Genomic DNA, 71,274 nt, shown 5'->3' on the forward strand with positions numbered 1-71,274 from the left:
GAGAGGGAGCCTGTTTCTGGTCCATCCCATGGATGAGTGTTTAGAGTCAGATTCTAATTGCCTTTCAAATGGGTGTTCCTACCATCTGAGTGTGAGCAAGGACATTCCTGCCTGCTATCTTTAGAGTAAAACACATAAAGCTGCCCATGTTCCATCTCTTCCCTCCCTGCTGCCCCCTCCCGGAGGGGACGAGGATGCTCCAGTGAGTAGAGAGGTATCTTCTTGTCTAGAAACCAAATAACTGGTGTTAGAGAGTCACACATAACAACATCCTGTGAGTGTAACCAGCAATAAAAAAGAACACAAATCTTTGTCCCTGTGGACTACCCACAGAGATGTAGGCCCCTCAAATGGACTCAAGACAGGGAGGGAATATAGACAATGTGGACGATATTGACACTCTCAGTTACAGTTGAACTGATATGATAGAGCCTGTTTTGTGTCCGTTGTACAACCATAGTGTCCGGCACTTAGTAGGTGTTCCATCAGCGTTGGTGTTGATGGATGAAAACCAATGCACTTTTCAGCCCTACTAAAGACAGGATCCCTGAGCACATGGGGGACACTGGGCTGCATGTGAGGGGTTGAGCTGGCCCTGCCCAGGTGAGAGATGGGGCCCAGCGATGTGGACTTGCCCAGTACAGCACAGGCCTGGTCCCTCTGATCCCTCTCTGCCAAGGCATGAGCTGGGCTGGCACGTCAGTGGTGAGGCCCTGCTGGAACCCCATGGGACTCGGGTATGCAGGGTGGGAGGGATGTGAGGAAGGGGTCAGCAGAGATCAGTGTGGTCTGGAGGGGACAGGAGATGGTGGCCCTGTTGAGGACGTGCAGTGATGGGCAGGGATGGAGAAGAAGGGGCGGCAGAGGAGACTGGAGGCAGAGCTGAGGCCCTGGGCTCTTTGGAGGGCAAAGCAGGACACTCAGCCTGAGTGAGATGGAGGGGCTTCTCAGGAGACCAGCCCAGCTCTGGGTCAGCTCCCCTGGCTGTAGAGGTTAAAGGTCAGCTCACGTAGCCCCCCTCCCCAGTAGGAGGGTCCCTGTCCTGGAGCTGCAGCCCCAGGCTCTGCTCTTGGTGTCGGGGACCCAAGGTGTGACCCACTCCTCCCTGCCATGTACCCAGAGCAAGGAGCTAAGGAGCGCACCCTGAGCCCCAGGACCAGAGAGGTTCGTGTCTTCCCCTGATGGTGCTCAGCTTCAGCCCTGGTGGGACAGCCGGCCCTGGAAGACAGGTGTGGGGAAGCAGACCTGGGTGACAGCTTTGCATGGGGTTCAGGGGAAGAGATGGTGGGAGGGGGGAGAGGAGGAGCAGAAAACAGCAGAATCCTGTCATTGCCTTTCTAAACACACAGTGAGCATTTGAGAATAGGAGTCAGTGAATAAATAAGCAACCAGCCCTTCGAGCTCTGCTGAGAGACATTTATTGAGCTATGGGCACCTCCAACCCCACAGTGTGATTCTGAATTAGCCCCAGGGAAGATGGTCTGGTTCCTGCAGTCAGAGGCTTTTCATGGTTTTCTTTATCCAGGGCAGGAAAGTTGAGACTTTGGTGAAGGCCCGAGGAGTTGATCCATCTTCTTGTCCATAAGATACAATGCCCTGGGCCACATTGTCACACACGAGAGGGCCTCCAGAGTCCCCCTGAGGACAGAGAAGCGGAAGGACTGAGTCTGCTCTCCTCCTGGTCCTACCCTCTCTCCCACCCTGCCATTTCAAGACTCCTCTCTAAGAAGGCCACTTTGCAAGGCCTCCCTGGGCAAGACAAATGGGCAAGGCAGGTCTATGGGCCCCTGGCTGCCAGCCCTGACCTGGACCTTGTCCCTGCTTCACTTCCCCCAGGGGGCGGCTCCTTCTCTGCCCCCAGGTCTCCGTCCCCTCTCTGTCTAGATGCTGAGGGCTGGCTATTGGCTCCAGGCTGCTCTTAGGACAGGGAAGCAGCTGGGAGGGCTGACACTGATCAGGGAGGGGGAGCTCAGTAAGCAGGTGGGTTCAGCTCTGAGCAGGCACCTGGACCGGTCCACCTCCCACTCAGGAAGCCTGGTTTTCTAACACCTGAGCCTCAGTGCGTGGCAGATTCTCCCTTCCGGAGGAGTGCCAGGGTGGCATTCACTGCAGGTCTTACGTGGCTTGCAGAGGCTCTAGGTCCTCCCAGCTCCTGCTGTTCCCCCTTTTACTCCTGAGAGAGATCCCAAGCCTAGAGGGTGAGGTGGTCCCCAGGTCCCAGATCTTCTGCCAACACCCTTCTCCCCAGATCCAAGCAAGGTAGGCTGTGATTCTCACCTTAAAGGAAGCTTTCTTTGTGTTTGGGTCCCCCACACACAGCTGGTTGGTGTGGTTATAATACTCGGGTAAGTAGGCCTCACACTCTAGATCCTCCTGCACGGTCAGCTTTACCTCCTGCAGTGTGTCAGTGCAGGTGCCCGTGGAGTCCCTCCCCCAGCCGGCCACGCTGCACACCTGTCCTGGCTTCACCCGGGCCTTGGCCTTGGGCAGACTAAGGGGCTTCACAGCTGACGTCTGCTTGGCCTTTCTCTCCAGCTGATGGGAAGAGACAAGAGTCTGGCTCAGCCAGTGGTCCCCAAGCCTGGACACGGCAATGATGCTGATGTGTCTCTTCTCTGTCCTGAGCCACAGGGACTGGTCAGGTGGCCAGGATGGGAGGGGAGAAAGGGGTAGGAGGTCCTGGGACGGGAAACGAGCTGATCTCAGGAGGGCATGAGAAGCAGGGCGGTTTACCTTTAATAACATGATGTCGTTGGAGAAGTTTTTAGGATTATAGTCTGGGTGGCAGATGGCTCTTCTCACCCCGATGACCTGCTGGGTCCTCTCCTGTTGTTTGATGTTGTGGGCCCCCAGGGTGACTTTGATTGAGCTTCACAGAGAGCAGAGCAAGAGATGGGGGTCACAACCTCTGGGTTTACAGCCCTGGAGCCATGAAGGGCAGGTGACTCCAGGGCAAGGCTGCCACTGAGGGGAAATGCAGGCCCCAGGAGGGCCCTGGGGGCTAAGCTGTCTGTACTGTCTGTTTCTTGGCAGCCAAGGTCAGATTCTGGAGCCACTGTGAAGAGCATAACTGTTCTCCATGGGCAGTTAGCCCTAGGACACATGTGAGGTTGCGTCAGTTTACATTCTGATATCCAGGCGCGCCCTATGTCTATTCTCTCTCCCTTCAGCAACACCTCCAGCAGCGACCTTCCCTCTTTCTCACCCTCTCACTCTCCTGGCCCCCTCTTTCTTGCCCTCCCAGGAACCCTCTTGGCTCAATGTTCCTAACAGCCTGGTTGCTCCTGGAGAAAAAAGGCAGGGCTCCCTTGCCAAGGGTGTTCAGAAAGGTACCGGCTACTTGCTGCTCCTCACCTTCCGTGGCAGTGAGCGGCTGTCAGCACGAAGTCCTCTCGAACCAGGAACCCACCGCACCTACGCCGGACGTCCTGATTCCAGTACTGAAGATACGCCATGTAGGGGCGGGAGTGGGGCTTGGCTTCATGGCCCCCGATGATCTCCCCTGAAGGAAAAGGGCTGTTCTGCTTGTGTACCTTGTTGGCATCGGCTTCATGCTCAGAACTGCTGGGCACTGGGGAGTCCAGCCTGGCCTGGAGTTGGTGGGGCGGGAGGAGGCTGGGAAGGGGCTCAACTTCCTCCTCTAGAACAGAGCAGCTGTCTGGGTCTGCAAATCTGTCTCCCACACATAATTGGAGGTGAGCATAGAATCTGCCTGCAATGCAGGAGACTCAGGTTCGATATCTGGGCTGGGAAGATCCCTGCAGAAGACAATGGCAACCCACTCCAGTATTCTTGCCTGGAGAGTTCCATGGACAGAGGAGACTGGTGGGCTACAGTCCTTGGGGTCGCAAAGAGTCAGACAGGACTGAGCAACCAACACTTGCACTTTTCATTCCTGTCCTAGGAATAGCAAAGTCCTAGAGGCTTCTGAAAATTCCTCCCCCACCTGTGCTTCATTCCAGGTGAATTTCTAAGGGCCCCATTACCCTATTTTATTCAGGATAGCCCTGTTTTCCAGGGCACAGGAATTCAGAGTAGGGACCTAGATGTCGCCATAGCCTCTTTCCCAGGGCCTGACTGGTAGTAAGTGCCCGGTGAGTGTTTGTTGGCTGCATGAAGGAGTCACCATGCCCCCTCCTGCACCCTCCCTGCTCACAGTGGGCCTCTGGATGGGGGCTGTTGGTATGGCCAGTGCTGGTGTGCTTCTGGGAAGCAGAGCAGTTCAGGTCTACCAAACACTGGCTTCATCCTTGAAAGAGAGGAGCACCTGAGGGCCTGGGCAGGGAAGTCGAGTTGGGTAAAGGGCCTTGGGTCTAGGGGTTGAGCAAACACAGAGGCACCAACTCTAGGGTCTGCCAAGCAGATGCTGAGGTAACTAGAAGCAGAGGCCAGACCCACTCTGCCCTCTTCAGGGGCTATTTAGTATTTTCTTTTCTCCAGGTTGCGACCATCTGCCATCACTTCTGGGAAAGTTCTACTTTCCAGAGGGCAAAGGGAGGGCTGGAGGAGGGGCTGGTACCCACTGGCTCCTCTTGAGAGCAGGCTTTGCTCTCTCTCTCTCCTGCTGGCGGTTTATCCAGCATCATACTCCCTGGTATGAGGTGGGATGGGAGCTGGTGTTCTGAATGTTCCTTCCTGGTGGATAGCTGGATCAGGGACATGCAGAATGGGCGGGACCTCTGTGCCACCTGGAGGGTGGGGTTGGGCCCCTGGGATGGGGATGGTCACTCACCTGCCTTTGCCCTGGGGGTCAGGAGAAAGGCCACCAGGAGCAGAAGTGGCTGCATCTTCCGAGAAAGACTGCCCAGGATGGAGATGCTGGTGTTTCCTCCTGGCTCTCTTGCAGATCCCCCAGCCTCCTGGAGAGAAACGCAGTGTCCGTGGACTCAGTGATCTCGTGTTCCCCTCCGGGTTTGCGATGCTTCATCCTAAAGGCTTTCTATGAGAGCTTGCCCCGCCCCCACTGCATCTGCCTGATGACGTTCTCTGGGTGGTTGTGTGAGAATCATCCAGTGACCACACCAGTACCCACAGATGATGACTCAGAGTAGAGCACTTGTTCCAGCCCAGAGCAGGAACCCAAGAGGACAAGGTGGGGACTGTAGGGTGTGGTATCGACCAGCAGGGGTAGTAGAGCCCAGAAACCAGAGTCCCCAGTGGTAGAACCATCAGGGCCTCATTTCCATGCTGCTAAGTCCCGAGGATAATTTCTTGAGCAGATGTGGGTTTAAGCTCTTCTCTATGTTATGACCGAACACACTGGAGATGCATCTGCTTCCCTTAGAGAGCTGACCATCTGCTGGAGGAGAAAGAGACATCCATGACCTGAGTGCAGCATGGGAAGGGCTGTGGTCCAGGGATGCACAGAGCTCGCCTGTCCCCTACTAAGTCCGTAAGCCATCCACTCATCCACTTAACTTCCTTTCTAAGACATGTACACCCGTGGCTGATTCATGTCAATGTATGGCAAAACCATTACAATGTTGTAATTAGCCTCCAATTAAAATAAATTAATTAGAAACCAAAAAACCCCCACCATTTAAAAAACTTACAAATACTCAGAGTGATAGAGTACATTTCTCTTGTCCATGTTTCGCAAACAAACGTAGTGCACTTGACATTTATTGGTCTAATTTAACGAATCACTATGACTCTAGAAACTGAATCTACAGATTGATATAAGCCTAGGTCATTCCTCCTTTGAGTAGGCTGGGGCGGATTCCACTTAAACCACCTGAACTAAGACTGGGAAAGGGCTGGTTCGCCAAAGGATGTTTGGATGACTAAGTGGCCCATGCCATGTGAAGTGGGAGAGCATGCTGGGTGAGTGAAGACCAATAATTGTCCTTTGAGTATTGTCTGTGCTGTGTCCAGAGGGCCGCACTTCAGACTCAGCAGGCCAGGCGCATTAGAGGCTCACACTGGCTGAACAACTCTGCTGAAGACCTTGCTGTATGGAAATAAAGGACAGTTCTTTCTAAATAGTCCAAACCCAGCCCTGTTCAAGAACAACAGAGAATCTCTGAGTGGTTAGAGTCTGGGGATTTAAGTGTCTATCTTGACGTAGTCTGTACTTTACAGCTTTCTGAGGAATATTATGCATCAAAAGACATAATTTCAGGGTAAATATCCTCCTTATCAAACCAAATACATTTATCAAACGTTACTTTTTTGAACTTAGTTTGCCCACCAGTACAAATTTTAAAAATAAAATTAGCCTTTTTATTTGTGTGTAGTATATGTTCATTAAGAAAATTTGGAAAGTAGAAAGCAAAAATATTACTCATTTGCTTATGTCTCACAGACAGATTATTATCATGGCAGTGCATTTAAAATACTTGGGATGATAGTAGGAAGTATTAGGAAGTGTTCCCCCTTCTTTAATTTTTTGAACAAGTCTGGGTGAGACTAGTGTTAATTCTTCTTTAATGTTTATAGAATTCACCAGAGTAGCCTAGGATTTTCTTTGTTAGAATGTTTCTGATGTTTGATTCAATCTTTATTGTCATAAGTCTGATTAGATTTCCTATTTATTTTTGAATCAGCTTTGGTTATTTCTGTATTTCCAGGCCACTGTTCATTTCATCTTGATTTTATCTAATTTGTTGGTATGCAAACATTGATAGTATTCTCTAGCAATTCTTTTAATTTCTATGAGGTTGGTAGTAGTGTCCCCTTTTTTAAATTTCTGATTTTAGTAATGTGAATCTTCTCTCTCTCTTTTTTTGTTAGTCTAGCTAAAAGTGTATCAATTCTATTGATCTTTTCAAAGAACCAACTTTTGGTTTGTTGATTCTTTTTATTTTGATTGTTTGGCTCTAATCTTTAGTGTTTCCTTATATCTGCTGGCTTGAGTGGTTTGATCTGTTTTTATTTTGTTAGGCTTACAGTTGTGTTGCTGGTTAAGAATGTTTCTTCTTTAATGTCCTCACGTATAGTTATGTGTTTTCCTCTGAACATGACTTTCACAGCATCCTATACGTTTGGTATGTTGCATTTTCATTTTCACTTGTCTCAAAGTACTTTCTAACTTGTCTCATAATTTCTTCTTAGGCCCACTGGTTACTTAAGAGTGTGTTGTTTAATTTCCATATATTTTCCTTTTTGTGAATTTTCCAGTTTTCCTTTTTTCATTCATTTCTAGCTTCCTTCCACTGTGGTTAAAAAAGACAATTTGTACTCAGTTCAGTTCAGTTCATTTCAGTCTCTCAGTCATGTCCGACTCTTTGCGATCCCATGAATTGCAGCCTCCTTGTCCATCACCACCTCCCAGAGTTCACCCAAATTCACGTCCATTGAGTCAGTGATGCCATCCAGCCATCTCATCCTCTGTCGTCCCCTTCTCCTCCTGCCCCCAATCCCTCCCAGCAACAGAGTCTTTTCCAATGAGTCAACTCTTTGCATGAGGTGGCCAAAGTAATGGAGCTTCAGATTCAGCATCATTCCCTCCAAAGAAATCCTAGGGCTGATCTCCTTCAGAATGGACTGGTTGGATCTCCTTGCAGTCCAAGGGACTCTCAAGAGTCTTCTCCAACACCACAGTTCAATAGCATCAATTCTTTGGCGCTCAGCCTTCTTCACAGTCCAACTCTCACATCCGTACATGACCACTGGAAAAACCATAGCCTTGACTAGACGGACCTTTGTTGGCAAAGTAATGTCTCTGCTTTTGAATATGCTGTCTAGGTTGGTCATAACTTTCCTTCCAAGGAGTAAGCGTCTTTTAATTTCATGGCTGCAGTCACCATCTGCACTGATTTTGGAGCCCCCCAAAATGAAGTCCGACACTGTTTCCACTGTTTCTCCATCTATTTCCCATGAAGTGATGGGACTGGATGCCATGATCTTCGTTTTCTGAATGTTGAGCTTTAAGCCAACTTTTTCACTCTCCTCTTTCACTTCCATCAAGAGGCTTTTTAGTTCCTCTTCACTTTCTGCCTTAAGGGTGGTGTCATCTCTATATCTGAGGTTATTGATATTTCTCCTGGCAATCTTGATTCCAGCTTGTGCTTCTTCCAGCCTAGCGTTTCTCATGATGTACTCTGCATAGAAGTTACATAATCAGGCTGACAATATATAGCCTTGACATACTCCTTTTCCTATTTGGAACCAGTCTGTTGTTCCATGTCCAGTTCGAACTGTTGCTTCTTGACCTGCATATAGGTTTCTCAAGAGGCAGGTCAGGTGCTCTGGTATTCCCATCTCTTTCAGAATTTTCCACAGTTTATTGTGATCCACACAGTCAAAGGCTTTGGCATAGTTAATAAAGCAGAAATAGATGTTTTTCTGGAACTCTCTTGCTTTTTCGATGATCCAGCCAATATTGGCAATTGGATCTCTGGTTCCTCTGCCTTTTTTAAAACTAGCTTGAATATCTGGAAGTTCATGGCTCACGTATTGCTGAAGTATTATTTCAGTCTTTTAAAATGTATTGAGAAATGTTTTATGGCCTAACCTATGGTCTATCCTAGGGAATTCTTCATATGCCCTTGAGGAGTATGTGTAATCTAATTGGTTTACAGAGGTACTATTTACTACTGAAAGTAAGGTCTCCAACTATTTTTATAAAACTATTTCTCTCCTCAATTCTCTCAATGTTGCTTCATGTATTTTAGAGTTCTGATGTTTGGTGTGTTATGTCTTCTTAATTGATCTCTTATCAATATATAATGTCCTTTGTCTCTTTTAACAATTTTTCACTTAAAATCCTTTTTATCTAGTATTGGTATAACCATTCCAATTTCCTCTTGTTTACTATTTACATAGCATATCTTCTTCCATTGTTTCATTTTCAACCATTTTAATCTTTGGATCGAAAGAAGTCTCTTGCAAACTACATGGAGTTAGATCATATTTTAAAATTCATTCTCTCAATCTGTCTTTTACTTGGTTAGCTTAATCCACTTACAATTGAAGTGATTGCTGATAATGAGGGACTTACTTTTGCCATTTTGCTATTTGGTTTTTATCTGTTTTATGTATTTTCTGTTTCTTCAAAATTGTCTGCTATTGCATTTGATCACTTTTTCCCCTAGTGTGCTATTTTGAATCCCTCTTCATTTCCTGTTCTGTATATTTTGAAGTTACTTTCTTAATGGTTACCATGGTTAATGCCCTAAATTTATAACAATATACTTTGAATACATATCAGTGCAGCCTCAACAATATACATTGACTCTGCTCCTATCCAGCTCCATTGCCTACCTTGTTATTGTCACATGTTACCCCTTTATCCATGTGTGTCCTTTGACATAGCTTATAATTATTGTTTTATGCATTTGTCTTTTAAATCATATGAGAAACAAAAAGAAATTGCAAGCCAAAAATACAAATACTACTAGATTTTATAATTATCTATGTGGTTATTCTGACCAGAGATTTTGTTTTCTTCATTTGGCTTCAAGTTGCCATCTGGTGTCTTTGTGTTTCAGCTTAAAGGATGCTCCTTCGTGTTTCTAGGAGGGCGGGGCTGGGTGCTGGGCTTTGCCCAGTCACTTCAGTTGTGTCTGACTCTGTGACACTGTGGATTGTAGCCCTCAGGCTCCTCTGTCCATGGGAATTTCCAGGCAAGAAATACTGGAGTGGGTTGCCATGCCCTCCTCCAGGGGGTCTTCCCAATGCAGAGATCAAACATTCAAGTCCCGTGTCTTCCGCATTTCAGGTGAATTCTCTACTGCTGAGCCACCAGGGAAGCCCAGGGCAGGTCTACAGGGCATTAACAATGATTAATTCCCCTAGCTTTTGTTTATCTGGGAGCATCTTTATTTGTTCATGCTTGGAGGGCACTTTTACCAGATATGTAATTTGTGGTTCCCAGATCTTTTTCTTTCAGCAATTTACATATCATGCCACTGCCTCTGTGGTTGCTGATGAGAAATTGGGCATTAGTCTCATTGAAAAATCACTTGTCCATAAGTCATCACTTCTGTCTTGCTGCTTTCTAGATTTTGTCTTTGGCTCTGACAGTTTGGTTGTAATGTGTCTCAGTGCGGATCTCTTTGAGACTATTTGGGAGTTTGTTGGGCTTCTTTGTTATTTACATTCCTATATTTCATCAAATTCGGGATCTTTTTAGCCATTATTTCTTCAAGTATTTTTTTCTGACCCTTCTTTCTTCTCCTTTTGTGACTCCCTGAATGCATATGTTAGTACATTTGATAGTATCTCATAGGTCCCTTAAATTCTGTTCATTTTTCTTCATTCTTTTTTCCTTTCCACTCTTCAGACTGAATTATTTTATTTTCCCTCCATGTTCACTTATTCTTTCCTCTGCCTAGTCATATCTACTGTTGAAATTCTCTATTGAAATTTTTGTGTCTCTTATTGTTCTTTTCAGTTCCAGATTTTTAATTTGTATCTCTTTATAGACAGCTTTTGAACTGTGGGTTGGAGAAAACCCCTGAGAGTCCCTTGAACTGCAAGGAGATCCAACCAATCCATTCTGAAGGAGATCAGCCCTGGGATTTCTTTGGAGGGGAATGATGCTAAAGCTGAACTCCAGTACTTTGGCCACCTCATGCGAAGAGCTGACTCAGTGGAAAAGACTCTGATGCTGGGAGGGATTGGGGGCAGGAGGAGAAGGGGACAACAGAGGACGAGATGGCTGGATGGCATCACTGAGTCGATGGATGTGAGTCTGAGTGAACTCTGGGAGTTGGTGATGGACAGGGAGGCCTGGCGTACTGTTATTCATGGGGTCACAAAGAGTTGGACACAACTGAGCAACTGAACTGAACTGAACAGATAGACATTCTCTATTTTCATATATTGTTCTGATTTGCTTTAGTTCCTTTGATGGTCCCTTCAGCTCTTTGAGTATTTTTTTTCTTTTTGAGAATTTTTAATACAGTCAATTTAAGATCTTTGTCTGGTATAAACAGTGTTTGTGTGTTCAGTTGCCAAGTTGTGTCCAAATGTTTGTGACCCCACAGGCTACGGCACGCCAGGCCTCCCTCTCCCTCACCATCTCCCGGAGCTTGCCCAAGTTCGTGTCCATTGAGTCCAATGCTATTCCACCCTCTCATCCTCTGTCACCCTCTTCTCTTTCTGCTTTCAATCTTTCCCAGCATCAGGGTCTTTTCATCAGGCTGTTTGCATCAGGTGGCCAAAGTATTGGAGCTTCAGCTTTAGCATCAGTTCTTCCAATGAATATTCAGGGTTGATTTCCTTCAGTATTGACTGGTTTGATTTCCTTGCTGTCCAAGGGACTCAAAATAGTCTTCTCTAGCACCACAGTTTGGAAGCATCAATTCTTCAGCTCTCTGCCTTTTTCATGGTCCGACTTTCACATCTGTACTTGACTACTGGAGAAACCATCACTTTAACTATACAGGCCTTTGTCAGCAGGGTGACGGCTTTGCTTTTTAATATACTATCTAGGTTTGTCATAGTTTTCCTGCCAAGAGGCAATCATCTTCTAATTTCATGGCCACAGTCCACAGTGATTTTAGAACCCAAGAAGGGGAAATCTGTCACTACTTGCACCTTTTTCCCTTCTATTTTCCATGAAGTAATGGGACCGGATGTCATGGATATTAGTTTTTTTAATATTGAGTTTTAAGCTGCCTCTTTCCCTCTCTTCTTCACCCTCTTCAGGAGGCTCTCAAGTTCCTAATCACTTTCTACCATAGGGTGGTATCATCTCCTTATCTGAGGTTGTTGATATTTCTCCCAGCAATCTTGATTCCAGCTTGTGATTCATCCAGTCCAGCATTTCACATGATGTACTCTGCATATAAGTTAAATAAGCAAGGTAACAATAAACAGCCTTGTCATATTCTTTTTCCAATTTTGAACCTGTCAGTTGTTCCATGTAAGGTTCGAACTCTTGCTTCTTGACCCTCACACAGGTTTCTCAGAAGGCAGGTAAGATGGTCTGGTATTCCCATCTCTTGAAGAATTTTCCACACAGTCAAAGGCTATAGCATAGTCAATGAAACAGAAGTAGATATTTTTCTGGAATTCCCTTGCTTTCTCTATGACAGAGCAAATGTTGGCAATTTGATCTCTGGTTCCTCTGCCTTTCCTAATTATCCTCAAAGTTGTTTTCTATCAAGTTCCCTTTTTTTCCCTCCATGAATAGACCTTACTTTCTTATTTCTTTGTATTTGCATATTTTCATTGAAAACTGGATTTTTTGAAATTGTAAGATAATTGCTTTACAGTGTTGTGCTGGTTTCTGCCATACAACAATGCAAACCAGTTATAAGTGTATATATATATATTCCCTTCGCCTTGAGCCTCCTTCACACCACCCCTCATCCTAACCCTCTAAAACTGGAGATTTTGAATACAGTACTGTACTCTGGGAAGTACACTGTCTCCATCCCCCAAGCACTGTATTGTTTGTTGAGTGGTGCCATCATCCTTCTGTCTAGTGACTTTTCCAAACTATTTTTGTAAGTGCTACATCGCTAGCTTGTGCTGTCTCTGAAATCTCTGTTACCTTATCTCTGTTTAGTTGTGCTGCGAAGGCTGCTCAATCTCTGTAACCATTTGACAATATTTTTCACATGGAACAGAGCATGACTCAGGAACTTTCCTAAGAAAGACCCCCTACCTGGGAAAAGCCTCAGTGGAGAGGCTAAATTTCATCCTAGATGTGACCAAAGGGAGCCTCAATAAGAGATGTTAAATACCATCTATGGCTTGAAACTGTCAGATTCTGTGTCTAAGTAAAATAAGTAATAATAAAAAAATATTCTCTGGAAAAGGCGTGCTTCAGTCCACTGAACCAATGAAAGAAATTATATCTGACGCTATAATGCTGGCTACGGTTTTTGATCACTGATCATGGGTCCTCACTCCAACCCTCTGCATTAGCACGGCTATGTCTTTCGTGTCACACATCAGAAAGCTAAGGCTCTGAGAAGTAAAGCAGCTTTTCTGACTTCACTCAGCTTGAAAGAGTGGAGCGATCTGATTGTAAAGTCTGTGAACTTATCTGTAGCTCTACAAACTTGACCACTTCCTCTATTGTTTTTTCCTGTATTGTTCCCTCTGTATTCTGGGGAAATGTTAAGGGGGTGCTGAATAAAAAAAAGTATCTGTCCATATCTGTAATGTATGACTCTGGTTTTCTTAGAAGTTAAAGGTACCTCCGTGGCTACCGTATTATGATGGAAGAATTTGTTTGGATCATAGATTCTCTTTGAGTTTATCCTTTGAGCCCAGATATTTTCCCCCAACACGCAAAATAATGTCATGCCTGGCTCATGATGGGTAATCCCCTTGGACTTTAACCTCTCATGATTAGCGCCTACTGGAAGTCGGCCTGGCCATTTCTTGCAGGCAGTGACAATGATATGACATTGCCACATTATCACCTTCTTACATTCATGCATGACATTTGAGTCTGTGGCTATAAATCGATTTCCCTGAGCCTGATCATTGTCTTGTTATACCTAAAACAAGAACCTATAGGCATAAGGGTTCAGAACTTGGCCTCAGCTGATCGACCATGAGTCTCATTCACGTTGTTGAGAAGGGATTCATGCCTCAGTTAGGAGTTATCCCTGCATTTCTATTAGGAGTGTAGGAAAATAGTCAGAATGTCTGGGGTGCTAGTATAAGATTAAAGACTGTTTTAAGGAAATATCTGTCAGTGAAGGAGAATCTAAGTTATGTGATAGAGTAGGGAAGGGGTACTTCTGTTTTGTCTCTGTAGTAATGATGAATTGAGAGGGCAGGGATGTGGAGAGAAAATGTGTGCAGGGCAGATATACTTCTATGGGATTTCCAGAGTTTGGGTAAACACTAGACACTCTTTAATTTTTTCCTTGTTGCCTACTCTAATCTTTGTTTAGCCAACAAAGAGTAAGGTCTGGATTTTGCATTGAAGATGTAAAATTCGTGAGTGGTGAGATATCTGGAGTGCTGAGTAGGGAGAAGATTATAGAGGAAACGAGAGAAGAGGTGGTCTTGAGTGAGAACAGTGTGCCTACCCCCAGCAAACTGGGGGGCAAATATGAAAATCAGAACCTGAAAAACCAGTTTTTGTGTTTCTGAATGGGAATGAGACAGAAGAGTTTTGTGATGGTGCCTTTGATGTGACCTTGAAACACACTTAAGACCCCCCCACCCTCTACTCCCCACTTGAATCTCTATCTCCCCGGTATCTTTGTCCACCAGACCATTTCCTTTCCCCCAGAGCATTTTGTTCTCACAAGACCTAAAGGTCTCACCTTAAGTTTGTGGAGTGAATGGTCTCTTTCTCCTCCCATCTCACTCGGGGTCTAGGCTTATGCGTTTTCTTAACTTGTCTGGACGGGATGTGGCAAGTGGTTTGGTTTGGGGGTAGGTAAGAGGGGTGCTGCTGAATCATTTCCCAGAACCTCCAGCATATGGCTACAAAATTGTTCAGTCTTTCTATCTCACAGTTCAGGGCACGTGCAGCTAAGTGTAATTAGAAAATCTAATTCACCCCTAAGAATTTTTGAGTCGCATCTTCTGTCCTTCAGTCCTGGTATGTCATCTCTTAGTTGTAGATAACCCCCTACTATTATGTTTCTCTCTTTATGACCAAGTACCAGGGAGCAACAGTGGAACCGAGCAAGATGTGGAATAGTCTACTCAGCCCTTCAAAGTCTGCCCTCGAGAAATTAGGCACTGCAGAGCCTGCGGCACTGCTGAGAACACATTTTGCCAGTAGAAGTGTGGCAGGATGATTTCCTGTGATACCACCCTGCTGGGCTGCCTGCTGTACTTAGTTGCTCAGCCTTGCCTGACTCTTTGCAGCTCTATGGACTGTAACCTGCCAGGCTCCTCTTTCGATGGGATTCTCCAGGCAAGAATACTGGCGTGGGTTGCCATGCCCTCCTCCAGTGGACTGAACCCAGGTCTCCTGCATTGCAGTCAAATTCTTTACTAGCTGAGCTAACAGGGAAGACCAATGACCATATTAGATTCTCTGTATTCTCTATTATCATTCATTCATCAGAACTTCCGGGACATGACGACAAAAGTCTAGATATATTTTATGTTCCTATACCTTAGGCATCTAAAACTGAAGATGGAGGATGTTTGTTCCTGGACCATGCTTAATACATCAAGGCATTGAATTCCACCTTTGAGGTGTTCCAGTCCCATTTGGCATCATACGTTAAGATTTTGTCTGGGCAGCTATGAGCACCTTAATAACCTACAGATAAGTATTCACAAGTGATATTTGATAACTTCTGAGAATATAATGGGAACCAGAATCAGTGAATTTAGCATTGGCCTGTGTCCTATGGCTTGACTCCTTTTTCTCAGAAACCTCATCTTTGCTACTGTCTTACAGGCACAGGGAAGTCAGGCTTTGCTCTTGACTCTATAGAGGATAAAAGAGAAAAGAGGAGGAAAATCATATCCAAAAAGAGTATCCACCCTGGGTTCTGCTCAGGATCCAGAAGAGATGGTCTTCACTGAGAAGATACCTGCCAGCTGACTCACGTTGGAAAAGGTGGACTGGGTTATGGGTGCATATCACAGAGATCTTCAAATATTCTGAGGCTATTTGGTGTTTCTTTAAAAGTAATTTATACAGTATACTAGCACATAATATGGAATTTAGAAAGATGGCAATGATGACCCTGTATGCGAGACAGCAAAAGAGACACAGATGTGTAGAGCGGACTTTTGGATTCTGAGGGAGAGGGAGAGGGTGGGATGATTTGGGAGAATGGCATTGAAACATGTATACTATCATGTAAGAAACGAATCGCCAGTCTATGTCCGATGCAGGATACAGGATGCTTGGGGCTGGTGCACGGGGATGACCCAGAGAGATGATATGGGGAGGGAGGTGGGAGGGGGGTTCATGTTTGGGAACGCATGTACACCCGCGGTGGATTCATGTCAATGTATGGCAAAACCAATACAGTGTTGTAAAGTAAAATAAAGTAAACATAAACATAAAAATAAAATAAATAGTTATAATAAAATTGAAAAAATAAAAATAAAAGTAGTGTATGCATGTTTGCATGTAGTCTGGCTGTGCTAGGCCTTTGCTGTGCACAGGCTTGACTTTCCTTGCCGTGAGTGGGGCCCGCTTTCTGGCTGCAGTGCACGGGCTTCCGGCTGTGAGGGCTCCTCTTGTCAGAGCACGGGCTCTAGGAGTCTGGGCTTCAGTAGTCGCGGCTCCTGAGTTCTCGAGCACGGGCTCCGTAGTTAGGGCACATGGGCTTAGTTGCTGTGCGGCATGTGGAATCTTCCTGGATCAGGGACTGAACCCATGTCCCCTGCATTGGCAGGTGCATTCTTTACCACTGAGCCACCAGGGAGCCCTGGTGTTTTTGTTTTATTTAAGATTAGTACCGTGTAGGGGAAGTCAGGGGAGAGGGAAAGCAAACAGCATTAATAACAATCCACACCTTAGTGTGTTCCAAAGCACATGTAATTTGCATGTTATCCCATTGAATTCTCTACCTTCTGCCTGGGCATCATTGTAAATCACATTTTATGACACTGACTCAGAGATATTAAATGATGTGCCTAAGCTTACATGGCTGCAGAAAGTGTGTGTATACACACATACACAGAGGACGTGTGTGTGGAAAGCTGCAAACTTTCCTCCGTATCAGTATTAGAAGCGGTGGAAGTCACAGCCGGCAGATTTCAGCTCAGCGAGGGAGAGTGTTCTGACAGTTCTCTTGGACTGGCCTCTCAGGCGCTTTGTCTGCAGGGCATTGTTGCAACAGAGGCTGGAAAAGACTTTAGTCAGGAGGACTAGGAGGTTCATGTGGACGTGGGCATGCAATAATTTTTAATAATTTTGCTGCCCTGAGACTTCGTCTCTTAGTCGGAAGAGACCTGATTTGGTTTTCGGAGCCTTGGTCCCCTGTTCAGTTATGTAGCTCAACTGCCAGTCTCTGGGTAATTAGTCATTGAGAGATTCATCAGATTTTTGTGTGGAAGACTGAACGGTGTTCTAGTTAACAGGCTTTGGGAAAGTCCCAAGAATTGCCTGACAAAACTACCTAACAATTTCCTTAGCTTGATCCTATAATAAATTGTTGGGCTATTATATATAGTTACTAACACAATTTCAGAGACCTTCCAGGAGTTTTCCAAGTACCAGCTTTCATCCAATGCTGGGCTTGGCCTTGTCTGACAAACATATGAAGTAGCTGATAGAAGTCAGAGAAACCAGGTTGATAAGTTTGAAGGTCTATGTTAACTTTCTCTGCAAATCTGTAAAAATTGTCGGTTGATTTGGGAAAATCTTTTGGTCTCACAGTTCAGCTTTAGTCCAGGGAAGATAAGAAATTCAGTGTTTAGGCTCTGGCTCCTCAGAAGGCTTAATTTTTAAGGGGCAGGTTTTGATAAGTTCAGAGGAAAAGGGAGTGGAGACAATTTCAGGGGAAAGGGAGGTTTGGTGAGAGAATTAGTGGGGGGAATTGAGGGTATGGGGGAAGCGTAGGTGGTACAGGAGGGAAGGGGCATGATGGTCCCAGAGGGGAAGGCTGACACAAAGAAGTCAAGGAAGCAGAGCGTGAGGTCAGAAGCCGTGTGGTCTTTCTTTACCTGTGGCTTTCCTCTGTGAGTCTTAGAATCTTAACTGGCAGGGAGGCAATTTCAGGCTTTAGGAAGCCTTGAAACACCAATCAAGGTAGGAACTCCATTCAGTTTTGGAAATTTTAGAGCTATGGTTTTCCAATTCAGGTGTTTTTTTTTTTTTTTTTAATCTTTAATTCTTACATGCGTTAAGTGAAGTCTGGGATATCTAAAGGTATTTGTCTTCTAAGCAATTTGGCCTTTGATTTTGGTGCTGTCTTGGGGCAAGAGGGATAAAAGTCAAGGCCCAGGGTCCAACCAATGTGGAGGGTGAAGAGTTCTTGTTCATCTGGGGCCCTGTGGGTTGCCCCTGAGCATAAACATGAAGCAGTCTGAAAGCCTTGGTCCTGAGCAAAGCAGGAAAAGATGAAAGAGAGAGAGAGAGAGAGGGAAAAATAACCAGAGTCTCAGGGCCCGCTTTCCTGATGATCTATAGCCCAGGGTCTCACTGGGTTTCAAGCAGCAGTCTTGATTTTCAGGTGGTTCACAGGGGAAATGCCTCCAGGTGGCAGGCAGATGTATTAGTGCTCCTCTGTGAAGAAGATACTTTTAGTCTAAGCCTTGGGAGTCCTGCCATCTTCTACACTGCCTCCCACCACCCCCACCAAACACGCACGTGCTTTTATAACGTAATAAGCTGGACATAGTCAAGATGCCAAAGAACTCGGAAAGCGTGACACTGGGAATGAGAGCCAGGAGAAGTGACTCTGAGAAGGGTCTTGGGGATTGGAATCGTCTGGCACATATTTTAGCACAAACTTCAGAATAGCTGAGGAAGCAGGGAAATATGGAGTGTCCTTACAGGCCTGATGAAGGACTAAGCCCCACTTCCAGAAAATGAAATAGCAACATACAAAACTAAATGGACGATTTGCTTACAGACTGAAGACAGCAGCATTGTTAACCAGAGGAAATATCAGAAAAAATTATTACAGTACAATGTAGGAAATACAGAACTAGTCTGGAAACTGGAAACTATTAAAAGAGCATGAACATTACTTAGATAATGATAACCACACTTTCTAATGGCACTTAAAAAACAGGGTAGAATTAAAATGCAAAAATGTTGGGAGAAGATAAATAAGATTAAAAGTCTTGTGTTACTTGTCTTTTCAGGGAATAGGGTAAATCTATTAATTAAACTTAATCATAGATAAGGAAACATGCTGTACTTTTATGTAACCACTGAAATAATATAAAATAGAATAACTTACAAATTAGCAGAAGGGAAAAAGGAAAGGTGAAGAGTAATTTATCCAAGAAAAGATAAAGAGGGAAAACAAAACTGTAAAATAGTTGGTATAAATACAACTCATAAAGTAAGAATAGATTTAAAAGCAAGTATATTAGTAATTATTTTAACTATAAAAATACTGACCCAGTTAAAAATCAAAGAATATCAGATTAGCTATGAAAATAGAGGATAAACACATGTTCTGTGCAATCGACAAGTTTAAAAAATTGAAAGTAGAAGCAAAGAACTGGATACAGTATATTTACAGTAACCACAGAAAACCATCACAGGAAAAAAGAAAAGAGGTGCAAATATTTACTATCAGAAACTTAAAAGGGTGTGTGTGTATATATATATGCAGGTGACACCACCCTTATGGCAGAAAGTGAAGAGGAACTAAAAAGCCTCTTGATGAAAGTGAAAGAGGAGAGTGAAAACTTTGGCTTAAAGCTCAACATTCAGAAAACATTAAGATCATGGCATCTGGTCCCATCACTTCATGGGAAATAGATGGGGAAACAGTGGAAACAGTGTCAGACTTTATATTTTTGGACTCCAAAATCACTGCAGATGGTGACTGCAGCCATGAAATTAAAAGACTCTTACTCCTTCAAAGGAAAGTTATGCCCAACCTAGATAGCATATTCAAAAGCAGAGACATTACTTTGCCGACTAAGGTTCATCTAGTCAAGGCTATGGTTTTTCCAGTAGTCATGTTTGGATGTGAGAGTTGAACTATGAAGAACGCTGAGCACCAAAGAATTGATGCTTTTGAACTGTGGTGTTGGAGAAGACTCTTGAGAGTCCCTTGGACTGCAAGGAGATCCAACCAGTCCATTCTGAAGGAGATCAGCCCTGAGATTTCTTTGGAAGGACTGATGCTAAAGCTGAAGCTCCAGTACTTTGGCCACCTTATGCGAAGAGTTGACTCATTGGAAAAGACCCTGATGCTGGGAGGGACTGGGGACAGGAGGAGAAGGGGATGACAGAGGATGAGATGACTGGATGGCATCACTGACTTGATGGGTGTGAGTCTGAGTGAACTCTGGGAGTTGGTGATGGACAGGGAGGCCTGGCGTGCTGCGATTCATGGGGTCACAACGAGTTGGACATGACAGAGCAACTGAACTGAACTGTTATATATATATATATTTTTTTTCACCAGTGCTGCAGACCATTGAAAGATAAGCCAATACCGTAATGAAAAAGAAGCCAAGACCGTAATGAAAAACTTTCTGTTAATAAATTTGAAATTTTAGACAAGGTAGAAATATCACTGCCTAACACCTACTCAATAGGAAATTGCAGACTTTCCAGGTAATACTGGATCTATCAAAGAAAATTACATCAGCAATCAAAAATTTTCCAAGTGACTTTGAAGTCCTTACTGTATATTTCTTTTGGAATTCAAGGAAGGAAAACTTTTAACCTAGAAATTTTTCCAGAAAAGAGAAAAAGAAGAAAAACTACCCATCTCACTTGAAAAGACTGCCATAGTCTTGATACAAATAACAGAGAAAGAAAGGAAATTTACAGGTTAATTTCATTTGTGATTCATAGACACAAAAATCCTGCTCAAAGTACCAACTCTTGAAAGTAGTCTAAAATATCTGAAAAGGTTAATACATTATGAGCACTGTCAGGTTTACACTGATACAGACCTCATTTAACCTTGCTGCTACTGCTGCTGCGTCGCTTCAGTCGTGTCCGACTCTGTGCGACCCCATAGCCAGCAGCCCACCAGGCTCCCCTGTCCCTGGGATTCTCCAGGCAAGAACACTGGAGTAGGTTGCCATTTCCTTCTCCAATGCATGAAAGTGAAAAGTGAAAGTGAAGTCACTTAGTCGTGTCCGACTCATAGTGACCCCATGGACTGCAAGCCTACCAGGCTCCTCTGTCCATGGGATTTTCCAGGCAAGAGTGCTGGAGTGGGGTGCCATTTCCTTCTCCAGTAGACCAGTTAATTTGCCACACATCTAAGAGGAAAATCATATTATTATCTTAACAAACTGAAAAGCATTTGATAAAATTCAACGTCCACTGTTGATAACAAAGATTAACCTGTTAACAAACCAAAGTGTAGAGAAGTTTCTTTAAACTAATCAACACCGTCTTTAAAACCTATAGAAACTGTTTAGTCAACCATTTATCAAGTAAGGAGATTGGGGTTTCTATCTTTCCCACAAGAATGCAAGAAAGCCCTTCTCTCCAGGCTGCTTTGCACACAAAGCGTGTGATGCTGATATTCTCCTGGCTCTTTTCCTTGGGAAGCTTGAGTTTGGAAAGTATGTTAAGTGAGGTCCTTTCAGGAAAGTCTGTAGATTAAAAAAAGCAGGAGTGGGTGGGGGGAGGGCGTTGTTAACAGTAGATCGAAGGGAGAAACAAGGCTGAAAAAGAGCAGAGGAGGATTTGCAGCCCTGTAGGCACATTTTCTGCATTTAATCCCAGGTTGCAGGACTGGTACTCCGACTGTGAATGTGCGCTCCTGAATCTTTGGCCCTGGGATTCTCTCGTTCAGGGGAGAGCATCACGGCACAGAAGCCAAGCTCCATTCCTGTCCTTTTAGGGCACACCTGCAAATGACCGTGGGTTAGTGACAGTCCCTTGGACTGAAAGGAGATCCAACCAGTCCATCCTAAAGGAGATCAGTCCTGGGTGTTCATTGGAAGGACTGATGCTGAAGCTGAAAGTCCAATACTGTGGCCATCTCATGCAAAGAATTGACTCATTGGAAAAGACCCTGATGCTGGGAGGGATTAGGGGCAGGGGGAGAAGGGGACGACAGAGGATGAGATGGCTGGATGGCATCACCGACTCGATGGACATCAATTTCGGTAAACTCCGGAAGTTGGTGATGGACAGGGAGGCCTGGCGTGCTGCAATTCATGGGGTTGCAAAGAGTTGGACACGACTGAGTGACTGAACTGAACAGAACTGATTTCTGACAAGAAAGTTGTGATTGTTGTTTCCTCTGAAATATTTTCTTTTCTTCTCTGTCTATGTTCAGGTCTTCTCTTTCTCTTTGATTTTCATTAATTTGACCATTACATGCTTAGATGTGATTTTCTTTCCTACCTGAGTAACACAGGTGGACTGAGCCTCCTGACTGAAGAAGGAATGTAGTCTAGCAATATGCCTCTGGAAAAAGAGAAACAGTTGCTGAATTGTTTTCATGGAGCAAGGTGTTTGTTGACCAAAAGCAGTGTTGGGTGGGATATGAAGATAGGAAATAGGAAATAAACTCTTGACGTTCTGCAAGTCTAGAACTTGGGTGGTACTGGCAGCAGCATGGTCATGGGCTGGAAAGGCGGAGCCATCCCTGTTCCAGTGCCCAGTCCCAAAACAAACCAGCGCAGACTTGAATCCCTTTAGGCCCATCGCCCCCAGAGCTGGCTGGTCAATTCCCTACCAGAGTCAGGCTGGTACCTGACTCTTCTTGCGAGTCTGGACAGAAGGAAAAGTGATGGGAGAGGCCTTGATGAGTAGCGAAATTTCCTTATCGGTATCTACAGGGATGTTTTACTCTTCAGTTCAGTTCAGTTGCTCAGTCGTGTCTGACTCTTTGCAACCCCACGAATCGCAGCCTGCCAGGCCTCCCTGTCCATCCCCAACTCCCAGAGTTCACTCAAACTTACGTCTATCGAGTCGGTGACGCCATCCAGCCATCTCATCCTCTGTCATCCCCTTCTCCTCCTGTTTCCAATCCCCCCCAGCATCAAGGTCTTTTCCAATGAGTCAATTCTTCGCATGAGGTGGAGTTTCAGCTTTAGCATCACTCCTTCCAAAGAGCACCCAGGACTGATCTCCTTTAGGATGGATGGACTGGTTGGATCTCCTTGCAGTCCAAGGGACTCTTAAGAATCGTCTCCAACAGCACAGTTCAAAAGCATCAATTCTTTGGCACTCAGCTTTCTTCACAGTCCAACACTCACATCCATACATGACCACTGGAAAAACCATAGCCTTGGCTAGACGGATCTTTGTTGACAAAGTAATGTCTCTGCTTTTGAATATGCTATCTAGGTTGGTCATAACTTTCCTTCCAAGGAGTAAGTGTCTTTTAATTTCATGGCTGTATGTCATGTTTTATTTCCATTACAGAGATATTTAAGCAAGGGAAGATTTGTTTCCTTAAAGATGGGACCTGGGGGATAATTCTATGGAGAAAGTTTGAAGAAATCAGTATGTTTTAGGTGCTTACCCACCTCTTTCTGCATGTGCCCATGAGCAGACAGACCAGCTCACCAAGAAGCTGTTTGAGTACTTGCCAGACGATGGCTACAATGGGAGCCCAGAGGGTAACTGTGCATGGACGGAGGTATCTGAGCAGAGGCTCCTGTCTTGTCCAGGGATGGCAGGAAGTCATCAGTGGGCAGGGTTAGAAAACATGGACGTCCTCTTGCTGTCCTGGCTCTTAGGGGACCTTGCTGAGCCCAAGCTCCGTCCTAACTCTGTGGGGCCTCCAGGCGCTCACTGTCCCTCCTGGGACTGTCTCCCTCATCTCTCGAAGGAGGACAAGTCGGCAACAAATATTCTTAAACTTTTCCAAACCACAGAACCATTTCCTCAAAGTAAATGTTATACTTGAGCTGAATATGTATGTGGCTAGGCTCATTTTTTAAACAGTACCTTTTTGTTTCTTTGTTTCCCTTTTGTGTGATTTTCAATCGAGGAGCTGGGTCCCTAGTGAATCTTGGGATTTTTTTCAGCTCCGAATCAGAAGCTGGGTCATCACCGCTCTTCCTTTGTAAACGTGCCCCAGGTCACTAGGAGATTGTGTTGCTGCATAATTTGTCCACAGCCAGAGGGGAAAGGGCCTGCATTTAGGGTAACCGTATCCCAGAGTGTTGACACATCCCCCAGAGAAGCACAGTGCTGTGTGTAGGGGTAGGGCAGCACCAGCCAAGGGCTGGAACTCAGGCTCAGCTCCCAGGCAGCTCAGCGCCACAGTCAAGAGCCTGGAGGGATGGCAGATGGAAGCGTCTGGCGAGGGGAGACCAGGACAGGGAGATCTTGCCCAGCAAAAATCACACACTCTCCAAACCAAGACCTTCCCCAGGATGAAAGTCTAGGTTGTCTCGGACCCTATGGAGTAGCAGTCACCATGACAGCCTAAGAGCAGAGGCGCTTCTCCATTTGTCCAGACCTCGTGGGCCTCCCTGACTGCAGTTTGGTTTGCATAGGCAGGAGCTTGCAGGCGTGACAGGGAGCCTGCTTCTGGCCCGTCCAATGGATGAGTGTTTAGAATCAGATTCTAATTGCCTTTCAAATGGGTGTTCCTACCATCTGGGTGGGAGCAAGGACATTCCTGCCTGCTATCTTTAGAGTAAAACACATAAAGCTGCCCATGTTCCACCTCTTCCCTCCCTGCTGCCCCATCCCCGAGGGGACGAGGATGCTCCAGTGAGCAGAGCAGTATCTTCTTGTCTAGAAACCAAATGACTGGTGTTCAAGAGTCACACATAACAACATCCTGTGAGTGTAACCAGCAATAAAAATAAACACGAATCTTTGTCCCTGTGGACTACCCACAGAGATGTAGGCCCCTCAAATGGACTCAAGACAGGGAGGGAATATAGACAATGTGGACGATATTGACACTCTCAGTTACAGTTGAACTGATATGATAGAGCCTGTTTTGTGTCCGTTGTACAACCATAGTGTCCGGCACTTAGTAGGTGTTCCATCAGCATTGGTGTTGATGGATGAAAACCAATGCACTTTTCAGCCCTACTAAAGACAGGATCCCTTTCTAACTCAAAAGGTCCTAGGTGACCGGCAGGGAATCTTGGCCCAGAGGACCAGAGGCCGTCAGTACCTAAACGGAGAGGCTGACAGGGACTCAGGCTACTGAGCCATCAGGAGCCAGAGGACCCTGAGCACATGGGGGACACTGGGCTGCATGTGAGGGGTTGAGCTGGCCCTGCCCAGGTGAGAGATGGGGCCCAGCGATGTGGACTTGCCCAGTACAGCACAGGCCTGGTCCCTCTGATCCCTCTCTGCCAAGGCATGAGCTGGGCTGGCACGTCAGTGGTGAGGCCCTGCTGGAACCCCATGGGACTCGGGTATGCAGGGTGGGAGGGATGTGAGGAAGGGGTCAGCAGAGATCAGTGTGGTCTGGAGGGGACAGGAGATGGTGGCCCTGCTGAGGACGCCCAGTGGTGGGCAGGGATGGAGAAGAAGGGGCGGCAGAGGAGACTGGAGGCAGAGCTGAGGCCCTGGGCTCTATGGAGGGCAAAGCAGGACACAGTCTGAGTGAAATGGAGGGGCTTCTCAGGAGACCAGCCCAGCTCTGGGCAGGCTCCCCTGGCTGTAGGGGTTAAAGGTCAGCTCAGGTGGCCCTCCTCCACAGTAGGAGGGTCTCTGTCCTGGAGCTGTAGCCCCAGGCTCTGCTCTTGGTGTCGGGGACCCAAGGTGTGACCCACTCCTCCCTGCCATGTACCCAGAGTAAGGAGCTAAGGAGCGCACCCTGAGCCCCAGGACCAGAGAGGTTCATGTCTTCCCCTGATGGTGCTCAGCTTCAGCCCTGGGGGGAGGGCCAGCCCTGGAAGACAGGTGTGGGGAAGCAGACCTGGGTGACAGCTTTGCATGGGGTTCAGGGGAAGAGATGGTGGGAGGGGGGAGAGGAGGACCAGAAAACAGCAGAATCCTGTCATTGCCTTTCTAAACACAGTGAGCATTTGAGAATAGGAGTCAGTGAATAAATAAGCAACCAGCCCTTCGAGCTCTGCTGAGAGACATTTATTGAGCTATGGGCACCTCCAACCCCACAGTGTGATTCTGGATTAGCCCCAGGGAAGATGGTCTGGTTCCTGCAGTCAGAGGCTTTTCATGGTTTTCTTTATCCAGGGCAGGAAAGTTGAGACTTTGGTGAAGGCCCGTGGAGTTGATCCATCTTTTTGTCCATAAGAGACAATGCCCTGGGCCACATTGTCACACACAAGAGGGCCTCCGGAGTCCCCCTGAGGACAGAGAAGCGGAAGGACTGAGTCTGCTCTCCTCCTGGTCCTGCCCTCTCTCCCACGCTGCCATTTCAAGACCCCTATCTGAGAAGGCCACTTTGCAAGGCGTCCCTGTGCGAGACAAGTGGGCAAGGCAGGTCTATGGGCCCCCGGCTGCCAAGCCCTGACCTGGACCTTGTCCCTGCTTCACTTCCCCCAGGGGGCAGCTCCTTCTCTGCCCCCAGGTCTCCGTCCCCTCTCTGTCTAGATGCTGAGGGCTGGCTATTGGCTCCAGGCTGCTCTTAGGACAGGGAAGCAGCTGGGAGGGCTGACACTGATCAGGGAGGGGGAGCTCAGTAAGCAGGTGGGTTCCAGCTCTGAGCAGGCACCTGGACCGGTCCACCTCCCACTCAGGAAGCCTGGTTTTCTAACACCTGATCCTCAGTGCGTGGCAGATTTTCCCTTCCGGAGGAGCGCCAGGTTGGCATTCACTGTAGGTCTTACGTGGCTTGCAGAGGTTCTAGGTCCTCCCAGCTCCTGCTGTTCCCCCTTTTACTCCTGAGAGAGATCCCAAGCCTAGAGGGTGAGGTGGTCCCCAGGTCCCAGATCTTCTGCCAACACCCTTCTCCCCAGATCCAAGCAAGGTAGGCTGTGATTCTCACCTTAAAGGTAGCTTTCTTTGTCTTTGGGTCCCCCACACACAGCTGGTTGGCGCGGTTATAATAGTTGCGTAAGTAGGCCTCACACCTTCCGTCCTCCTGCACGGTCAGCTTTACCTCCTGCAGCGTGTCAGCGTAGCTACCCGTGGAGTCCCTCCCCCAGCCGGCCACGCTGCACACCTGTCCTGGCTTCACCCGGGCCTTGGCCCTGGGCAGCCTAAGGGGCTTCACAGCTGATGTCTGCTTGGCCTTTCTCTCCAGCTGATGGGAAGAGACAAGAGTCTGGCTCAGCCAGTGGTCCCCAAGCCTGGACACGGCAATGATGCTGATGTGTCTCTTCTCTGTCCTGAGCCACAGGGACTGGTCAGGTGGCCAGGATGGGAGGGGAGAAAGGGGTAGGAGGTCCTGGGAGGGGAAAGGAGCTGATCTCAGGAGGGCATGAGAAGCAGGGCGGTTTACCTTTAATAACATGATGTCATTGGAGAAGTTTTTAGGATTATAGTCTGGATGGCAGATGGCTCTTCTCACCCCGATGACCTGCTGGGTCCTCTCCTGCTGTTTGATGTTGTGGGCCCCCAGGGTGACTTTGATTGAGCTTCACAGAGACCAGAGCAGGAGATGGGGGTCACAACACAGGGTTTACAGCCCTGGAGCCATGGAGGGCAGGTGACTCCAGGGCAAGGCTGCCACTGAGGGGAAATGCAGGCCCCAGGAGGGCCCTGGGGGCTAAGCTGTCTGTACTGTCTGTTTCTTGGCAGCCAAGGTCAGATTCTGGAGCCACTGTGAAGAGCATAACTGTTCTCCATGGGCAGTTAGCCCTAGGACACATGTGAAGTTGCGTCAGTTTACATTCTGATATCCAGGCGCGCCCTATGTCTATTCTCTCTCCCTTCAGCAACACCTCCAGCAGTGACCTTCCCTCTTTCTCACCCTCTCACTCTCCTGGCCCCCTCTTTCTTGCCCTCCCAGGAACCCTCTTGGCTCAATGTTCCTAACAGCCTGGTTGCTCCTGGAGAAAAAAGGCAGGGCTCCCTTGCCAAGGGTGTTCAGAAAGGTACCGGCTACTTGCTGCTCCTCACCTTCCGTGGCAGTGAGCGGCTGTCAGCACGAAGTCCTCTCGAACCAGGAACCCACCACACCTACTCTGGACATCCTGATTCCAGTACTGAAGATACGCCATGTAGGGGCGGGAGTGGGGCTTGGCTTCATGGCCCCCGATGATCTCCCCTGAAGGAAAAGGGCTGTTCTGCTTGTGTGGCCCCACTGAGTGTACCTTGTTGGCATCGGCTTCATGCTCAGAACTGCTGGGCACTGGGGAGTCCAGCCTGGCCTGGAGTTGGTGGGGCGGGAGGAGGCTGGGAAGGGGCTCAACTTCCTCCTCTAGAACAGAGCAGCTGTCTGGGTCTGCGAATCTGTCTCCCACACATAAATGGAGGTGGGCTAGAATCTGCCTGCAATGCAGGAGACTCAGGTTCGATATCTGGGCTGGGAAGATCCCTGCAGAAGACAATGGCAACCCATTCCAGTATTCTTGCCTGGAGAGTTCCATGGACGGAGGAGACTGGTGGGCTACAGTCCTTGGGGTCGCAAAGAGTCAGACAGGACTGAGCAACCAACACTTTCACTTTTCATTCCTGTCCTAGGGATAGCCAAGTCCTAGAGGCTTCTGAAAATTCCTCCCCAACCTGTGCTTCATTCCAGGTGAATTTCTAAGGGCCCCATTACCCTATTTTATTCAGGATAGCCCTGTTTTCCAGGGCATAGGAATTCAGAGTAGGGACCTAGATGTCGCCATAGCCTCTTTCCCAGGGCCTGACTGGTAGTAAGTGCCTGGTGAGTGTTTGTTGGCTGCATGAAGGAGTCACCATGCCCCCTCCTGCACCCTCCCTGCTCACAGTGGGCCTCTGGATGGGGGCTGTTGGTATGGCCAGTGCTGGTGTGCTTCTGGGAAGCAGAGCAGTTCAGGTCTACCAAACACTGGCTTCATCCTTGAAAGAGAGGAGCACCTGAGGGCCTGGGCAGGGAAGTCGAGTTGGGTAAAGGGCCTTGGGTCTTAGGGATTGAACAAACACAGAGGCACCAACTCTAGGGTCTGCCAAGCAAATGCTGAGGTAACTAGAAGCAGAGGCCAGACCCACTCTGCCCTCTTCAGGGGCAATTTAGTATTTTCTTTTCTCCAGGTTGCGACCATCTGCCATCACTTCTGGGAAAGTTCTACTTTCCAGAGGGCAAAGGGAGGGCTGGAGGAGGGGCTGGTACCCACTGGCTCCTCTTGAGAGCAGGCTTTGCTCTGTCGCTCCTGCTGGCAGTTTATCCAGCATCATACTCCCTGGTATGAGGTGGGATGGGAGCTGGTGTTCTGAATGTTCCTTCCTGGTGGATAGCTGGATCAGGGACATGCAGAATGGGCGGGACCTCTGTGCCACCTGGAGGATGGGGTTGGGCCCCTGGGATGGGGATGGTCACTCACCTGCCTTTGCCCTGGGGGTCAGGAGAAAGGCCACCAGGAGCAGGAGTGGCTGCATCTTCCGAGAAAGACTGCCCAGGATGGAGATGCTGGTGCTTCCTCCTGGCTCTCTTGCAGATCCCCCAGCCTCCTGGAGAGAAATGCAGTGTCCGTGGACTCAGCGATCTCGTGTTCCCCTCCGGTTTTGCGATGCTTCATCCTAAAGGCTTTCTATGAAAGCTTGCCCCGCCCCCACTCCATCTGCCTGATGACGTTCTCTGGGTGGTTGTGTGAGAATCATCCAGTGACCACACCAGTACCCACAGATGATGACTCAGAGCAGACCACTTGTTCCAGCCCAGAGCAGGAACCCAAGAGGACAAGGTGGGGACTGTAGGGTGTGGTATCGACCAGCAGGGGTAGTAGAGCCCAGAAACCAGAGTCCCCAGTGGTAGAACCATCAGGGCCTCATTTCCATGATGCTGAGTCCACAGAATAATTTCTTGAGCAGATGTGGGTTTAAGCTCTTCTCTATGTTTTTATGACCAAACACACTGGAGATGCATCTCCTTCCCTTAGAGAGCTGACCATCTGCTGGAGGAGAAAGAGACATCCATGACCTGAGTGCAGCATGGGAAGGGCTGTGGTCCAGGGATGCACAGAGCTCGCCTGCCCCCTACAAAGTCCATAAGCCATCCACTCATCATCTTAACTTCCTTTCTAAGACATGTACACCCATGGCTGATTCATGTCAATGTATGGCAAAACCACTACAATGTTGTAATTAGCCTCCAATTAAAATAAATAAGTTAAAAAAACAAAGAACTCCACCATTTAAAAAACTTACAAATACTGAGAGTGATACAGACCATTTCTCCTGTCCATGTTTCGCAAACAAACGTAGTGCACTTGACATTTATTGGTCTAATTTAACGAATCACTATGACTCTAGAAACTGAATCTACAGATTGATGTAAGCCTAGGTCATTCCTCCTTTGAGTAGGCTGGGGCGGGTTCCACCTAAACCACCTGAACTAAGACTGGGAAAGGGCTGGTTCTCCAAAGGACGTTTAGATGACTAAGTGGCCCATGCCATGTGAAGTGGGAGAGCATGCTGGGTGAGTGAAGACCAATAATTGTCCTTTGAGTATTGTCTGTGCTGTGTCCAGAGGGCCACACTTCAGACTCAGCAGGCCAGGCGCATTAGAGGCTCACACTGGCTGAACGAACTCTGCTGAAGACCTTGCTGTATGGAAATAAAGGACAGTTCTTTCTAAATAGTCCAAACCCAGCCCTGTTCAAGAACAACAGAGAATCTCTGAGTGGTCAGAGTCTGGGGATTTAAGTATCTATCTTGACGAAGTCTGTAGTTTACAGCTTTCTGAGGAATATTATGCATCAAAAGACATAATTTCAGGGTAAATATCCTCCTTATCAAACCAAATACATTTATCGAACATTTACTTTTTTGAACTTAGTTTGCCCACCGTAGAAATTTTAAAAATAAAATTAGCTTTGTTATTTGTGTGTAGTATATGTTCAGGGGCTGGTGCATGGGGATGACACACAGAGATGTTATGGGGAGGGAGGTGGGAGGGGGGTTCATGTTTGGGAACGCATATAAGAATTAAAGATTTTAAAATTAAAAAAATAAAAAACTAAAAAAAAAAAGAAAATTTGGAAAGTAGAAAGGAAAAATATTACTCATTTTCTTATGTCTCACAGATAGATTATTATCATGGCAGTGCATTTAAAATACCTGGGATGATAGTAGGAAGTATTAGGAAGTATTTCCGCTTCTTTAATTTTTTGGAACAAGTCTGGGTAAGACTAGTGTTAATCCTTCTTTAATGTTTTATAGAATTCACCAGGGTAGCCTAGGATTTTCTTTGTTAGAAGGTTTTTGATTTTTGATTCAATCTCTTTATTGTCATAAGTCTGATTAGATTTCCTACTTATTTTTGAATCAGCTTTGGTTATTTCTGTATTTCCAGGAAACTGTTCATTTCATCTTGATTTTTTCTAATTTGTTGGTGTGCAAACATTGATAGTATTCTCTAACAATTCTTTTCATTTCTCTGAGGTTGGTAGTAGTGTCCCCTTTTCTAAATTTCTGATTTCAGTAATGTGAATCTTTGCTCTCTTTTTTTGTTGGTCTAGCTAAAAGTGTATCAATTCTATTGATCTTTTCAAAGAACCAACTTTTGGTTTGTTGATTCTTTTTATTTTGATTGTTTGGCTCTAATCTTTAGTATTTCCTTATATCTGATGGCTTGAGTGGTTTGATCTGTTTTTATTTTGTTAGGCTTACAGTTGTGTTGCTGGTTAGGAATGTTTCTTCTTCTTTAATGTCCTCACATATAGTTTTGTGTTTTCCTCTGAACATGACTTTCACAGCATCCTATACGTTTGGTATGTTGCATTTTCATTTTCACTTGTCTCACAGTACTTTCTAACTTGTCTTATAATTTCTTCTTAGGCCCACTGGTTACTTAAGAGTGTGTAGTTTAATTTCCATATATTTCCCTGTTTGTGAATTTTCCAATTTTCCTTTTGTTATTCATTTCTAGCTTCCTTCCTCTGTGGTTAAAAAAGATAATTTGTATTCAGTTCAGTTCAGTCACGCAGTCATGTCCGACTCTTTGCGATCCCATGAATTGTAGCCTCCTTGTTCATTACGACCACCCAGATTTCACCCAGACTCACGTCCATCGAGTCAGTGATGCCATCCAGCCATCTCATCCTCTGTCGTCCCCTTCTCCTCCTGCCCCAAATCCCTCCCAGCAACAGAGTCTTTTCCAATGAGTCAACTCTTTGCATGAGGTGGCCAAAGAACTGGAGCTTCAGCTTCAGCATCTTTCCTTCCAAAGAAATCCCAGGGCTGATCTCCTTCAGAATGGACTGGTTGGATCTCCTTGCAGTCCCAGGGACTCTCAAGAATCTTCTCCAAAACAACAGTTCAAAAGCATCAATTCTTCGGCGCTCAGCCTTCTTCACAGTCCAACTCTCACATCCATACAAGACCACTGGAAAAACCATAGCCTTGACTAGACAGACCTTTGCTGGCAAAGCAATGTCTCTGCTTTTGAATAGGCTATCATGGTTGGTCATAACTTTCCTTCCAAGGAGTAAGCGTCTTTTAATTTCATGGCTGCAGTCACTATCTGCAGTGATTTTGGAGCCCCCCAAAATGAAGTCTGACACTGTTTCCACTGTTTCCCCATCTATTTCCCATGAAGTGATGTGACCAGATGCCATGATCTTCGTTTTCGGAATGTTGAGCTTTAAGCCAACTTTTTCACTCTCCTCTTTCACTTTCATCAAGAGTCTTTTTAGTTCCACTTCACTTTCTGCCTTAAGGGTGATGTCATCTACATATCTGAAGTTATAGATATTTCTCCTGGCAATCTTGATTCCAGCTTGTGCTTCTTCCAGCCCAGCGTTTCTCTTGATGTACTCTGCATAGAAGTTACATAATCAGGCTGACAATATATAGCCTTGATGTACTCCTATTTGGAGCCAGTCTGTTGTTCCATGTCCAGTTCTAACTGTTGCTTCCTGACCTGCATATAGGTTTCTGAAGAGGAGGTCAGGTGCTCTGGTATTCCCATCTCTTTCAGAATTTTCCACAGTTTATAGTGATCCACACAGTCAAAGGCTTTGGCATAGTCAATAAAGCAGAAATACATGTTTTTCTGGAACTCTCTTGCTTTTTCGATGATCCAGCCAATATTGGCAATTGGATCTCTGGTTCCTCTGCCTTTTCTAAAACCAGCTTGAATATCTGGAACTTCATGGCTCACGTATTGCTGAAGTATTATTTCAGTCTTTTAAAATGTATTGAGAAATGTTTTATGGCCTAACCTATGGTCTATCCTAGGGAATTCTTCATATGCCCTTGAGGAGTATGTGTAATCTAATTGGTTTATAGAGGTACTATTTACTACTGAAAGTAAGGTCTCCAACTATTTTTATAAAACTATTTCTCTCCTCAATTCTCTCAATGTTGCTTCATGTATTTTAGAGTTCTGCTGTTTGGTGTGTTATGTCTTCTTAATTGATCTCTTATCAACTGTCTCTTTTCACAATTTTTCACTTAAAATATTTTTTATCTAGTATTGGTATAACCATTCCAATTTCCTCTTGATTATTATTTACATAGCATATCTTCTTCCAGTGTTTCATTTTCAACCATTTTGATCTTTGGATCTAAAGGGAGTCTCTTGCAAGCTGCATGGAGTTAGATCATATTTTTAAATTCATTCTCTCAATCTGTCTTTTACTTGGTTAGTTTAATCCACTTACAATTGAAGTGATTGCTGATAATGAGGGACTTACCTTTGCCACTTTGCTATTTGGTTTTTATACATTTTATGTATTTTCTGTTTCTTCAACATTGCCTTCTATTGTGTTTGATCACTTTTTTCCCTAGTGTGCTACTTTGAATCCCTCTTCATTTCCTGTTCTGTATATTTTGAAGTTACTTTCTTAATGGTTACCATGGTTAATGCCCTAAATTTATAACAATATACTTTGAATACATATCAATGTAGCCTCAGTATTATACATTGACTCTGCTCCTATCCACCTCCATTGCCTACATTGTTATTTTCAGAAGTTACATCTTTATCCATGTGTGTCCATTGACATAGCTTATAGTTATTGCTTTATGCATTTGTCTTTTAAATCATATGAGAAACAAAAAGAAATTACAAGCCAAAAATACAAATACTACTAGATTTTATAATTATCTATGTGGTTATTTTGACCAGAGATTTTGTTTTCTTCATTTGGCTTCAAGTTGCCATCTGGTGTCTTTGTGTTTCAGCTTAAAGGATGCTCCTTCGCGTTTCTAGCAGGGTGGGGCTGTGTGCTGGCCTTTGCCCAGTCACTTCAGTTGTGTCTGACTCTGTGACACTGTGGATTGTAGCCCCCAGGCTCCTCTGTCCATGGGAATTTCCAGGCAAGAAATACTGGAGTGGGTTGCCATGCCCTCCTGCAGGGGGTCTTCCCAATGCAGAGATCAAACCTTCACGTCCCGTGTCTTCCGCATTTCAGGTGAATTCTCTACTGCTGAGCCACCAGGGAAGCCCAGGGCAGGTCTACAGGGCAGTAACAATGATTAATTCCCCTAGCTTTTGTTTATCTGGGAGCATCTTTATTTGTTCATGTTTGGAGGGCGCTTTCACCAGATATGTAATTTGTGGTTCCCGGATGTTTTTCTTTCAGCAATCTACATATCATGCCACTGCCTCTGTGGTTGCTGATGAGAAATTGGGCATTAATCTCATTGAAAAATCACTTGTCCATAAGTCATCACTTCTGTCTTGCTGCTTTCTAGATTTTGTCTTTGGCTCTTGACAGTTTGGTTGTAGTGTGTCTCAGTGTGGATCTCTTTGAGACTATTTGGGAGTTTGTTGGGCTTCTTTGTTATTTACATTCCTATGTTTCATCAAATTCGGGATCTTTTTAGCCATTATTTCTTCAAGTATATTTTTCTGACCCTTCTTTCTTATCCTTTTGTGACTTCCTGAATGCATATGTTAGTACATTTGATAGTATCTCATAGGTCCCTTAAATTCTTTTCATTTTTCTTCATTCTTTTTTCCTTTTCACTCTTTAGACCGAATTATTTTCCCTCCAAGTTCACTGACTCTTTCCTCTGCCTAGTCATATCTACCGTTGAAATTCTCTGTTGACATTTTTATGTCTGTTATTGTGCTTTTCAGTTCCAGAATTTTAATTTGTATGTCTTCTCTACATTTTCATACATTGTTCTGATTTGCTTTAGTTCCTTTCATGATTCCTTCAGCTCTTTGAGTACTTTTTTTTCTTCTTTGAGAATTTTTAAGACAGTCAATTTAAAATCTTTGTCTGGTATAAACAGTGTTTGTGTGTTCAGTTGCCAAGTTGTGTCCAACTGTTTGTGATTCCACAGGCTACGTCATGCCAGGCCTCCCTCTCCCTCACCATCTCCCGGAGCTTGCCCAAGTTCAGGTCCATGGAATCCAGTGCTATTCAACCATCTCATCCTCTGTCAGCCTCTTCTCTTTCTGCTTTCAGTCTTTCCCAGCATCAGGGTCTTTTCATCAGGCAGTTTGCATCAGGTGGCCAAAGTATTGGGGCTTCAGCTTTAGCATCAGTTCTTCCAATGAATATTCAGGGTTGATTTCCTTCAGTATTGACTGGTTTGATTTCCTTGCTGTCCAAGGGACTCAAAAGAGTCTTCTCTAGCACCTCAGTTTGGAAGCATCAATTCTTCAGCTCTCTGCCATTTTTATGGTCTGACTTTCACATCTGTACTTGACTACTGGAGAAACCATCGCTTTGACTATACAGGCCTTTGTCAGCAGGGTGATGGCTTTGCGTTTTAATATACTGTCTAGGTTTGTCATAGTGTTCCTCCCAAGAAGCAGTCATCTTCTAATTTCATGGCCGCAGTCCACAGGGATTTTAGAGCCCAAGAAGGGGAAATCTGTCACTACTTCCACCTTTTCCCCTTCTATTTTCCATGAAGTAATGGGGCCAGATGTCATGGATCTTAGGTTTTTTAATATTGAGTTTTAAGCTGCCTTTTTCACTCTCTTCTTTCACCCTCTTCAAGAGGCTCTTAAGTTCCTAATCACCTTCTACCATTAGGGTAGTATCATCTCCTTATCTGAGGTTGTTGATATTTCTCCCAGCAATCTTGATTCCAGCTTGTGATTCATCCAGTCCAGCATTTCACATGATGTACTCTGCATATAAGTTAAATAAGCAAGGTAATAATAAACAGCCTTGTCATATTCTTTTTCCAATTTTGAACCAGTCAGTTGTTCCCTATAATGTTCTAACTCTTGCTTCTTGACCCTCACACAGGTTTCTCAGAAGGCAGGTAAGATGGTCTGGTATTCCCATCTCTTGAAGAATTTTCCACACAGTCAAAGGCTTTAGCATAGTCATTGAAACAAAAGTAGATGTTTTTCTGGAATTCCCTTGCTTTCTCTATGACAGAGCATATGTTGGCAATTTGATCTCTGGTTCCTCTGCCTTTTCTAATTATCCTCAAAGTTGTTTTGTATCAAGTTTGCTTTTTTGCCCTCTATGAATAGACCTTACTTTCTTATTTCTTTGTATTTGCATATTTTCATTGAAAACTGGATTTTTTAAAATTGGAAGATAATTGCTTTACAATGTTGTGCTGGTTTCTGCCATACAACAATGCAAACCAGTTATAAGTATGTGTATATATATATATATATATATATATATATATATATATATATATATTCCCTTCCCCTTGAGCCTCCCTCCCACCACCCCTCATCCCAACCCTCTAAAACTGGAGATTTTGAATACAGTACTGTACTCTGGGAATTACACTGTCTCCATCCCCCAAGCACTGTATTGTTTGTTGAGAGGTCTCAGATGGCCTTCATCCATCTGTCTAGTGACTTTTCCAAACTATTTTTGCAAGTACTATATCCCTAGCTTGTGCTGTCCCTGAAATCTGTTACCTTATCTCTGTTTAGTTGTGCTGTGAAGGCTGCTCAATGTCTGTAAGTACAGAACCATTTGAGACTATTTTTCAAGTGGAAAAAACCATGACTCAGGAACTTTCCTAAGAAAGACCCCCTACCTGGGAAAAGCCTCAGTGGAGAGGCTACATTTCTTCCTAGATGTGACCAAAGGGAGCCTCAATAAGAGATGTTAAAAACCATCTATGGCTTGAAACTGTAAAATTCTGTGTCTAAGTAAAATAAGTAATAATAAAAAAATATTCTCTGGAAAAGGCGTGCTTCAGTCCACTGAACCAATGAAAGAAATTATATCTGATGCTACAATGCTGGCTACGGTTTTTGATCAGTGATCATGGGTCCTCACTCCAACCCTCTGCATTAGCACGGCTATGTCTTTCGTGTCACACATCGGAAAGCTAAGGCTCTGAGAAGTAAAGCAGCTTTTCTGACTTCACTCAGCTTGAAAGAGTGGAGCGATCTGATTGTAAAGTCTGTGAACTTATCTGTAGCTCTACAAACTTGACCACTTCCTCTATTGATTTTTCCTATATTGTTACCTCTATATTCTGGGGAAATGTTAAGGGGGTGCTGAATAGTAAAAGTTTCTGTCCATATCTGTAATGTATGACTCTGGTTTTCTTAGAAATTAAACGTCCCTCCGTGGCTACCATATTATGATGGAAGAGTTCGTTTGGATCATACATTCTCTTTGAGTTTGTCCTTTGAACCCAGATATTTTCCCCCAACACGCAAAATAATGTCATGCCTGGCTCATGATGGGTAATCCCCTTGGACTTTAACCTCTCATGCTTAGCGCCTACTGGAAGTCGGTTTGGCCATTTCTTGCAGGCAGTGACAATGATATGATATTGCCACATTATCACCTTCTTACATTCATGCATGACATTTGAGTCTGTTGCTATAAATCGATTTCCCTGAGCCTGATCATTGTCTTGTTATACCTAAAACAAGAACCTATAGGCATAAGGGTTCAGAACTTGGCCTCAGCTGATGGACCATGAGCCTCATTCACGTTGTTGAGAAGGGATTCATGCCTCAGGAGTTATCCCTGCATTTCTGTTAGGGGTGTAGGAAGATAGTCAGAATGTCTGGAGTGCTAGTATAAGATCAAAGACAGTTTTAAGGAAAGATCTGTCAGTGAAGGAGAATCTAAGTTATGTGATAGAGTAGGGAAGGGGTACTTCTGTTTTGTCTCTGTAGTAATGATGAATTGAGAGGGCAGGGATGTGGAGAGAAAATGTGTGCAGGGCAGATATACTTCTATGGGATTTCCAGAGTTTGGGTAAACACTAGACACTCTTTAATTTTTCCTTGTTGCCTACTCTAATCGTTGTTTAGCCAACAAAGAGTAAGGTCTGGATTTTGCATTGAAGATAATTCAGTAAAATTCATGAGTGGTGAGATATCTGGAGTGCTGAGTAGGGAGAAGATTATAGAGGAAAGGAGAGAAGAGGTGGTCTTGAGTGAGAACAGTGTGCCTACCCCCAGCAAACTGGGGGGCAAATATGAAAATACAGAACCTGAAAACCCAGTTTTTGTGTTTTTGAATGGGAATGAGACAGAAGAGTTTTGTGTTGTGATGGTGCCTTTGATGTGACCTTGAAACACACTTAAGACGCCCCCACCCTCTACTCCCCACTTGAATCTTTATCTCCCCGGTATCTTTGTCCACCAGACCATTTGCTTTCCCCCAGAGCATTTTGTTCTCACAAGACCTAAAGGTCTCACCTTAAGTTTGTGGAGTGAATGGTCTCTTTCTCCTCCCATCTCACTCGGGGTCTAGGCTTATGCATTTTCTTAACTTGTCTGGACGGGATGTGGCAAATGGTTTGGTTTGGGGGTAGGTAAGAGGGGTGCTGCTGAATCATTTCCCAGAACCTCCAGCATATGGCTGCAAAATTGTTCAGTCTTTCTATCTCACAGTTCAGGGCACATGCAGCTAAGTGTTGCATTTGGAAAATCTAATTCACCCCTAAGAATTTTTGAGTCGCATCTTCTGTCCTTCAGTCCTGGTATGTCATCTCCTAGTTGTAGATAATCCCCTATTATGTTTCTCTCTTTATGACCAAGTACCAGGGAGGAACCGTGGGACCGAGCAAGATGCGGAATATTCTACTCAGCCCTTCAAAGTCTGCCCTCGAGAAATTAGGCGCTGCAGAACCTGCGGCACTGCTGAGAACACTTTTTGCCAGTAGAAGTGTGGCAGGATGATTTCCTGTGATACCACCCTGCTGGGCTGTGTGCTGTGCTTAGTTGCTCAGCCGTGTCTGACTCTTTGCAACTCTCTGGACTGTAACCTACCAGGCCCTCTGTCGATGGGATTCTCCAGGCAAGAATACTGGCGTGGGTTGCCATGCCCTCCTCCACGGAACTGAACCCAGGTCTCCTGCATTGCGGGAAACCTGCAAGCGGATTCTTTACTAGCTGAGCTAACAGGGAAGCCCAATGACCATATTAGACTCTCTGTATTTTCTATTATCATTCATTCATCAGAACTTCCAGGATATGACGACAAAACTCTAGATCTATTTTATGTTCCCATACTTCAGGTTTCTAAATGAAGACAGAGGATTGTTTGTTCCTGGACCATGCTTAATACATCAAGGCATTGTACTCAACCTTTGAAGTGTTCCAGTCCCATTTGGCATCGCACACTAAGATTTTGTCTGGGCAGCTATAAGCACCTTAATACCTACACATAAGTATTCACAAGTGATACTTGATAACTTCTGAGAATATAATGGGAACCAGAATCAGTGAATTTAGCATTGGCCTGTGTTCTGTGGCTTGACCCCTTTCTCTCAGAAACCTCATCTTTGCTACTGTCTTACACGGGCAGGGAAGTCAGGCTCGGCTCTTGACTCTATAGAGGATAAAAGAGAAAAGAGGAGGAAAATCATATCCCAAAAGGGTATCCACCCTGGGTTCTGCTCAGGGTCCAGAAGAGAGGGTTTTCACTGAGAAGATACCTGCCAGCTGACTCATGTCGGAAAACGTGGTTGGGATATGGGTGCATATCATAGAGATCTTCAAATATTCTGAGGCTATTTGGTGTTTCTTTAAAAGTAGTGTATGCATGTTTGCATGTAGTCTGGCTGTGCTAGGCCTTTGCTGCGCACAGGCTTCGCTTTCCTTGCCGTGAGTGGGGGCCGCTTTCTGGCTGCCGTGCAAGGGCTTCAGGCTGTGAGGGCTCCTGTTGTCGCAGAGCACGGGCTCTAGGAGTCTGGGCTTCAGTAGTCGCGGCTCCCGAGTTCTAGAGCATAGGCTCCGTAGTTAGGGCATATGGGCTTAGTTGCTGTGCGGCATGTGGAATCTTCTGGATCAGGGACTGAACCCATGTCTCCTGCATTGGCAGATGGATTCTTTACCACTGAGCCACCAGGAAGCCCTGGTGTTTTTGTTTTATTTAACATTAGTACAGTGTAGGGGAAATCAGGGGAGAGGGAAAGCAAACAGCATTAATAACAATCCACACCTTAGTATGTTCCAAAGCACATGTAATTTGTATGTTATCCCGTTGAATTCTCTACCTTCTGCCTGGGCATTATTGTTAATCACATTTTATGACACTGACTCAGAGATATTAAATGATGTGCCTAAGGTTACGTGGTTACAGAGAGTATGTGTGTACACACACTCACAGAGGATGTGTGTCTGGCAAGCTGCAGACTTTCCTCCATATCAGTCTTAGAAGCGGTAGAAGTCACAGCCGGCAGATTCCAGCTCAGCGAGGGAGAGTGCTCTGACAGAGTCCGCTTGGAATGGCCTCTCATGCGCTTTGTCTGCAGGGCATTGTTGCAACAGAGGCTGGAAGAGACCTTAGTCAGGAGGACTGGGAGGCTCAGGTGGACGCAGGCATGCAACAATTTTTAAGACATTTTGCTGCCCTGAGACTTTGTCTCTTAGTCGGAAGAGACCTGACTTGGGGTTCGGAGCCTCGGTCCCCTGTTCGGTTATGTAGCTCAGCTGCCAGTCTCTGGGCCTTAAGTCGTCATCGCACAGAAGTGGAGAGAGCTGCGGCAGAGGCTTCTGAAACACTGCTCCCCACAGCAGCCATTCCTTGGGTGGGTTGAATATGTATCATGGTGGCTCTTTGAAGTCAAATATCTATATCTATACTTATATCTATACTTATACCTATGTATATAGCCACATGTATACATTTTGTTTTATATGCATCGCTTTTCAAGATTTTATGTTATTCTTTCAAAAGTATTTATTGATTTGTCTATGCTGGGTCTTAGTCACGGCATGGGGATCTTTTAGTTGTGGTATGCTTTTAGTTATGGCATGTGGGATCTTTCAGTTTTAGTTCAGTTGCTCAGTCACGTCCGACTCTTTGCGACCCCATGGACTGCAGCACGCCAGGCTTCCCTGTCCATCTCCAACTCCTGGAACAGGCTCAAACTTGTGTCCATTGTGTCGATGATGCCATCCAATCATCTCATCCCATGCAACCTGAGAAGCCATTCCAAAAGAACCCTGTCAGACGCTCTCCTCTGCTGAGCTGTGGGATCTTTGGTTGTGGCCTATGGGATCTAGTTCCCTGAAAGAAAGTGATGTCGCTTAGTCATTCCAACTCTGGGACCCGGTGGACTGTAGCCTGCCAGGTTCCTCCATCCATGGGATTTTCCAGGCAAGAATAGTGGAGCGGTTTGCCATTTCCTTCTTCAGGGCATCTTACTGACCCAGGGATTGAACCTGGGACTCCTGAACAGCAGGCAGACTCTTTATGGTCTGACCCACTATGGAAGCCTCTGACTTGGGACCAAATTGGGTCCCCTGAATTTGAAGCATGGAGTCATATCCACCAGACCACAAGGTCCCTAAACACATTTTTATGAGGTTACATATACACATGTATAAATATGTACATGTATATTTTTGTGTGCATGTTTGTATTGTTGTATTTTTGTTTGCTTCTTTTTCCTTTCTGAGCATGATCTCAGTACATTTTAGAAAATTTATCAATACAGTACAATTTACAATATAAAGAAATTAGTAAATTTTCATAAACTGAACATACGCATGTAACCAGAATCCAGATCAATAAACCAAATATTACTAGCCCCGTAAAGTCCCACCAGTTTGCTCTCCATTTGATGTCGAGCAGGACTCCTGGGCATGGAGGCCTTTTCATCCCCTATTCCTTGTAGCCAAGGCTCCAGCCTCCATGACCTTCTCTGAATTCCAAGGGGCAGAGCAGTTGCTAATCAAGGGAGGAGCTGCCAAGAAAACACCTGAGGCAGAGGCTCATCAACATTAGGAGATGGACCAGCTAGGACCCTGCTGGTGGCTCAGATGATAAAGATAAGAATCTGCCTGCCTTGCAGGAAACCCACCTTTGATACCTGTGTCTGAAGATCCCCTGGAGAAGGGAATGGCAACCCACTCCAGTATCCTTTCCTGGGAAATCCTACAGACAGATGAGCCTGGGGTCACAGTGCAGCTAACACTTGCTCTTAGGACCCTGCATATGCCCTGATCTGGTCAGCAATTCCCCCTTTTCTAAAACTGCAGAAGAAAGAAAGTACAAGGCTGCTGCTGGGTTGATCCGTACCACATACTCCCATCCAACTACATAACCTTTCCCTACGCACCAGGAAGGGGGCGCAGCTCTTGAGGCGCTAGCCTACCGTGTTCCCCCTTTGCCTGGCAAAGTAATAAAGCCACTCTTTCCTTCTCCTCCATAACTCCATCTCCGTATTTCTGTTCGTCATTGGTGCACAGAGAGCCAAGATTTTGGCAGCACATTCCAATCCACTGTCACTCAACGCAAACATTAACTTGTCTTCAAGATAGATCTGTTGTACCTATTTTTGTCCTTTATATAAATGGAAACACTCAGTATGTATTCCTCTGGGTCTGCTTTATTTCACTTAAGTTTTTGAAATGTATCCATATTGCTGCTTCCCTGACATCAGGGGTTTCCTTGCTATCTCAGTTGGTAAAGAATCCACCTGCAATGCAGGAGATCTTGGTTTGATTCCTGGGTCAGGAAGAAGTGCTGGAGACAGGATAGGCTACCCACTCCAGTGTACTTGGGCTTCCTTTGTGGCTCAGCTGGTGAAGAATCTGCACGCAGTAAGGGAGACCTGGGTTTGGAAAGGTCCCTTGGAGAAGAGAAAGGCTACGCACTATAGTATTTCGGCTTAGAGAGTTCCATGTACTATAATGTAGTCCATGGGGTCACAAAGAGTCGGATACAGATGAGCGACAAATTCAGCAACTAAAGTTAAATGAAGTCATAAAGATGGGGCCCTAATCCAATGGGATTAGTATCCTTAGGAGAAGAGGCACCAGAAAGCTTGTTCTCTCTTTCTCTCCATACACATCCCCCAAGGAAAGGCCATGTGAAGACACCATAAGCCAGGTAGATACCTCACCAGAAACAAAATCAGCTGGAACAGAAATTTATTTTCTCAGTCCTGTAGGCTACAGGACCAATGTGACTGTGCCAGAGGATTTATTCTTTCAAATGTCTCTCTCCTTGGCTTGGAGATGGCCGTCTTCACCCTGTGCCTTCAGAGTCTTTTTTCTACTTAGGGCTGTACCCAAGTTTTCTCGTCTTTAAGGACAGCAGTGATGGATTAGGGCCTACCCTAACGATCTCTTTTTAACTCAGTCATCTCTGTAAAGATTCCGTCTCCATACAAAGCTACATTCTGATCTACTGGGGATAAAAGATTTTTACCACGGGAATGCTGGAGCTGGGTGGGGTAAGGGAGGTTACACAGCTGCACAATGCAGCCCGAAACAGATGGAAAAGAGCCAAAGATCAAAATTACTTATTTGACCATTAACTGATCTGGTTCCTTATCAAAATTCTTCAAGTCTTTTAGAAACGGAATTTAGGAGGTGTTGTTCTGACCTCAGATTAATGAAGACTATCTTAAACATGTATTGACAGCCTAATGATAACAGCTCTAATAAATGGACCAACGAAGGTATATGGTTTCTCATACACTTTAGGAGTTTATTTTTCACTCCGGTAACAGTTTCAGGACGTTATACATGACCTGCAGGGTGGCTTTCCTCCAAGTAGTCTTTCTGTTGGTAGCCCTGCCATCTTTACAGTGTAGCTTCCAAGAGCCCCTGGGGGTTTTCTAACCTAGCCAACTGGAAGAGAGAAAAGAGCTTGGAAATGTGAGAGGGCTTTGGGGGCCAAGCCAGGAAATGGCAGTCATCATGTTTATTCCCATTTCATTGTAGAACTCAGCCACCCAGCCCCATTTAACAACACAAGCTGTGAAATATAGCCTAGCTGTATGCCCAGGAAGAAGAAAAAACACAGTTTTGATAAATTGGTAGCTATCTGCAATGAGACTCAAAATGCAGTGATGATAAAAGATTGGTAAATGTAACTGTATTAAGATTCAGTTCAGTTCAGTCACTCAGTAGTGTCCGACTCTGTGATCCATGAATTGCAGCACGCCAGGCCTCCCTGTCCATCACCAACCCCCAGAGTTCACCCAAACTCTTATCCATCGAGTTGGTGATGCTATCTAGCCATCTCATCCTCTGTTGTCCCCTTCTCTTCCTGCCCCCAATCCCTCCCAGCATCCGAGTTTTTTCTAATGAGTCAACTCTTCACATGAGGTGGCCAAAGTATTGGAGTTTCAGCATCAGTCCTTCCAAAGAACACCCAGGACTGATCTCCTTTAGGAAAAGACCAAAAAAAAAAAAAAAAAAAAAAAGAATAGGAAGGAGTTCCCTGGTAATCTAGTGGTTAGAATTCTAACGACTGTCCCTCCTGTGGCCTGGGTTCTGTCCCTGGTGGGGGAACTGAGATCTGCAAGTTTCATGCTGTGGTCAAAATTTAAAACAACAGCAACAACAAAAGGAACTCCCTGGCAGTCCAGTGGTTAGGCTTGGCTCTTTCACTGCCATGGACCAGGTTCAAAGCCGTGAAACACCACTGGAAAAGAGAAACAAACAGCAAGAAAATAGGAAACCCAGTGCAGGAAGATGAAAAGATAGTAGCGTGCATTAATAATAAGAGAAGTGAAAACTAAGCCACAGTTAGATACATTTCACATCTTACAGGTAATCAAATCTTTCCAAATATGTCAGTGTGAAGCACTGACAAAGATGTAGAGTGGCAGGAATTCTTCATCTGTTGCTGCTGAGTGTGTAAAAAGCCGCTCGGCCTTGCTTTTTAAAGTTAAAAATATATGTATCTTATTGCTAGGCCCTTTTACAGGGAACTAAGAAGCAAGGTTGTAGGCAAACTATAATTTTTCCTTGATGACCTTATGTCCCTTCAAGACTAAAAACTTTAGCAAGTGGCTGCTGTCTTCTTGTGGCGAGGCTTGAGTAGGAGGTTAAAGCAGCAAAGTGTCCACCTTCTGCAACAAAGTAGAACATTTAGAGAGCTTTGTCTTTTCCAGATCTGTCTTTGAGGTTTGTGAGAAATTAGAAGGACCCTCAGTAAAACCCTGAGGCATTACTGTCCAGGTGAACTGATTTTTCTTCCCAAATGAAGGTAAAATTATTGGCTAAGCTTCATCAACTGGAATTCTAAAGAAGGCACTGCATAAATCACTTACAGCAAAGGCTTTGCTTCTTCTAGTGAGAATGGATGTAGGAGCTTATGAAGACTGGGAGTAACCGGGTGTCAAGGGAGAACAATGTTGTTTATTGCTTGGAGGTCCTGGACCTCCACACGCAGCCCTTTTTATTCTCACCTGTAAAATGGGAGAGTTATAGGAACTAGTACAAGGATGATGAGGCCTTGAACCTTGTAATCTTCTATTATGAGCTCTATTCCTTGAAGGGTCTCATTACTCATGGGGTATGGATTAATTCTGGGAGGAGGTTTTGAGGAGTCTATTTGAATCATGATGGGGGCTGTGCTATGCATTTTGCCAACATTAGTTAGAAATTTGGCCCCTTGAGAAGGGTAGTAGCTGATTCACCAGGGACAAATGATAAGGCATTTCCAGAATCAGCTCTAGTATCATCAGAGATGGAGCAAATAAAGATGTCAAGGGCCATTTAATTCAACTAGTGGTAAACTGTCACATTCTAACGTGACATTCTAGAATTATTTCCCCTTTTCTGGAGAAAGAAATTCTGGCATGATACTTCTCAAAGAAATCTTAGTCTGATAAACGGATGCGGGTGGATAAATTAAGGAGAAAGGGGTGTATATCTCTCAAAGGGCCTAAATAAAATAGAACAGGTTCAGAGACAGGAATATTTTGAGGCTCATTAGGGAGTCCTACTACCTGAATTGTTTTGTACTCTGATGCAAGGGCTATTGTTTAGCTGCGGGGTCAAGCACCAAGGGGGTGGCTCTGATATCTGTTAGGACTAGAAGAGACTCATCCCCAAACTAGGGAAATATTTCTCTAAAGTGAGGAAGAGGGAGGTTGGGAAGAGCTCCCGTGGTCCTTCAGAGCCTTGTCGTTGAGCACTGGGAGAACATTTGAAAGGCTGCTTTGAGGGTTGCAGGCGTCTGAAGCACTTACAGAGTGAATTCCTAACAATGTCTTTTCCAATATCCTGGCTTTTTACAATAATAGCAGAAACCAGGAGGGTTTGATTTCATTTCGGGGCCATTGTTTGCTGGGGTTGAAGATTAAGAATTTCAGTTCTCTTCCTTTTAGGTGATTCGTCTAGGGTACAAGAGAACTGCTTTGTCAGATTAACTGAATCTGGAGTGGACATAGTTTTCTGTTCCATCCTGGTCCTTTCTACTTGAAAGGAAAGGCCCTCAGTGAGCCCATGAATCAATACAGACTTAAAGGTTACCTAGGTGGAATCAATATTTGAAGGAAAATCAGAATTAAAAAAAGAAAATAATCTGAAGCCAATAGTAATTAGTCATTGAGAGATTCATCAGATTTTTGTGTGGAAGACTGAACGGTGTTCTAGTCAACAGGCTTTTGGAAAGTCCCAAGAATTGCCTGACAAAATTACCTAACAATTTCCTTAGCCTGATCCTATAATAAATTGTTGGGCTATTATATATAGTTACTAATACAATTTGAGAGACCTTCCAGGAGTTTTCCAAGTACCAGCTTTCATCCAATGCTGGGCTTGGCCTTGTCTGACAAACATATGAAGTAGCTGATAGAAGTCAGAGAAACCAGGTTGATAAGTTTGAAGGTCTATATTAAATTTCTCAGCAAATCTGTAAAGATCGTTGGTTGATTTGGGAAAATCTTTTGGTCTCACAGTTCAGCTTTAGTCCAGGGAAGATAAGAAATTCAGTGTTTAGGCTCTGGCTCCTCAGAAGGCTTAATTTTTAAGGGGCAGGTTTTGATAAGTTCAGAGGAAAAGGGAGTGGGGACAATTTCAGGGGAAAGGGAGGTTTGGTGAGAGAATTAGTGGGGGAAATGAGGGTATGGGGGAGGCGTAGGTGGTACAGGAGGGAAGGGGCATGATGGTCCCAGAGGGGAAGGCTGACACAAAGAAGTCAAGGGAGAAGAGGATGAGGTCAGAAGCCGTGTTGTTTTTCTTTACCTGTGGCTTTCCTCTGTGAGTCTTAGAATCTTAACTGGCAGGGAGGCAATTTCAGGCTTTAGGAAGCCTTGAAACAGCAATCAAGGTAGGAACTCCATTCAGTTTTGGAAATTTTCGAGCTACGGTTTTCCAATTCAGTTTTTAAAAAAGTGAAGTCTGGGATATCTAAAGGTATTTGTCTTCTAAGCAATTTGGCCTTTGATTTTGGTGCTGTCTTGGGGCAAGAGGGATAAAAGTCAAGGCCCAGGGTCCAACCAATGTGGAGGGTGAAGAGTTCTTGTTCATCTGGGGCCCTGTGGGTTGCCCCTGAGCATAAACATGAAGCAGCCTGAAAGCCTTGGTCCTGAGCAAAGCAGGAAAAAATGAAAGAGGGAGAGAGAGAAATAACCAGGGTCTCAGGGCCCGCTTTCCTGATGATCTATAGCCCAGGGTCTCACTGGGTTTCAAGCAGCAGTCTTGATTTTCAGGTGGTTCACAGGGGAAATGCCTCCAGGTGCCAGGCGGATGTATTAGTGCTCCTCTGTGAAGAAGATACTTTTAGTCTAAGCCTTGGGAGTCCTGCCATCTTCTACACTGCCTCCCACCACCCCCACCAAACACGCACGTGCTTTTATAACGTAATAAGCTGGACACAGTCAAGATGCCAAAGAACTCGGAAAGCGTGACACTGCAAATGAGAGCCAGGAGAAATGGCTCTGAGAAGGGTCTTGGGGACTGGAATCGTCTGGCACATATTTTAGCACAAACTTCAGAATAGCTGAGGGAGCAGGGAAATATGGAGTGTCCTTACAGGTCTGATAAAGGACTAAGCATCACTTCCAGGAAATGAAACAACAAGACACAGAACCACAGGGACAATTTGCTTACAGACTGAAGACAGCAGCATTTTTAACCAGAGGAAATATCAGAAGAAATTATTGGAGTACAACGTAGGAAAAACAGAACCAGTCTTGCTTTGACCAGAAGAAATATCAGAAAAAATTATTACAGTACAACTTGGGAAAAACAGAGCTAGTCTTGTAACTATTAAAGGAGCATGAACATTATTTAGATAATGATAACCACACTTTCTAATGGCACTTAAAAAACAGGGTAGAATTAAAATGCGAAAATGTTGGGAGAAGATAAATGAGATTAAAAGTCTTGTGTTACTTGTATTTTCAGGGAGGAGGGTAAATCTCTTAATTAAACTTAATCATTCATAAGGAAACATGCTGTACTTTTATGTAACCACTGAAATAATATAAAAGGGAGTAACTTACAAATGAGCAGAAGGGAAAAAGAAAAGGTAAAGAGTAATCTATCCAAGAAAAGATAAAGAAGAGGGAAAACAAAACTGTAAACTAGTTGGTACAAATATAACTCATAAAGTAAGAATTGATTTAAATGCAAGAATATCAGTAATTATTTTAACTATAAAAATACTGACCCAGTTAAAAATCAAAGAGTATCAGATTAGCTATGAAAATATGGGATAAACACATGTTCTGTGCAATCAACAAGGTTAAAAAATTGAAAGTAAAAGCAAAGAACTGGATACAGTGTATTTACAGTAACCACAGAAAACCATCACAGGAAAAAAGAAAAGAGGTGCAAATATTTACTATCAGAAACTTAAAAGGGTGTGTGTATATATATATATTTTTTTCACCAGTGCTGCAGACCATTGAAACGTAAGCAAAGACCATAATGAAAAACTTTCTGTTAATAAATTTGAAATTTTAGACAAAGTAGAAATATCACTGCCTAACACCTACTCAATAGGAAATTGCAGACTTTCCAGGTAATACTGGATCTATCAAAGAAAATTACATCAGCAATCAAAAATTTTCCAAGTGACTTTGAAGTCCTTACTGTTTGTTTCTTTTGGAATTCAAGGAAGGAAAACTTTTGACCTAGAAATTTTTCCAGAAAAGAGAAAAAGAAGAAAAACTACCCATCTCACTTGAAGACTGCCAGAGTCTTGATACAAATAACACAGAAAGAATGGAAATATACAGGTTAATTTCATATGTGATTCATAGACACAAAAATCCTACACAAAGTACAAACTCTTGAAAGTAGTCTAACAATATCTGAAAATGTTAATACATTATGAGCACTGTTAGGTTTACACTGATACAGACCTCATTTAACCTTGCTGCTGCTGCGTTGCTTCAGTCGTGTCCGACTCATAGTGACCCCATGGACCGCAAACCTACCAGGCTCCTCTGTCCATGGGATTTTCCAGGCAAGAGTACTGGAGTGGGGTGCCATTTCCTTCTCCAGTAGATCAACTAATTTGCCACACATCTAAGAGGAAAATCATATTATTATCTTAACAAACAGAAAAGCATTTGACAAAATTCAACGTCCACTGTTGATAACAAAGATAACCTGTTAACAAACCAAAGTGTAGAGAAGTTTCTTTAAACTAATCAACACCATCTTTAAAACCTATAGAAACTGTTTAGTCAACCGTTTATCAAGTAAGGAAATTGGAGTTTCTATCTTTCCCACAAGAATGCAAGAAAGTCCTTCTCTTCAGGCTGCTTTGCACACAAAGCGTGTAATGCTGATATTCTCCTGGCTCTTTTCCTTGGGAAGTTTGAGTTTGGAAAGTATCTTAAGTGAGGTCCTTTCAGGAAAGTCTGTAGATTAAAAAAAGCAGGGGTGGGTGGGGGGAGGGCGTTGTTAACAGTAGATCGAAGGGAGAAACAAGGCTGAAAAAGAGCAGAGGAGGGTTTGCAGCCCTGTAGGCACATTTTCTGCATTTAATCCCAGGTCGTGGGACTGGAACTCCGACTGTGAATGTGCGCTCCTGAATCTTTGGCCCTGGGATTCTCTCATTCAGGCGGGAGCATCAGGGCACAGAAGCCAAGCTCCGTTCCTGTCCTTTTAGGGCACACCTGCAAATGACCGTGGGTTAGTGAGTCTAGGTATAAGTTCCTGATGAGAGAGGTTGTTATGACGGTCCCTCACTGAGCTGGGCAACAAAAACTTTGCTTCTTCTCCATGTTTTGGACAGCCAAAATCAGAAATTTGGGGGGCATCAGGAGCGTAGTAGTTTGGGTTCAAGGGATCTGTTTATTTTTGAAGGAAAAAAAATGAGAAGGACGGACTGATTATCCCAGTTATCTGAGATATTATTCCCTTTGGATAACCCCTTCTTGGGACTCTCCCCAGGAAAAGTTTGTAACTTCGTCCTTATTGTCCAGGTCCAGGCTCTCTAATTCACCCCCTAGCTTATTGATAAAGCCCATTTCCCACGACTGAGCAAGTTGGGTTTTCTTTTCTCTCTTTCCTTCCTCTCTCAACTGATGCCCTATCTATACAAGTTGGCCCTCCATTTTGGACTTGGATGAGACAGTACCCCATGGGACTTTGAACTTGGCTTTTTGAGTGGCAATTGAGGGACCAGATGACATTAGCCAACCAGCTACTACTTCATTCCAATGTCCATGTTCTCATAGCTGAGAGTCAGCCAACCCCCAATATCCCCACTTCTGAAAGTCTGATTTTACATTTCTCAAAATCTACATAAGACTAGGGCTTAATATTCTTGCCTGGAGAACCCCATGGACAGAGAAGCTTGGTGGGCTACAGTCCACGGGTCGCAAAGAGTCGGACACGACTTAGCGACTTCACTTTCACTTTCTTTTCCCAATAGTGCGGAGGTAAAGATTTGCCTGCACTGTAGATGCAGGAGATCTGCAGGTTTGATCTCTTAGTCAGAAAGATTCTCTGGAGGAGGAAATCTCAACCCACTCCAGTATTCTTTCCTGGAAAATTCCAGGGACAGAGGAGCCTGGTGGGCTCACAAAGAGCCAGACACGACTGAGCAGCACAGCATAGAGCATACATGTAAAATTAGCTTTTGCTCAGTTCAGAGACACTGTTTTTCTTAAGTACAGTTCTCCCTTGCTTAGTAAGCCATAATTCAGACTTTTGTTTCAGACATTGAATGCTATATCCTTCTTGTGACACTCCTTGGGAGTAATTGTTCTGGAGATGTCCCAGGGTCTGAGTGACCAAGCTTATTAAGCATCTTGCCTTGTCTCTTAGCAACTTGTGAAGTAGTGGCTGGCTGTGGTAGCATCACATATCACAGATCCCGCTGCATTGCATCTTTCCTTGACTCGATTCTTTTTCTTTACTGTCACTGCTCTGGGCTTGCACCTCCCAAATAAACTGGGAGGTTTTATCCCTGTAACCTTTGCTTCGGGCTCTGTTTTCTACAGGAGTCAAGCTGCATGCGTGTCCAACTCTTTGCGATCCCACGGACTATAGTCTACCAGGCTCCTCTGTCCATGGGATTCTCCAGGCAAGAATACTGGAGTGGATTCCCATGCCCTCCTCCAGGGGATCTTCCCAATTCAGGGATCAAACCCCCATCTCTTACATCTCCTGCATTGGCAGGCATGTTCTTTACCACTAACTCCATCTGGGAAATACAATAAAGTACAATTTGTGGCATTTTTTTTTTCTCTCTTGTCTCTCCGGTTGAAAGTTAAAACTCAGAGGGAGTCTTTTTATAAGTTACAAAGAAGATAATCCCCAGGGATAAACTTTCATTAAAATCTTTTCTCCTCATGTTATCCCCTCCTGGTAGTCCTTGGATATTTCTCCTCTCTGTTTAAATGAAGTTTATGATAGAAGGCCTTTTTTTATTCCTTTTTACAGTCTGTTTCTGGGTGCCCAACCAGGAATTTCACCTAAGTACTTTCTGTTGGTAAAGTTAGCACTGTAGCCTCATAAAGTGCATTCGGAGATTCTCAGCCTGACTGAGGGACAAAACAATATCCTGTGTCTTCTAAGGGCAAAGCTTGGTATGGGGAAAATGGGATGTCTACACTGGCAAACACTATTATATTAACTACAGAGTTGGGGCTCCGTGCTATGGAGTCACCAGAAAAAATGGCTGGCCTCAAACGAGGTTGTATTTTCTTCCACGCTTCCCCATTCGTTGTTGTTCTTGTTTTATAGTTATGTGATTATTCAGTCAGTGACAAAAAGAGGCGAAGAATAACTGAATGTCCACTCTGGTGTGCTCAACAACAGCCAACATGGACATTCCACATGTAAAGCTTTACTTAACGTTGTCAGGGGACAATGGGGATGATAAAATGAGGCAAAATAGAAAAGATGTGAACTTTAAGGCTTGGGATGACCTTGAAAGAAAAAGAGACTGTCTTTCCAGGAGCTTCTTGGGATCTCTAGGGAATCAGGCTTGGAGGAATCTTTTAGAAGTGATTTGTTGTTTCCAAGTAATTTTTTTTTTTTTCATTTTTCTCAGTCCATGCAACAAAAACTTTATCTCTTATTTTTTCCATCTTCCTGTTGATTGTTTCATTTCTGGCATTTGATCTCATCCTCTGCCTTTTTTGGATTATTTTTAAATGGTATGAAGTGCAAACCCCATTACCTTCAACTATTAAGTTTCCTTTCTAGGAGGATGACATTCTAAAAGTAAAGACCAATTGTGCAAACTCAGTGTTGCCTTTTTACATGAAAAGTCTCCTATTGAGGAATTTCACTCTTTCTATGTAATTTCCATCCTTGGCTTTCTTTCATTATATAGAACATACCACACATTTGATGCTTGACATCAGTGTTACCTTCTGACATCTTGCTTCTAATCCAAATTCTAGCTAGACTGAGGGAAGGAGAGTACATAAAATACACTCAGGGAAATCTGTGATGGGCAGACAATGGGAGCATTATGAATGGGGTTCATATGTGATAACTCTTTATTATAGGATCCAAATGGAAGATAGACATTCCAACTTGACTTAATCAGTTATCATATAGCCTTGATGTTTCTTTCTCTGCCCTAAATCTAATTAAAACATTAAGATAATACCTTGAAAATGTGTCATAAGAAAAATACAAAATGTTTGGGGGATGAGCTAAGCCTGAGAACTCATCTTCATTAGTCAATAACCACAAACTTGCAATTAGCTTCTGTTACCACAAATCAGCCTTCTTGGTTCATGGTGTTGAAAACACCAATGGCTCTTTATAACCATTGTAGCCACAGTGGGAACCTCATAAAGAGCTCACTGTGGGCCTTAGATCAAAGATAGAGATGCTATTTCCTGAAACCTATGAGGCTTTCTACTGCTTCAACTGACATGGGAAGCCAAATCCTAGGGACACTGTATCAAACGTCCTTAAGGGAAGGGTTTTAAAATGATACAGGTGAAGATGGAAAGTTCAAGTCTGAGTAATTCCTTCATTCAGAAATATGTATTAACTATTAAGTACTTTCTCTGTGTATAGCCCTGGGAATCAGATGGTGAGCAATAATATATAATTTCTCATCTTGAGGAGACATACATTAGCCAAATCCACACACATGTATATGATGATGAATGGTGGCAAATACTCCCGAGGAAAAAAAGTTACTGGAGAATATAACAGGCTAATCTGAGCTTTTATAGGTGTTGGAAAAGACCTTCTTGAGGATGTAAGATTTGCCAGACATGTAAACATATAGTTGAGGATGGGAAGTATTCTCTGATATGTTCAAGTAATTATCTTGAGGTGGTCACACACCCTGAGGTTATGGAGGGCCGGAGCATCATGAGACATGAGAAAATTTACTAAAAGTTAATTTCTTCTATTTTCAAGAAACTATGTGGAATTCAAAGACGAAGCAGAAATGAATAAATTGGAGTCTTTGAAAATTTAAATCTTCTGTTTAACCAAAGGCATCATAATAGTGCAAATAAGCTCCCTTTGTATTGGGGAATGATGTTTACAATATTCATTTTAAAATTGATATCTAGGATATATAAAGGGTTTCTCTGGTAGTTCAGTCAAGAATCTGCCTGCAGTGCAGAAGACCTGGGTTCAATCCCTGGGTTAGGAAGATCTCCTGGAAAAGGAAATGGCAACACACTCCAGTATTCTTGCCTGGAGAATCCTGTGGACAGAAGAGCCTAGACGGTTACAGTCCATGGGGTTGCAAGATTCAGACACGACTTAGTGACTAAACCACGACCAGAAAATATAAAGACGTCTTTAAAAAGGCTGAAAAATGACTCAAATGTAAATGTGCAAAGGGTATGACATTTCACAGAACAGCAAACTCAAATGACTAATAAATAGTTGAAAAGATAATGAACCTTACCAGTAGTCAGGGAAACAGTAGGAAAATCACTATGATTTATCATTTCACACTTAGTAGATTGACAAAATGATTAAGCTTTACAATACCAAGTATTGTTGGGAGTAACACTCGAAACAATAGCTTTGTAGAGCCCTTGGATAAAGTCAAAGATAAGTGAAGGTACATATACTGTATAACTCAGCCATCCTACATTAAGGATATACCCCAGAGAAATTCTGGCTCATGTAATCTTTACCTAATTCTTAGGTAAAGAATGCTCATTGCAACTTTTTTATCAGCAAAAATTGGAAACAACTTGAATTTCCTAAGAATGGATATATCAGTTTTGCTATTTGCACATATTAAAATATTATGCATCATTAAAATGAGTAAACTATATTTACTTGTATCAACACAACTAAAATCTCAAAAAATATATCACTGATTTGTTTCTTCCAGGGAGAGAAACAGGATGACTAGCAGTCAGAGGTGAGAGGAGTATTTTAACTTTTTCATGCTTCTGGTGCCTAAATTTGGTACCAAGGAAGCATATTTCTTTTTGGAAAAAAAATATAATTATTCAATAAATGTAATTAAATAATAAAAAGTATGCAGAGAGCTTTTCTTGGGGATAAATATAGGATATGTTATTTAAAAATTTTTTTAAAAACAGACATAGTGAAAATCAACCAGCTCACTTCTGCCCCCTATACAGTTTGAGCAACCCAGACTGCTCATAGTTAAACTCACAGTTCCTACTCACCATTTTGGATTCCAAACCTGAGCCACTGTATTGGCTGGAAACCAAAGCTCTTGATTTTCTCCCATTATTTGCTTCTGACAAGAAAGACAACAGGGGAAGAAAAATAAAGTGACCAATGAGATCCTAGAACCTACACAATCTGGGAGAGGTTGTTGCCCACTGAGTTCTCACTCTCCTTTCTCACTCTCCTAGGGCAAACTCCTGGCGTGCAGAGCAGCTCCTGTCATGGACAGCCTTCCTGAAAAGCCCAGCTCCTCTGGTTGACCTTGTCAGCTGTTCTCCTTCCCCCTCAAGCTTGTTTACTTTGTCTGTCAGGGAATTATCACAATGTGCTGGCTGAGTTGGAACAAGACACTTTGCTGAAATCTGTTTATATGTTGTCATAATAAATATAGAAAGTGGCTGTCTACCTGTGACCTGCTCAGATCTCTAAACCCTGATCTGTGTGAGTTCTGTACTATAGTTGGTGTGTCTTAGGTGCCTCCAACGGGAGGATAAAGTTGCAAGCCTGTTCTCTATGTCTGTGAGTCTGTTTCTGTTTCATGGATATGCTCATGAGTGCCATATTTTAGATTCTACATATAAATGGTATAATATGGTATTTGTCTTTCTGGCTTCACCTAGTATGATAATCTCTAGGTCCATCCGTGTTGCCGCAAATGGCATCATTTCATTCTCTTTAATGGCTGAGTAGTATTCCACTGTATATATGTGCTGCATCTTCTTTATCCATTCATCTGCTGATGGACATTTAGCTAGTTTCCATGTCTAGGCTATTGTGAACAGTGCTGCTCTGAACAAAACAGTACTTGTATTATATTTTTTTGGAACTATAGTTTTGTCTCAATATATGCCCAGGAATGGGATTACAGGATCATATGGTAATTTGATTTTTAGTTTTTTAAAGACCCTTCATACTGTTTTCCGTAGTGGCTACATCAGCTTACATTCCCATCCATCCAGGAGGGTTGCCTTTTCTCCACACCCTCTCCAGCATTTGTCATTTGTGGACTTTTTAATAGTAGCTGAAGAGGTCTGTTTCATTGTTTGTCCCTTCAGGGGAATCACCTTGATCTTTTAATTGGGAGTGGTTTCTCTGCTTCTTTATCTTACTTCTATTTCTCTTCCTCAATGAGTTTCAGAGAAACGGTGATCTACTGAGGTCTTGGAGGGCTGTTTTCATGTGGGAGCCCCTGTGTAGCCTGTGTGAGGAGGAGATGTGACTGGTGGTGTAACCACAGCCTGCACTGACTATTGAATGGGGCCTCCTCTTTGCTCTGTGGCTGTCACTGTCCTGTCATGGGCAGGGTCTGCTCCCTAGTTATTGTAGTAGAAGCCCCCAGATCTGTTTCCAAGCTGCGTTTCTGAGCTGCAGTGTGAGGTAGTCAGGATTGTAGGCCTCTCACTGGGAGAGGAGCCACTGAATATTCCTCTGCCAGAGTCAGGCTTCAAATTTCTTAGAGAAGCCCATGGAGAAGCAAATCCTCCTTTTATTAATCCATTGAATGCCTCTGAATGTCCCAACCTTCTGCTGGTATCTCATGATGTCTAAGGCCTGGGGCCACTCTATCAAGAACCTTCAGGTCAGAACCAAATGAGCACTGTCTTATGCTCCCAGGGCCTGCTCACAGTTCCACCTGCTAAGGAACCTCCTCTTGTTTCTATCACAGCCTGTGTGCCTCCTAATTGGGTTGGTGTCCAGGTTTCCTGAGTGTCTGACCCCTTGGGGTGATCTTGAACTTGAGACCGAGAAGGTCTAATGTCTCAGGAGGAAGATGACCAAACTCAACTCTTTAGGTGACTCTAACCTGTCCCTGCCCCATTTTTGTCCTCATTTCAGTGAACAGTTTTGTAACGGTCACTTTTGGAGTTCATGCCATCTCAAGTGGGCAGAATCCTAAAATGACCCCCAATGACTCTCATCCTTGTTTAATGTCCTCTCCTTTGAGTGTGATTGTGATTATGTTATGTTTTATGGCAAAAAGGAGATGACCCAGGTGGGCCTAACTGAATCACACGAGCTCTTCAAAAGCAGAGAGCTTTTTCCATCTGGCTGTACAGGAGAAAGTCATAGAATTCCCAAGTATGCTAAGGGTTTGATGTATCATTGCTGGCTTAGAGATGGAGGGGACCACTTGGCAAGGAATGAGGGCAACCTCTAGAAATGGAGAGTTTCCCCTGCTGATAGACAGCAAGGAGATGGCACCTCAGGCCCACAACGACCAGGAACTAAGTCCTGCCTACATCCTTAGGGAACTTGGCAGCTAATGCATCCATAAAACCTCCAGATGAGAGCCCAGCCTATCTTACAATGTGATTTGGCCTTCAGAAACCCTGAGCAGAGGACCCAGCTGAGCCCACCCAGACTTCTGGCCTACTGAACGATGAAATCATCACTGAGTAGTATTTTAAGCTGCTAAGTTTATGGCAGCTTGTTACATGGCAATAGAAAATCTTCCTCCCACATATAGGGTGCAATCCAGCTTTCCCTTCATAGAGAAGCCTTGGGGGAATCAGCAATGTGAGATCCTTGCAGTAAGAATGGAATAATGATGACCAGATAGTACTTACTGAACACCTATTCTGCATCAGGTAATATTTTAATTGCTTGAAATGAATTCCTTACTCCTACAACAAACCCATGTATTTGCACTATCATTACCACTATTTTACAACTGAGAAAACTGAGGGACAGTCAGGTGAAGCAGCTCTTCCAAGGCTGTGGATTTAGACAGGAGGGTGTGCACTTAATTCCTACACAGAAAATCTTTATCCAAGTCCAAATTCCTTTTGGGGAAATGTAATACATGTGTGTATCCTTGTGAATTCCAAGCTCCCTGAGCACTCTCTCTACCACCTGCATGGTGACTGTCCACTGGTCTTACAGCTGTCCTGATCTCCAGGACAAGGTTGGCTCTTCTGCACATCCTAGGGGTGGTGGTGAGAGTGAATAGTCCTAAGTGATTTTCTTATGTCAGAAGTATCCTTGAGCAGCTTTCTGGGTTTAACTGGAAAAGTCTCAGAAAGAAGTTTTATACGTCACTCAGGCTCCCAGATGGTCAACACCAAAATCAGACTGATTATATTATTTGCAGCCAAAGATGGAGAAGCTCTATACAGTCAACAAAAACAAGACCAGGAGCTGACTGTGGCTCAGATCATGAACTCCTTATTACCAAATTCAGACTCAAATTGAAGAAAGTAGGGAAAACCACTAGACCATTCAGGTATGACCTAAATCAAATCCCTTATGATTATACAGTGGAAGTGAGAAACAGATTTAAGGGCCTAGATCTGATAGATAGAGTGCCTGATGAACTATGGAATGAGGTTCATGACATTGTACAGGAGACAGGGATCAAGACCATCCCCATGGAAAAGAAATGCAAAAAAGCAAAATGGCTGTCTGGGGAGGCCTTACAAATAGCTGTGAAAAGAAGAGAAGCAAAAAGCAAAGGAGAAAAGAAAAGATATAAGCATCTGAATGCAGAGTTCCAAAGAATAGCAAGAAGAGATAAGAAAGCCTTCTTCAGTGATCAATGCAAAGAAATAGAAGAAAAGAACAGAATGGGAAAGACTAGAGATCTCTTCAAGAAAATTAGAGATACCAAGGGAACATTTCATGCAAAGATGGGCTTGATAAAGGACAGAAATGGTATGGACCTAACAGAAGCAGAAGATATTAAGAAGAGGTGGCAAGAATACACAGAAGAACTGCACAAAAAAGATCTTCATGACCCGGATAATCACGATGGTGTGATCACTCATCTAGAGCCAGACATCCTGGAATGTGAAGTCAAGCATCACTACGAACAAAGCTAGTGGAGGTGATGGAATTCCAGTGGAGCTATTTCAAATCCTGAAAGATGATGCTGTGAAAGTGCTGCACTCAATATGCCAGCAAATTTGGAAAACTCAGTAGTGGCCACAGGACTGGAAAAGGTCAGTTTTCATTCCAATTCCAAACAAAGGCAATGCCAAAGAATGCTCAAACTACCGCACAATTGCACTCATCTCACATGCTAGTAAAGTAATGCTCAAAATTCTCCAAGCCAGGCTTCAGCAATACATGAACTGTGAACTTCCTGATGTTCAAGCTGGTTTTAGAAAAGGCAGAAGAACCAGAGATCAAATTGCCAACATCCGCTGGATCATGGAAAAAGCAAGAGAGTTCCAGAAAAACATCTATTTCTGCTTTATTGACTTTGCCAAAGCCTTTGACTGTGTGGATCACAAAAAACTGTGGAAAATTCTTCAAGAGATGGGAATACCAGACCACCTGACCTGCCTCTTGAGAAACCTATATGCAGGTCAGGAAGCAACAGTTCCTGGACATGGAACAACAGACTGGTTCCAAATAGGAAAAGGACTATGTCAAGGCTGTATATTGTCACCCTGCTTATTTAGCTTCTATGCAGAGTACATCATGAGAAACGCTGGACTGGAAGAAACACAAGCTGGAATCAAGATTGCTGGGAGAAATATCAATAACCTCAGATATGCAGATGACACCAACCTTATGGCAGAAAGTGAAGAGGAACTAAAAAGCCTCTTGATGAAAGTCAAAGAGGAGAGTGAAAAAGTTGGCTTAAAGCTCAACTTTCAGAAAACGAAGATCATGGCATCCGGTCCCATCACTTCATGGGAAATAGATGGGGAAACAGTGGAAACAGTGTCAGACTTTATTGTTTTGGGCTCCAAATCACTGCAGATGGTGACTGCAGCCATGAAATTAAGAGACGCTTACTCCTTGGAAGAAAAGTTATGACCAACCTAGATAGCATATTCAAAAGCAGAGACATTACTTTGCCAACAAAGGTCCGTCTAGTCAAGGCTATGGTTTTTCCAGTGGTCATGTATGGATGTGAAAGTTAGACTGTGAAGAAGGCTGATCACTGAAAAATTCATGCTTTTGAACTGTGGTGTTGGAGAAGACTCTTGAGAGTCCCTTGGACTGCGGGGAGATCCAACCAGTCCATGCTGAAGGAGATCAGCCCTGGGATTTCTTTGGAAGGACTGATGCTAAAGCTGAAACTCCAGTACTTTGGCCACCTCATGTGAAGAGTTGACTCATTGGAAAAGACTCTGATGCTGGGAGGGATTGGGGGCAAGAGGAGAAGGGGACAACAGAGGATGAGATGGCTGGGTGGCATCACTCATTCGATGGATGTGAGTCTGAGTGAACTCCTGGAGTTGGTGTTGGACAGGGACGCCTGGTGTGCTGCGATTCATGGGGTCGCAAAGAGTCTGACACGACTGAGCGACTGAACTGAACTGAACAGGCTCCCACTGGCAGCCAGGCTAGTCCAGGAAGGAGAAATGTTATGTCAAGGAATGAAGGAGAAAGTGAGGAAGTGGTGTATCCTGAGGAGCTTAGAAGCTTGCCACTGTTTGGGCCTACATCCTGAGATTTTGAAGGAGATTGCTCCCGCTGTGGCCCAGGAGGGGCCAGCCAACTTTGCCAGGTAAGTAGTCCAAAGACTACTTTAATCCAATAAAAAAAATCTCCTGAGCATGGTCCCTACCCCTGGCTGGGGAGAAAGCATCAGACCACAGCTCTTTAGGACACTCTGGTGCAGAAGCTAAATGACAGGTGTGACTTTTCCCACTAACTCTTCAGCTGCCACCGCCCGAGGACTTGCTGGAATGGGGTGGGCTAATTATTTCCTGTGCTCAACCTCAAGACTAGTTGCAGGAGTCTCCTCCCTGGTAACACAGTGACCACATCAAAACATCCCCTGCATCTCCAAGCTCTAGCAGTGTCTCATTATATACAGGTGGCAAACTGAGACATGTAGTTTCATTTCTGAGCCCAGCCCTGTCTGTTTTAGGAGATAAGTTTTACTAAGATTCTCCCAAGCAGCCCCCAAGAGTTCCTAGCTCCTGCTTATGTCTGCATTTTAAAAATAGAGGCTATATTTTCCTTTGTTGTGCAGAAGCTTTTAATTTTAATTAGATCCCATTTGTTTATTTTTGCTTTTTTTTCCAGAATTCTGGGAGGTGGATCATAGAGGATCCTGCTGTGATTTATGTCTGAGAGTGTTTTGCCTATATTCTCCTCTAGGAGTTTTATAGTTTCTGATCTTACATTTAGATCTTTAATCCATTTTGAGTTTATTTTTGTGTACAGTGTTAGAAAGTGATCTAGTTTCATTCTTTTACAAGTGGTTGACCAGTTTTCCCAGCACCACTTGTTAAAGAGATTGTCTTTACTCCATTGTATATTCTTGCCTCCTTTCTCAAAGATAAGGTGTCCATATGTGTGTGGATTTATCTCTGGGCTTTCTATTTTGTTCCATTGATCTATATGTCTGTCTTTGTGCCAGTACCATACTGTCTTGATGACTGTGGCTTTGTAGTAGAGCCTGAAGTCAGGCAAGTTGATTCCTCCCGTTCCATTCTTCTTTCTCAAGATTGCTTTGGCTATTCGAGGTTTTTTGTATTTCCATACAAATCTTGAAATTATTTGTTCTAGTTCTGTGAAAAATGTGGCTGGTAGCTTGACAGGGATTGCATTGAATTTGTAAATTGCTTTGGGTAGTATACTCATTTTCACTATATTGATTCTTCCGATCCATGAACAGGGTATATTTCTCCATCTATTAGTGTCCTCTTTGATTTCTTTCATCAGTGTTTTATAGTTTTCTATATATAGGTCTTTAGTTTCTTTAGGTAGATATATTCCTAAGTATTTTATTCTTTTCGTTGCAATGGTAAATGGAATTGTTTCCTTAATTTCTTTTTCTACTTTCTCATTATTCGTGTATAGGAATGCAAGGGATTTCTGTGTGTTGATTTTATATCCTGCAACTTTACTATATTCATTGATGAGCTCTAGTAATTTTCTGGTGGAGTCTTTAGGGTTTTCCATGTAGAGGATCATGTCATCTGCAAACAGTGATAGTTTTACTTCTTCTTTTCCAATTTGGATTCCTTTTATTTCTTTTTCTGCTCTGATTGCTGTGGCACAACGAATCTCAAAAATATACAAGCAACTTATGCAGCTCAACTCCAGAAAAATAAACGACCCAATCAAAAAATGGGCCAAAGAACTAAATAGACATTTCTCCAAAGAAGACATACGGATGGCTAACAAACACATGAAAAGATGCTCAACATCACTCATTATTAGAGAAATGCAAATCAAAACCACAATGAGGTACCACTTCACACCAGTCAGAATGGCTGCGATCCAAAAATCTGCAAGCAATAAATGCTGGAGAGGGTGTGGAGAAAAGGGAACCCTCCTACACTGTTGGTGGGAATGCAAACTAGTACAGCCACTATGGAGTACAGTGTGGAGATTCCTTAAAAAATTGCAAATAGAACTACCTTATGACCCAGCAATCCCACTGCTGGGCATACACACCGAGGAAACCAGAATTGAAAGAGACACATGTACCCCAATGTTCATCGCAGCACTGTTTATAATAGCCAGGACATGGAAACAACCTAGATGTCCATCAGCAGATGAATGGATAAGAAAGCTGTGGTACATATACACAATGGAGTATTACTCAGCCGTTAAAAAGAATTCATTTGAATCAGTTCTGATGAGATGGATGAAACTGGAGCCAATTATACAGAGTGAAGTAAGCCAGAAAGAAAAACACCAATACAGTATACTAACACATATATATGGAATTTAGAAAGATGGCAATGACGACCCTGTATGCAAGACAGGAAAAAAGACACAGATGTGTATAATGGACTTTTGGACTCAGAGGGAGAGGGAGAGGGTGGGATGATTTGGGAGAATGGGAATTCTAACATGTATACTATCATGTAAGAATTGAATCGCCAGTCCATGTCTGACGTAGGGTGCAGCATGCTTGGGGCTGGTGCATGGGGATGACCCAGAGAGATGTTGTGGGGAGGGAGGTGGGAGGGGGGGTCATGTTTGGGAACGCATGTAAGAATTAAAGATTTTAAAATTAAAAAAAAATTTAAAAAAAAATAAAGCTAAAAAATAAATAAATAAATAAATTAAAAAAAATAAAAATAGAGGCTATTGTTTGTGACTTACACTGCTAGTTTCCTGCCCAATGTCCATCCCTGCTCTTCCTCACTCAGTTCAGTCCAGCCACTCAATCATGTCCGACTCTTTGCGACCCCATGAACTGCAGCATGCCAGGCTTTCCTGTCCATCACCAACTCCCAGAGCGTGCTTGAACTCATGTCCATTGAGTTGGTGATGCCATCCAACCATCTCATCCTCTGTTGTCCCCTTCTCCTCCTGCCTTCAGTCTTTCCCAGCATCAGTGTTTTTTCCAATGAGTTAGTTCTTTGCATCAGGTGGCCAAAGTATTGGAGCTTCAGCTTCAGCATCAGTCCTTCCAATGAATATTCAGGACTGATTTCCTTTAGGATGGACTGGTTGGATCTTCTTGCTGTCTGAGGGAATCTCAAGAGTCTTCTCCAACACCACAGTTGAAAAGCATCAATTCTTCGATGCTCAGCTTTCTTTATAGTCCAGCTCTCGCATCAATACATTACTACTGGAAAACTCGTAGCTTTAATTAGACAGACATTTGTCGGCAAAGTAATGTCTCTGCTTTTTAATATGCTGTCTAGATTGGTCATAGTTTTTCTCCAAGGAGTAAGCATCTTTTAATTTCATGGCTGTAGTCACCATCTGCAGTGATTTTGGAGCCCAAGAAAATAAAGTCTGTCAGTGTTTGTTTCCCCATCTATTTGGCATGAAGTGAGACGGGCCCGGATGCCATGATCTTCGTTTTCTGAATGTTGAGTTTTAAGCCAGCTTTTTCTTTGCTTTCTGCCATAAGGGTGGTGTCATCTGCATATCTGAGGTTATTGATATTTCTCCCCACAATCTTGATTCCAGCTTGTGCTTCATCCAGCCCAGTATTTTGCATGTTGTACTCTGCATATAGGTTAAATAAACAGGGTGACAATATACCGCCTTGACGTACTCCTTTTCCAATTTGGAACGAGTCCATTATCCCATATCTGGTTCTAAAGAACCCCAATTTTGTTCAGAGAAGTAATATGCCCAGCTAAATACATTCCCCCTCCCTGATTCCTTTGCATGTAAGGATTTATGTGTGATGGTCTTACCCAGGAGAGCGGGGTTTCTAGGAGAAATTATTGAAAGGGCATCTTGTCTTCATGGAATAAAAATAGGTGTGTGAAACTTTTGTTGAGAAAGTTATTTTTAAAAAAGAAAAAAATGATGAAATATACTTTATCCTTGACTTAAAAGATTCCATATTCTTAAAGATGTCAGTTCTCCCAAAAGTAACTCACAGATACAACAAAATTTTCATCAAAAGCCCAACAGATAAGGAGAACTTAATTCTTTATCTGGGTGCTGGTTACACAAGAATGTTCAGTTTGTGAAAATCCATCACGGTACACATGTATGATCTGTGTGGCTTTCTCTTTGATGCAATGCTCCCAAAAATTGCTAATGAAAATAGTTTTGTTTAAGCAAAACCAATAAATTATCATGACTGATTTTTTAAAGAATAAGCCCAACAGAGTTTCTCCAGCAACTTAAGTTAGTTTTAAAATTTCAATAGGAAACTAAAAGGCTGAGAATAACCAAGAAAAAATGGGAGAAAAATAAGACAGGGACTTACCTTACCAAATATCAATATTTGTTACAAGGCTGTCATTATTAAGACAATGAAGTATTACACAGGTATTTAAAAAAGATCAGTAGAAGAGAGTAGAAAATTCAGAAACAGGTCTCCTCATATAAGACTCCATAGATGACAGAGACAGGAAAAATTAGCGAAGAAAAGATGGATGCTGATCAGTGGTGCAGGACAACTGTTATGCATGGGGGCAAAAATGAAATTATATCCCCCATTCATACCAAAGATATAAAAGATTGTTAGTGACCTGAATGTAAGAAACAATTTTTTACAAGTCTAAAAGAAAACATAGAATATATTTATGACTTTAGGGTACAGAAGTTTTCTTAACAAGGTAGAAAAAGCACAGACCATAAAGGAAAATGCTAATATATTTGCCTAAGTGAAGAAAAAAATCTTCACACCTGAGAAGCCAGGAAGAAGGACTAGCCTGCTCAGACCTGTGGCCACCATGGCCCCCGGTAATCAAGACAGTGTCAGAAAGGCCACATGCAGGGGCTGTTGGAAGGGCCTGTCCAGGAACCAGCATCCAACAGATGAGGCCACCCTGGGAATATTCTGCAGAGAGTGGACAAGAGCAGCCTGCTTTGGGAAGTTCAGTCTGTAGGAGGGGGAATCAACACTTCTCTCTGTGAAATGTAGCCATGTGATTGAAACTCCCCTCCCCTTCCCTCAATATTAATTTAGGAGCTATACAAAAAAGTTCAATTGGTCCCTTGAAGCTGGAGAACACCTCCTATTGCCAAAATTCTTATCCATGCCTAATTTCACCTTCACCTCTTATTGATCCAAGGGATAACTGTTAACCACCGTCCTACTACACAACCTTATTTATTGTAGCCTAAGGCTTAGGGTATTTATTTGGAAAAGGAAATATCCCCAAACTGATCCATCATGCAGACATTAATCATGTCTGAAATTTCCTAGTTTAGTGCCTGGAACAAAACTGAGGCTTAATAAACCTGTGTGAAACTAAATGACTATAATGCCAAAGATTCTTATATTTGAGAATATGAGAAATATTAAAGAAATTTATATAAGAAATATACATATTTATTTATAGAAATATACATATTCGTAAATATTTATATAAAATATAAAATTTTAAAATATCTTCTTCTTTATAAAATAAAATAAAAAATTCTTATATTTTCAACATGGAAAACATGGTACAAAAAATACCCCTATGCTCCTCACCCAGATTAAACGTTTATCAAGTTTAGCACATTTTCTTTTTAAAATGCCATTCTCAATATTATTCATGCCCTGAAATTTGTTCCAGTTCAAACATCAGAAATAATTTGGAAAAAAGTATGACCCGGCTTTGTCAGCCACAGCATCACATCTCTTGTGACATATTGGTGGGTTCTCCAGTAAGCCCACCACAAACACCTGGGATCAGACGGTGAGAAAGGTGAAGGAGGACCCCTCTTCACACTTCATCGAGTACAGAAAGATGAAATCTCAGAAGTAGGGGCCTGTGGTCAGTTGTTTTGGTGATGTACTAACACACGTAACATTTTTTACTACTCTGGCATGTTGGAGAAAACCAGCCACAACAAAGCAAAAGCTTTTCTGCAGCATGAAAATTGACACACCATACTCCGCTTTCATTAAAAACGATGAATGAAGATAAAGCCCACACCCATGAGAAAACTTTTCAGGTTAAAATGATCCAGGGCCAATAATGGGATTTCTTTTGCAGGGGCTTATATTCTGCTCCATTTGTGCCCAGAGCTCTGAAGAGAGCATGGGCTTGTAGAGTCAGCCTCCACCTCCAGCCTGACAACCCTCAAGCCTACAGCTGAGGTGTGGACTTCTCTCCCAGCTCTAAACTGGTGATCCTAATTGATCTCTGGCACCTTCACCTGGATGCCTTAAGCACACATCAGACTCAAAGGTCCAAAACTGAACCAATTATTTCTACTTCCTCTTCCCAGTATCCTAAGATTTAACTTTCACAAATGATTCCTAAGTGACTCTAAAGTCCCTGACTTTTCCTACTGAGGCAAAATTTATGTAACATAAAAGTAGCCTTTGTAAAGTGTGCAATTCAGTGACACTTAGTCCATCCACAGCACCGTGCAGCTATCTCTACCATCTGGTTTCATCACCCCAAAAGGAAATCTCATAAGCATTAAGCAGTTGCTCCCCATCTGCCCCTCCCTCAGCCCCCAGAAAGCCTTAGCCAACTTTCTACCTCTGTGAGTTGGCCCATTCTAGATGTTCAATGTAAATGGAATCAGGCAACATGTGGTATTTTATGGCTGAATTCCTTAACTCAGCAAAATGTTTTCAAAACTCAACCGTGTTGCAGCATCAGTAGTTCATTCCTTGTTGTGGCCGAGTAACATTCTTCTGTATGGATGTACCACATTTTGTTATATTATCCACCCATGAGTTGATGAATGGGTTGCCCTCCCCGCTATGGCTATCATGTGGACAAGTGTTTGTTGGGATACTTTATTTTCAGTCATTTTCCCAAGGAGTGGAACTGCTGGGTCATATGAGAATTCCATGTTTAACTCATTGAGCGACTGACTGCCACACTGGTTTCTTCCTTGGTTGCATCATTTTACATTTACGTTGTACATTTTGCACCTCCACAGCAGTGTAGGAGGGCTCCGATTTTTCCACATCCTTGCCAACACTCATTTTCCTTTTTAAAAATTCTAGCCATCCTGGCGGGTGTGAAGTGGTATCTCATGGTGGTTTTGATTTGCATTTTCCCTAATAACTAGTGACATGGAACATCTTTTCAGGTGCTTGCTTGCCATTTGTCTGTCTTCTTGTATTCAACTCCTTTGCTCTGTTTTGATAAAGTCTCTGACTTTTTATAGAGACCTGAATTTGAATGTTAGGCTGCAAGCCTAGGGGTGTGGGGTTGTCACTTAGCTGAGTGCCTTGAAGTTGCCAAGAGGGAGTTGTTTCTCTCCCATTCTTGTTTTCTTGTTCTCTTTTCAACAAGGGAATAGCAAAGAACTTTATTCAAGGTTCTAGTGAAACTTTTTTCTTGATCAAGGCACTACAATCCATATAGTTGTCCAAGTTAAAAGTTTGCAGTGACCCTCGGTTACTCTCTCCCTAACTGCCCTTCTCCACTCAGTTACTATGTAATATTCAGTTCAGTTCAGTCGCTCAGTCCTGCCTGACTCTTTGCGAACCCATGAATCGCAGCACGCCAGGCCTCCCTGTCCATCACCAACTCCCGGAGTTCACTCAAACTCACGTCCATCGAGTGAGTGATGCCATCCAGCCATCTCATCCTCTGTTGTCCCCTTTTTCTCCTGCCCCCAATTCCTCCCAGCATGAGAGTCTTTTCCAACGAGTCAACTCTTTGCATGAGATGGCCAAAGTATTGGAGTTTCAGCTTTAACATCAGTCCTTCCAAAGAACACCCAGGACTGATCTCCTTTAGGATGGACTGGTTGGATTTCCTTGCAGTCCAAGGGACTCTCAAGAGTCTTCTCCAACACCACAGTTCAAAAGCATCAATTCTTCGGCACTCGGCCTTCTTCACAGTCCAACTCTCACATCCATACATGACCACTGGAAAAACCATAGCCTTGACTAGACGGACCTTTGTTGGCAAAGTAATATCTCTGCTTTTCAATATGTTATCTAGGTTGGTCATAACTTTCCTTCCTTTCCTTAGGAGGAGCCAAATTTCAAAACTTTAGAAACAATACTGAAATTTATGGAGATGTATTCTTGGAATGTAACCTTAATCCTGGTTTCATTTTATATTAAAACCCATATTTTCCCTTTATTTCTAATTCTTCACTTTAAAATTTTGTTCTTTCATACAAAATTTTGCAAGTTACCTCAAATTTGCTTTTTAGAAACCAAAATAAAGGTTAAAAAATCTTATATAGTTTAATCCCTATACAGTGCTATAAAAACAAAGCAATTTTTATTGTTCTGCTAGGTATTCATGACATACATGCTTATTTTGGAAATTTAGAAATTGGACCCATAAGTAAATAGGTAAAAACAGTAAAATAAAAATCTATAAATTCATCATTAACTACCATTAATATTCTGGAATGTGGGTCACAAAGAGTCGGATACGACTGAAGCAACTTAGCATGCACACATGTATCCATTTAGCCTTATTTAGCATCTATCTAGCTAAACTATTTTTAAAATTTGAAAATTTTCAGTTCTTCTTTTTAAAAATACTGAAGTATAGTTGATTTACCATATTGTGTTAGTTTCAGTGTATAGGAAAGTGATTCAATTATATCTATATATATAGTCAGGTTATTTTCCATTATAGCTTATTACAAGATATTGAATATAATTCCCTGTGCTATAGAGTCAATCCTTGTTGCTTATTTTATATGCAGTGGCATGTATCTCTTAATTCAATCCTCATAATGTATCCCCCACCCCATTTCCCTTTTGGTCACCAGAAGTTTGTTTTCTGTATCTGTGAGACTGTTTCCATTTTGTGAATAAATTAACTTATTTTTTTTTAGATTTCACATATATTAATACAAGATATGGTGTAATACTTGTCTTTCTCTGTCTGACTTGCTTTACTCAGTATAATAATCTCTAGGTCCATCATGTTGCTGCAAATGACATTATTTCATTCTTTTTTTAATGGCTGAGTAACATCCCATGGCCCCCCACGCCAGTACTCTTGCCTGGAAAATCCCATGGACGGAGGAGCCTGGTGGGCTGCAGACCATGGGGTCGCTGAGAGTTGGACATGACTCAGTGACTTCACTTTCACTTTTCACTTTCATGCATTGGAGAAGGAAATGGCAACCCACTCTAGTGTTCTTGCCTGGAGAATCCCAGGGACAGGGGAGCTTGGTGGGCTGCCATCTATGGGGTCACACAGAGTCGGACACAACTGAAGCAACTTAGCAAGCAAGCAAGCGACATCCCATGGTGTATACTCCACATCTTCTTTATCCGTTCATCTGTTGATGGACACTTTGGTTGCTTCCATGTTTTGGCTATTGTAAATAGTGCTGTAACACTGGGGTACACACATCTTTTTGAATTGGAATTTTCCTCTTTCCTTGGTATATGCCCAGGAGTGGGATTGCTGAATCATATGGTAACTCTATTTTTAGTTTTTTTAAGGAAGCTCCATACTGCACCAATTTACTGTTCTGCTAACAGTGTAAGAGGGTTCCATTTTTTTCTACACCCTCTCCAACATTTATTTATTATTTTAGCTACACTATTTTAAATGAAATTTTATTGTAAATTATTTTCTATAACCTACAATTTTAAACTAAAAAATGTATCATGAACTTTCCCTTTCATAATTAACTGGACTTACATGCTTGTAAGTTTTTACAGTGGTGAATATACCATTATTAATTCAATCAACTATTTATTTTCATTTTTTATTGTTTTTTAACATTTCTGCTAGAAACACCCTTATACCTACAATTTTGCCCTTATTAATGTTTTTGATTATATCCAAATTGGCAGGCATGCGTCAGTGATGCTGCTTAATAAATGTTCTGATTGTTGAATGGAAGATTGAAAGGGCAGAGGCTAGAGAAAGGCTCCCTAGAAGATATCAGGGCCTGGAAAAAGATGGTTTGAGAGAAGTTAGGGTTTCTTAGAGAAATGAAAGTGGAAGTGACTGAGTGTGTGAGGGAGCTAGATTCAAATTCTATGTAACTGAGGCTAGAAGCCAAATGAGGTGATGCATCTGGGCCAACCAGAAAGGTGTCTTCTTCCTCTAAAAACTAGAAGAGGCATGAACACAGTCCCTTTTATTGAAAGTGTAAAAGTGGAGCCCTGGACTTTGGTCAAAGGAGCAGGGAATATTGCAAGAAAAGACAGGAGGTCAGAGGGATAGCACAGGGGCTCTGCCCCAGCTCAGCCTGCGAAAGAGAAAAGTCATGAGTAAAACCAGAGATATTCTTTTCCCTAAAACTCTCAAGGGAGACACTGAGGCCGGAGCAGAATTGCCACCGGAATATCCAAGGCCTTTACCAAGAACGGGGGTGGGGAAGAGATGCTGACACCACGGAGCCACGTGACACCATGGGGTTTGGGTGCTTTCAAAACTTCAAAGAAAACACAGCCTTCTTTCAGTCTCAATGGTCCATGTCATCCGTAAGACATTAAAGAGGGTGAGGGCTCCGTGGTGACGCCACAGAGAGGGCTGAGGTGCTTTGTGTAGCCTCGCAGGCACCCAGGCTGGGCAGGGGAGAGGAGAGTTGGAGCTGAGTGGGCTGGCAGAGTGCTAGTTTGGGAGCACTCGCGACACAATTCCTTTCAGGGACATCCAGGGATCATGAGGCGGGAAGGGTGAGAACGTGAGTGAGGTATTTGGAACCTGACAGTTCTGTGTTCCAAGCCACCAAACACAGATGCCTCATGGACCTGAGCATCCGGGCAAGGGCCTGACAGCGGGCACGTGGAGTGGAGGTGTTTCTGGAAATGACGGCCCGCCCCTGTGTGGTCTGCACACACACAATCGTAGGTGGGGGAGAGGCACCTGGTGAGTCACTTGTCAGAAGCCCCTCATGACTGATCAGAATCCAGAGATTAGTTCTGAGAAAACTCAGCCTCTGTTTTCATTTTGAAGTGTGAGGGAAGCTGATTTTCCCCTCCACCCCTATTCCTACTGTCCCCCACTCTAAGGGTGGATTCTTGCCCTTGGTTTTGAATCAGCTCTAATGAAGCCCACTCAACACCCACCTTCTCTTCAAGCTAGAGTGTCAATGAAGGTGGAGAAAAAGGAGAGGGAGGGGAACCTGGGGCCCGATCCACTGCTGAAGAGGGGTGTCTCTGAGTATAAGTAAATATAAAGGGGGCTTGTGGAGAGATTGGAGTGTCAGAAGGGGGACAAATGCATTAACTAAAGCAACAACCTCTAGGGGTCTGAGGTGGTCCTAGAAAAAGCCTCGAAAACCCAGAACCGGATGTGGTAGCTTCCTGTTTGACTTTTGAACACAGCTCCACAAAGAGTAGCAATGCTTATCAGCCACAACTCTTTGCTTGAATTTATAA

At 43.6% G+C, this 71,274-nt stretch overlaps 2 protein-coding genes across 3 annotated transcripts; both read right to left on the bottom strand.

Moving 5' to 3' along the window:
* Positions 1 to 1,404: 1,404 nt before the first annotated feature.
* On the bottom strand, positions 1,405 to 5,086 carry LOC138423179 (granzyme B-like). Its single transcript, XM_069558783.1, has 5 exons — positions 4,733 to 5,086; positions 3,355 to 3,502; positions 2,734 to 2,869; positions 2,278 to 2,535; positions 1,405 to 1,638 (listed from the first exon to the last, which is right to left on the bottom strand). Exons 1-5 carry the CDS (start codon positions 4,785 to 4,787, stop codon positions 1,495 to 1,497), a joined length of 741 nt encoding a protein of 246 aa, XP_069414884.1. The 5' UTR covers positions 4,788 to 5,086; the 3' UTR covers positions 1,405 to 1,494.
* A 20,402-nt stretch (positions 5,087 to 25,488) lies between these two features.
* Positions 25,489 to 29,430, bottom strand: LOC138423180 (granzyme B-like). Of its 2 annotated transcripts, XM_069558784.1 has the most exons (5): positions 28,840 to 29,430; positions 27,449 to 27,596; positions 26,829 to 26,964; positions 26,373 to 26,630; positions 25,489 to 25,731 (listed from the first exon to the last, which is right to left on the bottom strand). In XM_069558784.1, the coding sequence occupies exons 1-5, from the start codon at positions 28,892 to 28,894 to the stop codon at positions 25,588 to 25,590; spliced, it is 741 nt and encodes a 246-aa protein (XP_069414885.1). In that variant the 5' UTR covers positions 28,895 to 29,430; the 3' UTR covers positions 25,489 to 25,587. The 2 variants fall into 2 exon arrangements, with proteins under 2 accessions (XP_069414885.1, XP_069414886.1); XM_069558785.1 differs by lacking the exon at positions 26,373 to 26,630 and having other exon boundaries at positions 28,840 to 29,050.
* Positions 29,431 to 71,274: the final 41,844 nt, after the last annotated feature.

The sequence above is a fragment of the Ovis canadensis genome, chromosome 18 (assembly GCF_042477335.2).
Source record: "Ovis canadensis isolate MfBH-ARS-UI-01 breed Bighorn chromosome 18, ARS-UI_OviCan_v2, whole genome shotgun sequence".
Lineage (NCBI taxonomy): Eukaryota > Metazoa > Chordata > Mammalia > Artiodactyla > Bovidae > Ovis > Ovis canadensis.

Excerpts from the sequence above, each read along its gene's own strand:
- LOC138423179 (XM_069558783.1), bottom strand. The coding sequence starts at position 4,787 with ATGCAGCCACTTCTGCTCCTGGTGGCCTTTCTCCTGACCCCCAGGGCA. Across the intron at positions 2,536-2,733 it reads ACGACATCATGTTATTAAAG|CTGGAGAGAAAGGCCAAGCA; the intron begins GTAAACCGCCCT and ends TCTTCCCATCAG. Across the intron at positions 1,639-2,277 it reads CAAAGAAAGCTTCCTTTAAG|GGGGACTCTGGAGGCCCTCT; the intron begins GTGAGAATCACA and ends CTCTGTCCTCAG.
- LOC138423180 (XM_069558784.1), bottom strand. The coding sequence starts at position 28,894 with ATGCAGCCACTCCTGCTCCTGGTGGCCTTTCTCCTGACCCCCAGGGCA. Across the intron at positions 27,597-28,839 it reads GACCCCCAGGGCAAAGGCAG|GGGAGATCATCGGGGGCCAT; the intron begins GTGAGTGACCAT and ends CTTTTCCTTCAG. Across the intron at positions 26,631-26,828 it reads ATGACATCATGTTATTAAAG|CTGGAGAGAAAGGCCAAGCA; the intron begins GTAAACCGCCCT and ends TCTTCCCATCAG.